General features: G+C 46.1%; 3 pseudogenes; all 3 read right to left on the minus strand.

Moving 5' to 3' along the window:
* Positions 1-25,561: 25,561 nt before the first annotated feature.
* LOC147992485 (uncharacterized) lies at positions 25,562-28,512 on the minus strand (annotated as a pseudogene).
* A 17,844-nt stretch (positions 28,513-46,356) lies between these two features.
* On the minus strand, positions 46,357-55,872 carry LOC125538437 (BTB/POZ and MATH domain-containing protein 2-like; annotated as a pseudogene).
* Positions 55,873-68,887: 13,015 nt separating this feature from the next.
* On the minus strand, positions 68,888-71,606 carry LOC125533088 (osmotin-like protein; annotated as a pseudogene).
* Positions 71,607-72,089: the final 483 nt, after the last annotated feature.

The raw sequence follows: 72,089 nt of genomic DNA on the forward strand, positions 1-72,089 counted from the left end.
CCCGTAAGATGGTGAAGATGTGTCTTGAGATTGAAGAAAAGTATAAGCGGGACTGTGAGTACATGGAAAAAAGTTTTTCCTTGGCTACAAGGAAATGCATCAAACGTTGCAGAAGGACCGGAAGCTTGTGGACAGTATTATACAGACAGAGCGAGTCAGGATGGATGCCTATGTGTTGCAGGCACGTGCGGATATGGACAGTAAGCTGCTACAGGAGCAGTTGGACATGGATTATAAGGCCATGCTGTAGAAGGTCCGCTTGGAAGGACATATGTTAGAAGACCGTGCGATCTCACGGCCACCCCGACAACATGTTTTTAGTTATTCTCCCCCTGCAAGTATCTCGCACCGATTCTACATATTAAGGACCTACGTATTCTATGATACAAACATCTTCAATTTGTGGCAATCTTATGTCGGCGATTGTATGTAGGCTAAGCATCATGAGACGGCACAGTCGCCATTCACTCGAGACATTGCGATAGAGTCACCCGTTCAATGCCACATCACTCCACCCCAACAACATATCGTCAATTCTCCCCTTGTAAGTAACTCGCGACGATGCCATACCCAAGATATGGTATGACCTTTCAAAACTTGTGTGTAAACCCACTGTCAACGTTTCATACGCAGGATAAGAAACCTGTGATGGCAGAGTCCCCAGTCACACCACATGAAGTATACATTCCACATAACAAGGTGAGAAGGTTTGAGATGGCACAATCCCCAGTCACTCCACATGAAGGATACATTCCACAAAATCAGGTAACAACGCCGCAATGTTGCTATGCACATAAAAAATTATGTTTGCCCCTTTACTCATTGAATCTATTAACTCTGATGTGAGATACTAGGTGCTGGTCATGGAATTTTTTGTTAGTAGGGATGATGAGATGTCACATGTCCCGAGAGCATACTTTGATGAACACCCGGCAGAAGTCAGAACTTTTGAACCCGCCAAAGTGACCTACGATCTCATTATGAGTTAAATGAGAGATACTTTTGGTTGCAAACTGGGAGCAGAACTGTACTACTTCTTACCCAGGTCTGCGTGGAAGCTGCCAGAAGGAATGTTCTTGATTGCAGGACCAGATGATGTACAAAAAATGCTTTCTGATCTGAATGACAGCAAGACATGTCACCTGTACATTGTGTACAATAGAACTACGGGTTGTTTTCCCGAGGATGACATTGATCCAGAGGTTCAAATTTTACATGTTACATGCCTCTAGTTTGTGGCTACGTATTTTTTGAGTTCTTCCTAATACAATTCCTATGGTTTTCTACAGGAAGTGAGAATCCAAGAAATGGAGGGTCTTGCTAGAGAGTTGGCGGAGAAAGAACAAGAACAACTTCAGTTGTATGGTTACATCGATGTTAAAGAGAAAAAGATTGAAGCACATGGGTCGTCGCCAAGCCCGACGCAATCTCCAACGACGCAACACAAGAGGTCACTAGATTTTGGCAGTGCAGAAGACCATATGGAGTAGGCTCAATTGTTTTTCAAACAGTTTAAGCTTCAAACCAGGATTATTTTGTTGCAAACAAACATTTTTTTCTTCTGTTTCACACTATGTTTGCAATTATGGTACAATTTATTCATGAGACAGTTCTTTGAACAACAATGCATGTGTTTTATGATCAATCATATAGTTGTTTCTGAGTTGTTTGTGAGATGGCATTGCATCTAAAGAAGTTTCCATCTATAAAACTTGTAAAAAATCATTTATGTTGTCTTTGTTTAAACTATTTTTTCGTGTCTTTCATCTACACGTGTGCGTAATCATTATAGCCTACAGAACCATACAACGTCGAAAACCAATTTCCAGTTAACCAACGACATATCAAATAGACGGGTAGAAATCATAACAAAGTACTAGACATTACAGAACGGAACAGAACCCACAACCAACATGACAAACAACCCACCAAAAGGCCAACACAGGCCACAACAACACTGAACTCCGAGGGGCAACAAAGCCCAGAGCAAATAAGTCTTACACAAACCAATACATCAACAGCAAAATAGCAGCTACCATCTAGAAGAAACAAGAAGACTGAGAACCGCAGTAACAACAGTGTGAAGATGTCACAGCCGTTCATCCGGGAAGCCTCGCCACGTTGATCCGCCACCCTTGCCCAGCTTTATACACCTCATTTGCTGCCCGTTCTAGTACTCTTGCTCCCAGCTACAACATTTTTCTTCATGGCTCCTTTATCTGCAAGATGGACCAATCAACCAACCATCCCCTTCCACCCTTTTTTGTTTTTACTATCATCTCTCAATCATAACATTGTTCCCCTTTTTTCCCAATTCTAGTATCATCTACCTCAATCGAAGCAGTAGATACCAAGTATTTTGGGTTTGGAAACATACCTGAAGAGAAAACAGAGGGCTCCCTCACCTCCACCTCCTCGGAGCCTTCACCGGCCAGTAACCAGAAACGGCTACCAGCCGGCGAGCGTCCTACTGGCGGCAGGAGAGGACAAGGAGGCGAGGCGAGCGCCTCGGGAAGCGAGGGGAGCGGCGGGGAAGCGTGGTTGGAGTCGCTGGCGTCCTGGCCCTGCGTCTTGGAGTCACAGCCACCATTTCGTCCTCCTCGATTTCGATTGGGAGCCATCTGGATCCAGGAGACGGAATCCCCATCACCACCGCCTGCGGTGGTGCCTGCGGCTGCGCCGGCGTCAGCGCCCGTGGCTGGATCAGGCGGTAGCGGAGGGAGCGGAACACCTTCCACTTCTCCCTCTGCTCTAGATGCAGAGACTCCGCCTCCAGCATCGCCCAGAGGAGCACCCCCATCGCCGGCTGGCGCTCGTAGTTGGGGAAGCAGCGGAGGATTTCTTCTCCCCTGAGCTTCTCTCTCACCATTTCCGATGCGTCGTTGAGGGCCTTCGCCATCGGGAACCAGCCGTTGAGCTCCTGAAGCCTCCCCATCAGCACTTCGTCGCCGGCGGCGAGAGCCCACATCTGCTGCTCGCGCGTCGTCATCAAACCCTAGCTCTGGGAGCGTCGCATCGCAGCGGTTGTTTTGGATGAGATCTGAGAGGGAGGGAGTGGTGGAGGAAGTGGCGGAGAGCCGATGCGTCGGCCTAATAACCTCTTCCTCTCCCCCCGTCGCCATTACTCACCTCAGGAACCGCCCTGGGGTCGCCCCACCGGTCAGCCGCCGCGGTACGTGCCAAATGGCACAGGAATTCCACCATTCGGCCCATCGTGAACCCAACGTCCTCGGGACAGCTTCGCACGTCCACCACCACCCCATCGACGTCGGCGAGCTCCAGGCGGCTCCCTCGCTGGCGGATCGAACCTGGTCGGAAGATCAGCAATGCCGTGCCGAGATTTGGCACGTAGTCGCATCGGAATCGCGTATCACGCGAGAGGCGTGCGTCACACGGGAGCTTGTTTTCAGGTAGAAATCATAACATAGTTCGGATAGATAAATTTCACGTCCGCCACCCGCGCATGCAAACCCACGTCGCCGCCCTTCCCATGCATGCAGGCCTCACGCGCAGACAACGAGATGGCCCAACGGTCCATCCAGCGACCCAACGGGTGAGGCTGGCGTGGGACGGCCCACCCGAATTAGGCCCAAGCGAGCTTCGCACCGGGCACACCCCAGGGGTGTAGGGAGTTTAGTCCCACCTCGCCGAGCGAGCGGAGCTAGCACCGGTTTATATAGCGGGCTGAGCTTTCCCTCTCAAGTTCCTTTCTAAAGCGGGCAGCACATTGCCTAACCGTCTCCGTCCCTGCCCTATGGGGCCTACTTGCTACCTGTTATCACAATCAGACGGGCCTCTGCATCCTGGCCCAATAAATGATTGGGTTACTAGTCGTATGCAGGCCGTTGAATTGTGAACTTTAAGCGGGCAAGTAGGCGGGCTTTTTTTTGTCATATTTCATTTTTTGCATTTGTCACCATTATTTCCATTGCAGCCAGTCCATCATGCTGCATTTTGGCAACAACAAGCTAGAGTTGTACACACCCTGATTTAATGCTGAGGTTTCCAAGTTTTTGTATTTTTTTGACTTTTTTTGAATTTATAATGCCCTCTAGACTGACTGCTGAAAACATCGGTCTATGCCTCAAGGGGGCATTGTAAAATAATGTTTTTCAAAATTTTCTTTCATAGACATGTTTGACACATGTGGGTCACCATGTACAAGAAAATTTGGGTGATTTGGAGGTGGTGGAAAAATTCACCTTTTTTCAAAAACTGGCTTAACTTAGACCAAATGGTCCCTCCGGAATGCGGGCATTTTTTCGACCACCTTAAAATCACCTCAATTTTGGCACACATGATATCCTCCACAAACAAAACTAGGTTTCCAAGTTTTTGTATTTTTTTAAATTTTTTTAAATTTATAATGCCCTCTAGACTGACTGCTAAAAACATCGGTCTATGCCTCAAGGGGGCATTGTAAAATAATGTTTTTCAAAATTTTCTTTCATAGACATGTTTGGAACATGTGGGTCACCATGTACAAGAAAATTTGGGTGATTTGGAGGTGGTGGAAAAATTCACCTTTTTTCAAAAACTGGCTTAAGTACGAAATGGTCCCTCCGGAATGCGGCCATTTTTTCGACCACCTCCAAATCACCTCAATTTTGGCACACATGATCCCTTCCACAAACAAAACTAGGTTTCCAAGTTTTTGTATTTTTTTGAATTTATAATACCCTCTAGACTGACTGCTAAAAATATAGGTCTATGCCTCAAGGGGGCATTGTAAAATAATTTTTTTCAAAATTTTCTTTCATAGACATGTTTCGCACATGTGGGTCACCATGTACAAGAAAATTTGGGACCTGCATGCAAGAGTCGGGGACCTGCATGCAAGAGTCGGGGACCTGCATGTGAATAGTGATTCAGCAAGGCCTTGACAGCTGCTGGCACAGCGGCTGCCGCCTGATTTGCATGCAGCGAAGATGAACGTGCATGGAGGTTTCTCAAAGATTTCCAAGCACACCCCAGTGGGCCCCGCTTATTTAAAAAATACATCAGTCATTAATGCTCTCTAAATGAAGAATATGCATGATGATTATGAATATGCATGACAACCATAGTAAGGGTGAAGAATCATATTCATCCTACAATGAGGACCAACGCTTGCTAAAATCACCTCGATGAAGGTATTTAAGCAGGTAAAGGAGCTGGTCGAGGGGCGAGGTGGGACTATTTTTAGTTAGACGAGAACAACGCGCGAGATCGTACGCGACATGGGTCGTCCGGAGCTGCAACCTCGGATGGGCCGGTGTTTGGGTCGACGTAGGAAAACGGCCTACCATACATGCATGGCATCGGTAATCTCGCCTAAACGATGGACACGCACCGAGCCAGCCATGCAGACCGTGGGATCGCGCGGGAGATCCGTCTGGCGGCCGTGCGTGCGTGCAGAAATACATCACAAAAATTATTCTACTCGACAATAACAAGTGCTCCATGCTAGCCCTTATTACTGTTCGGAATACATCATCATTCTTCAAGTTGGACATCAAATGATACACACAGAAAATGGAAACGAAAGATGTCGAACTAATACAGTAACATGGCAGTACAATCGCACTTCACTAAATTACTGTCACGATGAAATAGAATGTAAAGACCACGTCACACAAAGCTGAATGGCACACGACTTTCTCTGGCTCATCGTCGGTTTATGCTGTATGTAGACATCACAGTTCAGCCTCAAGATCCTACACAGAAGAATACAATAAATCACATGGACATCAATTATGAGTAAAAAACATGCAAAAAATAAATATGAACATATTTCGTACCTCTAGCAATTTAGCGCATTTACGTCGATTGTGACCTGGATTCTTGCAATAGCCACAAATATTCTGTGATCTTGACTTCTTTGTCTTTGCCTGCAGCCTTTTCTTCGGTGCACCTCGTCCTGGCACATGCACGAGATCCAGAACCTTATCAACTTTCTCCGAGTGCGGCATCAATAGGCCAAACCTAATGCTGTTATGCTGAGCATTAGTTGACTCCTTGCTATCAGCTTGTTCAAAACTTGATTGCTTGCCATGATGTTGTGCTTGCAAAAGCATCTTTAGACGGTGATAGTCCTCATCAGAGTGGCATGCCCTGAAACTTGCGGCGTGAATACAATTCCGCAACTCGCGGTACCTCTGCAGGCTTACCGAATAGTCATACATCTGGTTTTTTCTGGTAGCTGCGTACGCACATTTTGCATTCATAGTACACCTAGTGGGAACGCAACAACTGGGCAGAATTATTTGTTTTAAAATCCCCAATATGTAAAAAATATGGGAACATGGTGTGCCTGCGCATTCCAGCTTACGACAAGAACAACTCACCCTGTGCAAAAGACCTCCTTGCTCTTCAATGCGCACTCCAAACTTTTTATCCATTCTTTCCTGCTTGGACACAACATAAGTGGAATCTTCTGATCCATCTAGTATCTCTCTGATCTGATATTTGCTGACAACATCTATGCTCCATAAGACCATCTTAAAGACACTAGGTGTGAAAACTGTTGCGGCGTGTTTCTCAAGCGGCGAAACATTTTCCTCTGTAAATGGAACGGACTGCAAGGCTTCGACGTCATGGAGAGCTTCGTTAATCCGTCGTGATGCAAGGCAACACTCATAGTGCTCTAGCATTTCAAACAACGACATCTTACCCTCAAGATGCGTATGTAGCACAGAGTTCAAGCTCTCACTCCTCTGATTGCTGCTCAATCCTAGGAAACAACGCCCCTCAAGATATGGAGCACACCACAACTTTCTCATCTGATACATCTGATGCAGCCAAGACTCCTCACTGGTTACTTTATTCCGTTGTAAGAATTGTATCCATTTTATCTCATGCTCTTCAATGGAAGAAGTATCATAAATGAAAGATCTGAATTCCTCCTATACGTCGTCATCATGCAGATGGCGTACAATGTTCTGCTGAATGTGCCATATACATAGTCTATGGTTTGAGTCTGGTCAGACCACCCTTATTGCTCTCTGCATTGCAAGGTCCCCATCCGTGATCATAGATATCGGATGCTTCTGTGCCATGCAATCAGAAAAGGTCCGCAACATCCACTCGTATGCCTGGCTTGTTTCATGAGAAATTATACCACAGCCAAAAATAACAGTGCTGCGGTGGTGATTCAACCCGACAAACGGCACGAATGGGAGATTGTATTTGTTGGTTCTGTATGTGCTATCGAAAACAATGACGTCTCCGAAAGCCTCGTAGTCAAGTCGCGATTGACTATCAGCCCAGAACAGTCCCTTCAGATGGCCATGCTCGTCTACCAAGTACTTGAAGAAAAAAATCCACATCTCGCTCTCGCCTCGCCATCATGTGCATGATCACCGTATTAGCATCACCGGCACTGATTGTCTCCTGCTTATTAGCATGACAAAAATTATAAATGTCCCTCTTTATGCATCCAACCTTATCAAATCCACCGTATTGAAAGCACAAAATATCCATAATATGGTATTTGCGGATCCCACATTTTTCCATGTCCGCAATGTCCGCTTTCTGCTCATCGCTAATTCGTCTGTGTGAATGCAACAGACAAGAAAGATCCCGTGGGGCTAGAGGATGGCTGTGCTCATTGATGAAATCCTTGACAAACCACCGACCGATTTCCTCCTGTCTCGTAATGACCAATTTAGCATTACACCCAACATGAGTTAAACTTCGTGGCCTCCTCTTTCTATCTTCCATCTTTCTTTTCATGTGCTTCTCTTCGCGAAACCCTTGACGACTACACACAATTTTCCTTAAAATTATGTATTTGTTGGATCCATCCCACTCAACGTATCTTTTCCTCACACTAAAACCTTTTTCAAGAGCATATTTGTTGTAGAATTCATAGCCTTCAGCCTCACTATCAAACATCTTGCTGACAACATTTAGATACTCGAACATACTCTCATCACTTGCATACGCCATGTCTTCCTGCATATGACATGTGAGGGAAACCAATCATCAACATCTTTCTGTTTATCAATGTTGCAGTTGCAAAATAGCTCATAGGCAAAGACAAGTGCAAGGAAAAGACATTGCTCGTTTGACATGTGAGGGAAACCAATCATCAACGTCCAACAAGAAGTATCTCATCTTCCTTTAAACTATATTTCATGCACTATGCAAACCTAAAGTGATGATGACTTTAATAAACTAAATTAAGTGAACTATGGAACCAGTATCTCATCTTCCTTTAGTATATCTCATCTCAAACGTCAAGTAAGTCACTTTTTTCTGCGGTACCAAAGGAAGCAAGCAATGCCACTACTAGGAAAAGGGCTATAGATGGAATGGACACTAATGGCGCACTCTACATGTGGTGCGCCATTACTAAATACTAATGGCGCACCATGTGTCGGTGCGCCATTAGTGTGCAAATACTAATGGCGCACCACATCCCACGGTGCGCCATTAGTAAAAAAAAATTTAAATTTTTTTCAAAACTACTAATGGCGCACCGTGGGAGCGGAGCGCCATTACTAGTTTCAACTAGTAATGGCGCACCACCACCACGGTGCGCCATTAGTAAAATTTTTTTTAATTTTTTTCAAAACTACTAATGGCGCACCGTGGGGGTGGTGCGCCATTACTAGTTTCAACTAGTAATGGCGCATCACCCCCACGGTGCGCCGTTAGTAATTTGGCCCAAACATTCCCCCGAATGCACCCCCCTCCCCCCCGTGGACCGCCTTTTCAGTTTCAAAAAAATAAAAGAAAATGATAGAAATGTCAAAAAAAGAAAATAAGATTCCCTTGTGATATGTGGTCTAGTTGTTGGAAAAATTTACAAATATAAATTTCGACTTTATTTGCAAAATCTCTCTGGAAATTTGTAAAATGGGCATAACTTTTGCATACGAACTCGGATTAAAAAGTTTTATATATGAAAAATCATCTACTCGAAAAGTTACATCCGAATTTAATGGGGGGAACCCCGTTAATCATTTTCAAAATCTTCAAAAACCTAACAGAAAAAAAGTTACGGGGCTTTTAAGATCTGGAGAGGAAAAAAATTCAAAAAAATTCAAACTTACTAATGGCGCACCTGCCCATGGTGCGCCATTACTATCTTCCCGCCTTCAAAATTCAAAATAAATCAAAAAAAATAAAAAAAAGTTACTAATGGCGCACCTGCCCATGGTGCGCCATTAGTATTTTCCCGCCTTCAAAATTCAAAATAAATCAAAAAAATAAAAAAAGTTACTAATGGCGCACCTGCCCATGGTGCGCCATTAGTATTTTCCCGCCTTCAAAATTCAAAATAAATAAAAAAAATAAAAAAATATAGTAATGGCGCACCTGCCACAGTGCGCCATTACTATGCCGTATATATGGCTGGGTGTGTCCTCTCCTCCTTACCTCTTCATTCTTCTCCTCCACTCCACCTCTCCTCCACTCCTCCACTCCATCTCTCCGGCGACCTCCTCCTCCTCCTCTCCGGTGACCTCCTCCTCCTCTCCGGCGACCTCCTCCTCCTCTCCGGCGACCTCCTTCTCCTCTCCGGCGACCTCCTCCTCCTCTCCGGTGAGCTCCTCCTCCTCCTCCTCCTCCTCTCCGACGACCTCCTCCTCCTCCTCTCCGGCGACCTCCTCCTCCTCCTCTCCGGTGAGCTCCTCCTCCCTCCTCTCCTCCCATCCCCTCATGGTTTCTCCTTCCTCCTCTCCGATGCTTCAGTGAACTCCTCTCCGGCGACCTCCTCCTCCTCTCCGGCGATGTAGGCGAGCGCCTCTACGGTCACCTCCTCCTCCTCCTCTCCGGCGAACTCCTCTCCAGCAAAAGAACATGGCAAAAGAACGTACAAGATCCAAAATGGGAACAAAATTTGAAATAATATCGTGCAAAAAAACGAGCAAAAAATGGGCAAAAAAACCGCGATCCAGATCCAAATTCAAATTTCAAAAATAGCAATGGCGCACGGTGGGGGCTAGACGGTGCGCCACTACTATTTTCCCGCCTTCAAAATTCAAAAATACTAATGGCGCACCGTGGCCTATACTAATGGCGCACCAGTGGCCTATACTAATGGCGCACCGTGGCCTATACTAATGGCGCACCACTGGTGCGCCATTAGTAAAAAATACTAGTGGCGTGATACTAATGGCGCACCAGTAGTGCGCCATTAGTAGGCAAAACTGGTGCGCCATTAGTAGGCCTTTTTCTAGTAGTGTGCCCTCAACATCTTACTTAAACAAACATGATGCGATTAGCTCAAGAGAATCTATGCCACGATGAAGCTTTCCATTCGTTGTTCTAGTCCGTACAAATCTCGCATACTGCTAAATTACCCAGATCTTGTGGGGTTGAGATTGTACTGCATGCACGGTGGAGGGGCGCAACGGCCAAGAGAATGAGCAGAACGCCAAGCCGAATTCATACCTTAAGGATGGTACGCGCGAAGAGATGGGATCGCCCGCCGCCGTCGCCGCCGATTCAGCTGGCTTCTTCTTCTTCGGTGATGGCGTGGGGGGCTGGGGTTGGTTGGGTGGAGGACGAGGACGATGAATTTATTCCTCTCGCCGGGCAGGTCGAGGACGGAGAAGGTCAGGAGCGGCGAGCGGTGACGAATAGATCGGAGGAGGATTCTGAACTGGATCGAGTAGACATGGATCTGGTCCTCAGGTGATCGGTTCAAGAAAAGATATTTCCCCCTGGACCATTATGCCCTTATCGCAATTAACTTATTAAATTTAATCGGTTAAAATTCCCCGCAAGATCTGACGGCTAATAAAAATCAGACGTGATCAGACATGTAAGTACTGCTAAGTACTCCGAGTACTAACCCAATCACCGTAAAACAGCTCATTTATTTTATTCTATAATCTTGGTCAAACTTTCAAATGGTTGACTTGCACGGAAACCAATACACCTTATATTCTGGAACTGAGCACTACTAGGAAAAGGCCTACTAATGGCGCACCAGTTTTGCCTACTAATGGCGCATCACTAGTGCGCCATTAGTAGCACGCCACTAGTAATTTTTACTAATGGCGCACCACTAGTGCGTGGTGCGCCATTAGTATCTGGTATACTAATGGCGCACCATCCAGTGCGCCATTAGTATATAACACCATGCGCCATTAGTGTGCCTCCCAGGGGCCATATTTAACCATGTGCTTTGGCACACTAATGGCGCACTGCGGATAGATGCGCCATTAGTATGAATATTAGGTTTTTTTTTTACTTTTCTAATTTTTGCACATGTTACAAAATATATTATTTGACAGAATATAGACAGTAGCACACAGCAATAGCAGATTCATCGAATACAATAGAAGATTAGTCTCCGAATACAATTCATCATATTAGTCTCCGAATTCAAAAGACCGAACAAAGATAAAACATTACAAGTCTCGAGACCGCGAGTATCGAGTTTGTCGGAAGTAATACTAATCCTAACAAGTCCTACTAATCATCATCATACAACTTCTACTCGTTATTCATAACAAGTCATACGATCATCATCTTGATAGTCATCGAACCAACCCTACTTAATTGTTCTTAGCACATGATCATCAGTATTAGGCAGGACCTAAATACCCTATTTAAGCTAAAATAGCATAAAACAATATAGAACCTGACTCTCCATTATGGAGAATGGAGAACATCCTGTCTCCAATTCTTGCGCTTCGCTTCCTTTTGCTTCCAAGAAGCTCCTTACGGCTGTCCATACATTTTTCCATCCTTTGATTTTCATGTCTCCACTTCTTTTAGAAATCTCGTATGGACAGTTGAGATTCGTAGGACGACCTGGCTGTATGTTCAAAACATTAACACTACCTTTCTGATACATCATATGAGGCACACAATTCTCTGGGATTATCTGTTGAAAAACATAGTAATAACTTCATAGTTAGCAATGATGTACTAGTTTTAGAAGTATGCAAAAGATGCACGGATGTCGTAATAGTAAAAATCTTACCAGGGTATCTCCATGGTAGTTACCGTAGTTGAACACATGCACTAGTGGCACGTATTTACCATAATGTTGAGGAGTTTGTTTGTGGATAATGTAATTCTCAATGTCAGTACAGAATCCGACCAGATGATTTTTCTCCTTGTAAGTTGTTAATTCGGAGCCATCGGTGTAGTGGGTTTTGTCTACCATCTCCCGCACATTCTTTGAACAATAGAAATAAGCTGTCAATGGAAATAAGTTGTCAAATATTTTGAAATAAACAATATAAATTAGCTAATAACTATGTTTGAGAAACTCACATAGCAGTAGAACTGGAGGCGTATCAACAAGGACCCAAATGTCCATATTGTCTTGGTTGACGTCAGGATTACCAAGATCCATGGTGATAAGCATACCCTCATCAAAACCATACATCTTGCAAAATGCTTCCCAATTTTTGCAACCAAAATGGGTTACGCTCTCAGAATTATATAGATTTACTTCAAAGTCCACATCGTGATGAGTCCTTAGGTGAATTTTCTTTGTTTCAGAAATTTCATGGTCTTCAAAATCCATCCTCTCCAAGACATAGCGTCTTGCATGGCATGGGATAAGCTATACTCGAATTGTAAAAGATGAAAATTACACGTTGAAATAGTTGAATTCATGCTTAATTATGAAAATAACACTTGTCGTCGTTGTGTACCGTTTCAACTTCGAAGGTCTCCTCGAGCTTAATGCTGAAGCGCCGATCATCGTCCAGGTGAGGCATGTCGCACAGACCTCGATCGTCGTGGCACCAGTCGCATTCCGCCGGGAGACTTTCGTCGTCTGATGATGATGACGACATATCCTACATTCATAATTCAAAACTACATCATTTAGGGTTTGTCGACACCGAGGCATCCTAAAAGCTAAGCTTTTATTATTTAGGGGTTGTCAACGCTGCGGCACCCTAAAAGCCTAAGCTTTCATCATTTAGGTTCTTATCGACACCGAGGCACCCTAAAAGCCAAGGTTTTATCATTTAGGGTTTGTCGACGTCGAGGCACCCTAAAAGCCTAAGCTTTCATCATTTAGGTTTTGTCGACGCCGAGTCACCCTAAAAGCCTAAGCGTACATCATTTAGGTTCTCATCGACACCGAGGCACCCTATAGAAGCGAAGTTAAGTTTTCATCATTTAGGGTTTATCGATGCCGAGGCACCCTAGGTTGGGCCTAATCACTTGGCACTAATCACTTGGCTCTATTGCCACCTATGTTGGGTTTATCATCTAGGGTTTATCGATGCTAACGAGAATTCTAAGTTGGGCCTAATCACTTGGCTCTATTGCCACCTATGGTTTAATGCAGCAAGAATGACAGGGCAGTTGATCCTACTTAACTAAGTACTAACATACCCCGGCCCATGCATTAGTCGCAAGTACCCCATATGTCCTATTTTTAGCAAAGTCATGCTAAAATTCACGGAAAATTTCAGCATGACCTTTGCTGAAAATAGGACATATGGAGTACCCGAATTTGCCGGAACGGAAGTTAATCGACATTCCGGCAAACTCAAGGGCCTCTCGGGGTACCTGCAAATTCATTACCCCACCCCCACCCAGCTGCAACCCCACAACACCCCACAATATCATCACGACACGATGGTCGGAGACAAAACCTGTGGGGGAACGTAGTAATTTCAAAAAATTTCCTACGCACACACAAGATCATGGTGATGCATAGCAACGAGAGGGGAGAGTGTGATCTACGTACCCTTGTAGACCGACAGCGGAAGCGTTTGGTTGATGTAGTCGTACGTCTCCACGGCCCGACTGATCAAGCACCGAAACTATGGCACCTCCGAGTTTTAGCACACGTTCAGCTCGATGACGATCCCCGGACTCCGATCCAGCAAAGTGTCAGGGAAGAGTTCCGTCAGCACGATGGCGTGGTGACGATCTTGATGTACTACTGTCGCAGGGCTTCGCCTAAGCACCGCTACAATATTATCGAGGACTATGGTGGCAGGGGGCGCCGCACACGGCTAAGAATATGATCACATGGATCAACTTGTGTTCGTCTGGGGTGCCCCTGCCTCCGTATATAAAGGCTCAAGGGGGGGGGGGTGCGGCCGGCCTAGGAGAGGCGCGCCAGGAGGAGTCCTACTCCCTCCGGGAGTAGGATCCCCCCAATCCTAATTGGAATAGGATTCATGGAGGGGGGAAAAGAGAAAGGGGGGCCGGCCCCCTCTCCTTGTCCTATTCGGACCAAGGGAGGGGAGGGGCGCGCGGCCCATATCAGGCTGCCTCTTCTCTTTTCCACTAAGGCCCACTAAGGCCGATATAGCTCCCGGGGGGTTCCGGTAACCTCCCGGTACTCCGGTAAAATCCCGATTTCACCCGGAACACTTCCGATATCCAAATATAGGCTTCCAATATGTCAATCTTTATGTCTCGACCATTTAGAGACTCCTCGTCATGTCCGTGATCACATCCGGGACTCTGAACAAACTTCGGTACATCAAAAAGCATAAACTCATAATATAACTGTCATCGAAACCTTAAGCGTGCGGACCCTACGGGTTCGAGAACAATGTAGACATGACCGAGACACGTCTCCGGTCAATAACCAATAGCGAAACCTGGATGCTCATATTGGCTCCTACATATTCTATGAAGATCTTTATCGGTCAGACCGCATAACAACATACTCTGTTCCCTTTGTCATCGGTATGTTACTTGCCCGAGATTCGATCGTCGGTATCTCAATACCTAGTTCAATCTCGTTACCAGCAAGTCTCTTTACTCGTTTCGTAATACATCATCTCGAAACTAACTCATTAGTTGCAATGCTTGCAAGGCTTAGGTGATGTGCATTACCGAGAGGGCCTAGAGATACCTCTCCGACAATCGGAGTGACAAATCCTAATCTCGAAATACGCCAACCCAACATGTACCTTTGGAGACACCTGTAGAGCTCCTTTATAATCACCCAGTTATGTTGTGACGTTTGGTAGCACAAAAAGTGTTCCTCCGGTAAACGGGAGTTGCATAATCTCATAGTCATAGGAACATGTATAAGTCATGAAGAAAGCAATAGCAACATACTAAACGATCGGGTGCTAAGCTAATGGAATGGGTCATGTCAATCACATCATTCTCCTAATGATGTGATCCCATTAATCAAATGACAACACATGTCTATGGTTAGGAAACATAACCATCTTCGAGTAACGAGCTAGTCAAGTAGAGGCATACTAGTGACGTTTGGTTTGTCTATGTATTCACACGAGTATTATGTTTCCGGATAATACAATTCTAGCATGAATAATAAACATTTATCATGATATAAGGAAATAAAATAATAACATTATTATTGCCTCTAGGGCATATTTCCTTCAGTCTCCCACTTGCACTAGAGTCAATAATCTAGTTCACATCGCCATGTGATCTAACATCAATAGTTCACATCTTTACGTGGTTAACACCCATAGTTCACATCGATATGTGACTAATACCCAAAGGGTTTACTAGAGTCAGTAATCTAGTTCACATTGCTATGTGATTAACACCCAAAGAGTACTAAGGTGTGATCATGTTTTGCCTATGTGAGAAGTTTAGTCAACGGGTCTGCCATATTCAGATCCGTAAGTATTTTGCAATTTTCTATGTCTACAATGCTCTGCACGGAGCTACTTTAGCTAATTGCTCCCACTTTCAATATGTATCCAGATGAAGACTAAGATTCATCCGGATCAGTGCCAAAACTTGTATCGACGTAACCCTTTTACGACGAACCTTTTGTCACCTCCATAATCGAGAAACATATCCTTATTCCACTAAGGATAATTTTGACCGCTGTCCAGTGATCTACTCCTAGATCACTATTGTACTCCCTTCCCAAAATTAGTGTAGGGTATACAATAGGTCTGGTACACAGCATGACATACTTTATAGAACCTATGGCCAAGGCATAGGGAATGACTTTCATTCTCATTCTATTTTCTGCCGTGGTCGGGCTTTGAGTCTTACTCAACTTCACACCTTGTAACACAGGCAAGAATTCTTTCTTTGACTGTTCCATTTTGAACTACTTCAATATCTTGTCAAGGTATGTACTTATTGAAAAAACTTATCAAGCGTCTTGATCTATCTCTATAGATCTTGATGCTCAATATGTAAGTAGCTTCACCGAGATTTTCTTTGAAAAAATCCCTTCAGACACTCCTTTATGCTTTGCAGAATAATTCTACATTATTTCCGATCAACAATATGTCATACACATATACTTATCAGAAATGCCGTAGTGCTCCCACCCACTTTCTTGTAAATACAGGCTTCACCGCAAGTCTGTATAAAACTATATGCTTTGATCAACTTATCAAAGCGTATATTCCAACTCCGAGATGCTTGCACCAGTCCATAGATGGATCGCTGGAGCTTTCATATTTTGTTAGCACCTTTAGGATTGACAAAACCTTCTGGTTGCATCATATACAACTCTTCTTTAATAAATCCATTAAGGAATGCAGTTTTGTTTATCCATTTGCCAAATTTCATAAAATGCGGCAGTTGCTAACATAATTCGGACAGACTTAAGCATAGATACGAGTGAGAAACTCTCATCGTAGTCAACACCTTGAACTTGTCGAAAACCTTTTTGCGACAATTCTAGCTTTGTAGATAGTAACACTACTATCAGCGTCCGTCTTTCTCTTGAAGATCCATTTAATCTCAATGGCTCGCCGATCATCGGGCAAGTCAATCAAAGTCCATACTTTGTTCTCATACATGGATCATATCTCAGATTTCATGGCCTCAAACCATTTCGCGGAATCTGGGGTCATCATCGCTTCCTCATAGTTCGCAAGTTCGTCATGGTCTAGTAACATGACTTCCAGAACAGGATTACCGTACCACTCTGGTGCGGATCTCACTCTAGTTAACCTACAAGATTCGGTAGTAACTTGATCTGAAGTTACATGATCATTATCATTAGCTTCCTCACTAATTGGTGTAGTAGTCACAGGAACATATTTCTATGATGAACTACTTTCCAATAAGGGAGAAGGTACAATTACCTTATCAAGTTCTACTTTCCTCCCACTCACTTCTTTCGAGAGAAACTCCTTCTCTAGAAAGGATCCATTCTCAGCAACGAACATCTTGCCTTCGGATCTGTGATAGAAGGTGTACCCAACATTTTTCTTTTGGGTATCCTATAAAGACGCACTTCTCCGATTTGGGTTTGAGCTTATCAGGTTGAAACTTTTTCACATAAGCATTGCAACCTCAAACTTTAAGAAACGACAACTTAGGTTTCTTGTCAAACCATAGTTCATACGGTGTCGTCTCAACGGATTTAGATGATGCCCTATTTAACGTGAATGCAGTTGTCTCTAATGCATAATCCCAAAACGATAGTGGTAAATTGGTAAGAGACATCATAGTTCGCACCATATCTAATAAAGTACGGTTATGACGTTCGGACACATCATTATGTTGTGGTGTTCCAGGTGGCGTGAGTAGTGAAACTATTTCACATTGTTTTTAACTGAAGGCCAAACTCGTAACTCAAATATTTTACTTCTGCGATCATATCGTAGAAACTTTTTATTTTTGTTACGATGATTCTCCACTTCACTCTGAAATTCTTTGAACTTTTCAAATGTTTCAGACTTGTGTTTCATCAAGTAGATATACCCATATCTGCTCAAATCATCTGTGAAGGTCAGAAAATAACGATGCCCGCCGCGAGCCTCAACACTCATCGGATCACATACATCAGTATGTATTATTTCCAATAAGTCAGTTGCTCGCTCCATTGTTCCGGAGAACAGAGCCTTAGTCATCTTGCCCATGAGGCATGGTTCGCAAGCATCAACTGATTCATAATCAAGTGATTCCAAAAGCCCATCAGCATGGAGTTTCTTCATGCGCTTTTCACCAATATGACCTAAACGGTAGTGCCACAAATAAGTTGCACTATCATTATTAACTTTGCATCTTTTGGTTTCAATATTATGATTATGTGTATCACTACGATCGAGATCCAACGAACTATTTTCATTGGGTGTGTTACCATATAAGGTTTTATTCATGTAAACAGAACAACAATTTATTCTCTTACTTAAATGAATGACCGTATTACAATAAACATGATCAAATCATATTCATGCTCAAAGCAAACACCAAATAACACTTATTTAGGATCAACACTAATCCCGAAATTATAGGGAGTGTGCGATGATGATCATATCAATCTCGGAACCACTTCCAACACACATCGTCACTTCACCCTTAACTAGTCTCTGTTTATTCTGCAACCCCCGTTTCGAGTTACAAATCTTAGCAACTGAACTAGTATCAAATACTGAGGGGTTGCTATAAACACTAGTAAAGTACACATCAATAACATGTATATCAAATATACTTATGTTCACTTTGCCATCCTTCTTATCCACCAATCACTTGGGGTAGTTCCGCTTCCAGTGACCAGTCCCTTTGCAGTAGAAGCACTTAGTCTCAGGCTTAGGACCAGACTTGGGCTTCTTCACTTGAGCAGCAACTTGCTTGCCATTCTTCTTGAAGTTCCCCTTCTTCCCTTTGCCCTTTTATTGAAACTAGTGGTCTTGTCTACCATCAACACTTGATGCTCTTTCTACCTTCATCGATTTCATCATCATGAAAAGCTCGGGAGTCGTTTTCGTCATCCCTTGCATACTATAGTTCATCACGAAGTTCTACTAACTTGGTGATGGTGACTAGAGAATTCTGTCAATCACTATCTTATCTAGAAGATTAACTCCCACTTGATTCAAGCGATTGTAGTACCCAGACAATCTGAGCACATGCTCACTAGTTGAGCGATTCTCCTCCATCTTTTGGCTATAGAACTTGTTGGAGACTTCATATCTCTCAACTCGGGTATTTGCTTGAAATATTAACTTCAACTCCTGGAACATCTCATATGGTCCATGACATTCAAAACGTCTTTTGAAGTCCCGATTCTAAGCCGTTAAGCATGGTGCACTAAACTATTAAGTAGTCATCATATTGAGCTAGCCAAACGTTCATAACGTCTGCATCTGCTCCTGCAATAGGTCTGTCACCTAGCTGTGCATCAAGGACATAATTCTTCTGTGCTGCAATGAGGATAAACCTCAGATCACGGATCCAATCCGCATCATTGCTACTAACATCTTTCAACACAATTTTCTCTAGGGACATATCGAAATAAACATAGGGAAGCAACAATGCGAGCTATTGATCTACAACATGATTTGCAAAATACTACCAGGACTAAGTTCATGATAAATTTAAGTTCAATTAATCATATTACTTAAGAACTCCCACTTAGATAGACATCCCTCTAATCCTCTAAGTGATCACGTGATCCAAATCAACTAAACCATGTCCGATCATCACGTGAGATGGAGTAGTTTCATTGGTGAACATCACTATGTTGATCATATCTACTATATGATTCACGCTCGACCTTTCGGTCTCCGTGTTCCGAGGCCATATCTGTATATGCTTGGCTCGTCAAGTATAACCTGAGTATTCCACGTGTGCAACTGTTTTGCACCCGTTGTATTTGAACGTAGAGCCTATCACACCCGATCATCACGTGGTGTCTCAGCACGAAGAACTTTCGCAACGGTGCATACTCAGGGAGAACACTTCTTGATAATTAGTGAGAGATCATCTTATAATGCTACCGTCAATCAAAGCAAGATAAGATGCATAAAAGATAAACATCACATGCAATCAATATAAGTGATATGATATGGCCATCACCATCTTGTGCTTGTGATCTCCATCTTCGAAGCACCGTCGTGATCACCATCGTCACCGGTGCGACACCTTGATCACCATCGTAGCATCGTTGTCGTCTCGCCAATCTTATGCTTCCACGACTATCGCTGTCGTTTAGTGATAAAGTAAAGCATTACAGCGCAATTGCATTGCATACAATAAAGCGACAACTATATGGCTCCTGCCAGTTGCTGATAACTCGGTTACAAAACATGATCATCTCATACAATAAAATTTAGCATCATGTCTTGACCATATCACATCACAACATGCCCTGCAAAAACAATTTAGACGTCCTCTACTTTGTTGTTGCAAGTTTTACGTGGCTGCTACGGGCTTAAGCAAGAACCAATCTTACCTATGTATCAAAACCACAACGATAGTTTGTCAAGTTGGTGCTGTTTTAACCTTCGCAAGGACCGGGCGTAGCCACACTCGGTTCAACTAAAGTTGGAGAAACTGTCACCCGCAAGCCACCTATGTGCTAAGCACGTCAGGAGAACCGGTCTCGCGTAAGCGTACGCGTAATGTCGGTCCGGGCCGCTTCGTCCAACAATACCGCCGAACCAAAGTATGACATGCTGGTAAGCAGTATGACTTATATCGCCCACAACTCACTTGTGTTCTACTCGTGCATATAACATCGAGACATAAAACCTAGGCTCTGATACCACTGTGGGGGGACGTACTAATTTCAAAAAAAATTCTACACACACGCAAGATCTTGGTGATGCATAGCAACGAGAGGGGAGAGTGTGATCTACATACCCTTGTAGACCGACAGCGGAAGCGTTTGGTTGATGTAGTCGTACGTCTCCACGGCCCGTCCGATCAAGCACCGAAACTACAGCACCTCCGAGTTTTAGCACTCGTTCAGCTCGATGACGATCCCCGGACTCCGATCCAGCAAAGTGTCGGGGAAGAGTTCCGTCAGCACGACGGCGTGGTGACGATCTTGATGTACTACTGTCGCAGGGCTTCGCCTAAGCACCGCTACAATATTATCGAGGACTATGGTGGCAGGGGGCGCCGCACACGGCTAAGAATATGATCACGTGGATCAACTTGTGTTCCTCTGGGGTGCCCCTGCCTCCGTATATAAAGGCTCAAGGGGGGGGGTGTGGCCGGCCTAGAAGAGGCGCGCCAGGAGGAGTCCTACTCCCTCCGGGAGTAGGATCCCCCCCCCAATCGTAATTGGAATAGGATTCGCGGAGGGGGGAAAAGAGAAAGGGGGGCCGGCCCCCTCTCCTTGTCCTATTCGGACCAAGGGAGGGGAGGGGCGCGCGGCCCATATCAGGCTGCCTATTCTCTTTTCCACTAAGGCCCACTAAGGCCCATATAGCTCCCGGGGGGTTCCGGTAACCTCCCGGTACTCCAGTAAAATCCCGATTTCACCCGGAACACTTCCGACATCCAAATATAGGCTTCCAATATGTCAATCTTTATGTCTCGACCATTTCGAGACTCCTCGTCATGTCCGTGATCACATCCGGGACTCCGAACAAACTTCGGTACATCAAAAAGCATAAACTCATAATATAACTGTCATCGAAACCTTAAGCGTGCGGACCCTACGGGTTCGAGAACAATGTAGACATGACCGAGACACGTCTCCGGTCAATAACCAATAGCGGAACCTGGATGCTCATATTGGCTCCTACATATTCTACGAAGATCTTTATCGGTCAGACCGCATAACAACATACTTTGTTCCCTTTGTCATCGGTATGTTACTTGCCCGAGATTCGATCGTCGATATCTCAATAGCTAGTTCAATCTCGTTACCGGCAAGTCTCTTTAATCGTTTCGTAACACATCATCTCGCAACTAACTCATTAGTTGCAATGCTTGCAAGGCTTAGGTGATGTGCATTACCGAGAGGACCCAGAGATACCTCTCCGACAATCGGAGTGACAAATCCTAATCTCGAAATACGCCAACCCAACATGTACCTTTGGAGACACCTGTAGAGCTCCTTTATAATCACCCAGTTATGTTGTGACGTTTGGTAGCACAAAAAGTGTTCCTCCGGTAAACGGGAGTTGCATAATCTCATAGTCATAGGAACATGTATAAGTCATGAAGAAAGCAATAGCAACATACTAAACGATTGGGTGCTAAGCTAATGGAATGGGTCATGTCAATCACATCATTCTCCTAATGATGTGATCCCATTAATCAAATGACAACACATGTCTATGGTTAGGAAACATAACCATCTTCGATTAACGAGCTAGTCAAGTAGAGGCATACTAGTGACGTTTGGTTTGTCTATGTATTCACACAAGTATTATGTTTCCGGATAATACAATTCTAGCATGAATAATAAACATTTGTCATGATATAAGGAAATAAAATAATAACATTATTATTGCCTCTAGGGCATATTTCCTTCAAAACCCCCCAATATCATCAAAATACTCCAGTTATGAAGTAAAATTCCTGAAGTGTTCCAGGAGTAGAACCTGAAGTGTAGTCAGTGGTTTCACCTATGTGCATAAAAATCATAAAAATTCAAAATCATTTGAAACCTGATCACTAGTCATAAAAATTCAAAATCATTCAAAATCAAAATCTACTAATTAGTTCTTGTGCTCATCCAGTAGCAACATCTTTCATACATGATCAGTAGTCATGTACCAAATTTTTATTTAAACTGAATTTGCAAATCAACAAGAGCTCTACTAGTTTCAGACTAGATTTACACTAAATACACTAGAGTATTTGACCAGTAGTCATGTGAACTCTTTGAATTTGTAAACACTTCCAGACTTGAGCATTGAGAGTTCACAATTGCAAAAAATGTCCCTTGTTCCTGAACTTATATTGTACTCCATTCATTCAAGCAGAAAGAAACAATTATTGTTGATACTCATGTGCTTCTTTGCAAATAATTTTATTTATTCAGAGTTTGAGAAATTTTGAACAAAAAAAAGAACGCAAGATACAGACTGAATTTGATGTTCAAAAATAACTGATAGTAGCATGCTATGGTACAGATAAAGTTGGGTCATAGTAACACACAGTAACATTTCTGGAATCCAAATTGAAACAATAAATCACATCTAGCTAGCAACTGAAAATCAAATTGGCACTTTCTCCAAACTCATACATGTCTTCTCTTTTTGTAGCATCAGTGCTCACCTCGATGGATTAACTGAATTTTCTACAAACACCAAGTACTAGGGCACACAAAAGTTCTGAAATTTGTGTGCCTAACTGAATTAACTGAATTTTCAGTAATCGAATAAATTGAATTTTCAAAACTGACAAATATTAATAGGTTGACTATAGCAAATCCAATTTGCATGCTTCACTACATATAATTTACAATAATCCGAGGGGACAAATACAGCACTGGAAAAGTCAATTCAGGTTTATTTGAATTGGCAGCTACAGTGATGCCATTTAAAGCTAGCTAGAGGGAAAAGCCATTTAAAAAAAATCCTCTCATCTCATATGAGGAGTGTTAATCCTAAGACTAATATTTTGTTGTGCAGTACATCTACAGTGATGCCCTGTCCATTTTGTCCCTCCCCGACTAGATACTAGAGTAGCACTGTTGATGCCCTATTCTTGCTGACCTTTATGACAGTATATACAACAACTTATCCTCTTAAACCAAAACAACTTTCTAAAAGCCAGATGCAACTTGTTGAGCTAATTTTGAGCAGAACTCCTTGAGGAACTAGCAGCAAAAGGTACTGAACTAGCAGCAAGCTTGTGTTATTGCTTACTAAGGTACTGAACTGATCAGAACTTCATAATAGTGAGCTTTACATACTAATTTCAGAGGGATTTGAACCTAATTTGACCTAAATTCGAGAGGGATTTGACCTTATTTTGCATCTACACTAGCCCCTAATCCATGGCTAGAGCTAGTAGTAGGAACACATGGTAGAGTAATTAGGCAGCCTTGAGGAACCCAAATCCATGGCTGCTAGATCGAATGAAACAAGGAGGGGAGTTGGGGGCACCTTCACCTTGGGTGGCTGAACGACGGCGTCGTGGATTTAGAGGTCTAGGTGGAAGAAGCCCTTGATTGCGGCGACTGTGGTGGCTGGGTGCGCCCCTCCTGCTCCTCCTCCTCGAGCAGGACAAGGTCAGCGGCTACACAGTGAGGAGAAGGCCCTCCTCTCCTCTCCGGGCGTCGTCCTGGTCGCTTGCCGGCGCGGTCTACCTGTAGAGACGAGACAAGAAGGGGTCAGGGGTTTGGAGTGGAGGGGGATTACGGGCGGAGGAGGACGGGCGGAGGAGGAGGGGGGCTTACGGGTGGAGGAGGACGGGCGGCGGTGCAGTAGGGGCGGCAGAGGGAGGCGCTGTTGGGCTCCTGTGCCGGCTGCGGGGCAGCGGAGGCTTCGGACGGCTGGGTGCGCCGCGGCGTCGGGCTGGCAGTCGTGGCGGCAGGCAGGGGAGCCGGTGGAGCGGGCCGGGGGTCGTCGGAGCGGGCGCGGCGGGGGAGGGAAGGGGGATCTGGCGAGGGAGAGGGAAGGGGGGATCGGGCGAAGGGGTATCCAGCTAGACACTATAGCAATGGCGCACCACCCTCTGGTGCGCCATTAGTAGTTTTTTTTCTGATAGCAATGGCGCACCCTCCTCTGGTGCGCCATTAGTAACTTTTTTTTCTGACAACAATGGCGCACCCTCCTCTGGTGCGCCATTAGTAACATTTTTTTCATTATTTCTTGTTGCATCTAATAATTTGTTTTTTATCAAATTTGTTATTTTCATGAGGACTAGAACAGAAGATATCATCAAATATCATCAATTTTTTTTGAAAATATCATCAAATTTGTTTTTTTATTTTTAATTGAAAATATCATCAAATTTGTTATTTGAAGATATCATCAAATTTCTTATTTGAAAATATCATCAAATTTGTTATTTAAAATATCTTCAAAAAGTGGGGGAGGGTGCGGGTGTCGGCGGCGGCGGTGGAGCGGGCCGGGGGAAGGTGCGGGGTGTCGGCGACGGCGATGGAGCGGGGGAGGGTACGGTGGGTCGGCGGCGGCTGTGGAGCGGGGGAGGGTGCGGTGGGTTGTCGGCGGCGGTGGAGCGGGGGAGGGTGCGGTGGGTCGGCGGCGGCGGTGGAGCGGTGAAATTTTTTTTTATTATTTTTTTAAAAATGAAGAGGGGAGAGGAGGCGCGGGTGGGATCGAGATCGAGATGGAGGGGGAATCGAGATCGAGATGGAGGGGGAATCGAGATCGAGTGTCCTCATGAATATTCAATATTTTATCATATTGAATATGAAAAAATATCATCACATTTGAAAAAATATTCATGAATTCAAAAGGTGCCCATGAAATTTAAAAATATTCATAATCTCAAAAAGTGCCCATGAAATTTAAAAATATTCATGATATCAAAATATATACTAATGGCACATTTCTACAGGGTGCGCCATTAGTAGTTTAAACTAGTAATGGCGCACTGTGAGGCGGTGCGTCATTAGTAGTTTTGCAAAAAAAAGAATAAAAAAAATTCAGTACTGGCGCACTCCATGTCTGATGCGACATTACTAGTTAAAACTAGTAATGGCGCACTTCGGTAGGATGCGCCATTAGTATGTATGTAAAAAAAATTATCACTAGTGGCGCACCTATTTTCTGGTGCGCCATTAATGTCTTCCACACTAATGGCGCATCACCAACTGGTGCGCCATTAGTATATAGTAGTGGCGCACTACTTTCCTGATGCGCTATTAGTGTCAATTCTATCTATAGCCCTTTTCCTAGTAGTGGAGGGAGCAACTCGTAATTTATTAGTCAAATTTTGGGGCTAATTAGCTCAAAATTCGAAGGATACCTATTTACTGAACAGAGAAAGATAAACCACCGCGTCGTTGATCCACTTGTACCTACTTCCTAATATGGCATCGAGGACAGGGCCCCAGAACCTCGAATTGAACGGACGAGGGAACTCTTCCCTTGATGTATCTATCCGCTGTCTCCACGGCTCTATGAGCTTCCTCGAGACCTCTCTTGCTCAGCAACCAGCATTGGCCAATCATTCTTGCGGTTGGGAATTTGGCAATGTTACAAGTCTTCCTATCGTAGCCATAGGTTATGTCCAGCGTGAAGTGCTCGAGTGAATGTGTTCTCTCGAGGATGTGAACTGTGAGCTCAACCAGGCTCTTGGCAGAACAGAAGCCTGTGATCAATACCTTCCTTAGGCTGTTATTCCGGCACTCCAGATTCTGCTTCCGGTATTCAGTGTCGTCTCCAACAACAGGATCATGGATTATGGCGTCCTGCTCTACCTGCAGATACATATGCAGGCTCAAATAATATTCTTCTGATAACAAAGTGTAATTGTACATCAATAGTAGCATCGATAGCTCTGAGGGATGTACATAGTGACTTACACGTAGGATGAAAGATTCCAAGGCAGGAGAAGCATCAAGAAAAGAAACCAGAGAGAAGACATCATAGTTTGGGGAAAAGAAGGGTTTAAGGAGTGAAATTTCCAAGTTCTTGAGGTGGGGGAGCTTGGACGGCAGCATCGGAATGTTGGCATTCTGAAAAATAAATCCCAAGATTAATCATGTTTTATTGCAACATACAAGTCTAAGTCTTACATAAATACATACATACACATTCTTGAATGGTCCCATTGAGACATTAAAACCAACACATACCTCATTACGACCGTGCAGGCTGAGGCTCTCAACATTTTGCGCGATAGACGGAAGGCTAAAGCGAGCATAAGAGAGAATACCAGACATGCTGACAGGTGAAAATATCTACATTCTTAAGATGCGAAGAATTTTGGACATAGATGGCCGGTGTCCTGCCATAATGATAACCGTCCGGTATCCCACCATAGTGAAAAGAGCAAAGCTGTGGAGCATCTATCTCTACCAGCTGCACCATCTTGCATTTTTGAACACTGAGGAACTTGAGCTGCTGCAGCGTACAAGGTATTTTCAAGCAAACTATCCCACTACATGCTTCAATCTCTAGCCACTCCAGGACGGAAGATTTAGAGAGCAAGTGCGCTAATCCATCCTCAGTAACGTGGACATAACACAGACTTAAACGTTTCAATCTTCTCAAGCACCCAAGTATTGACGTGGGATGAAAAGCGCAACCAAGGAGGCTAAGAGACTGAATTGAACTTGCAGCGGCCTCGTTCGATAAAACCGAACACGGGAAACTGTAGCTTTTATTCATGACCAAAGACAACACCAAGCTAAATTCTTGAATCCCAGGTTTAATGATCCGGAGCCACCTGTCGAGGTAGGAGGCTTTGATATCTTTGCAGGGGCCAAGACTAAGTTTAAGTGTCTTCACCTTCACCCCATTGTGATAATGGTTTGTAAGAATTTTGTCAACTTTATAAGTGAGATGGGTTTTCGTTTCCTCAAATGTTCTGCCAAGCAAACCAAGCGTACGGTCACTGAGTATGAGGTTGGAATAGTGTCTCCAGGAGTGCAGAAATCCACGGGACACGCAGGCGGCACGAGCAGCGTCTTGTATTGGCATGAGAGAATGTATATGATGCAAGATGTCCTGCAGAACCGATGTTCACAAGTTCAACGTTAGCTTGTAGCTAGAACTCCTAGTTGACTGCAATGAATAACACTAGCAGTTGCGGATTCGTTGTGATTAAAAACAAAATCCTTTGTAACTAGGATAGTTCATTGCCAGCAACACATACCTCTGGGAGTTCCTCCAAACCAAGTTCTTGTCTCATATTTTGGGTACCTTCACCTCGCTCCCAGGTTGCGCCATTTGTTTCAGTGGATGATGCCTTTGACCCACCACCTGCAACACATCAGAGTTCTCAAGTATGTCTCAGTTTTGCTCATGGGACTCAAATTTTGCAAGAGAGAATTATGAATCCTCACGAACCAGATATGAAAGGTCAAAAGATGGTGCATAGAAGCTGAAATAGTCAGAAACTACTCCAATAATCTGAAATTTGCTGAAATTGATTATCTAGGATTTTTGACGGAAAAAAACACATTATTAGAGGAGCCACCCTTCGTACTAGCCTAGTTTTTTTTCGCGGTATTTAGGACTTTCAAGCTGAACTGGCGATTAGGGCGCAGTGAGATCGATTTTGGTCTAAAAGAGAAGAATCGAGATGCATCAGAGAACAGAACATACGTATTTTTGCAGGACTATGAAGTTTCCGCTGCCGACGACGGTGCCGGTGCCGACGCCGTGTCCTGCGCAAGGCGTCGTGGATCGCGGCGAATCGGGATAGCGATGGAAGTGACCCTGCGGTGCGCCGACGAACGGGGGACATGGGCAGTCGACGAATTCCCGTGCGAGAGGAATCCGCCGTCGAGGCGTCGTTCGCCGGTCAGAATATCGGTCTCGTTCTCGTCCAATCCACTCCGTGTCAGCCTCTGCCCTCTAGCCCTCCCTCCGCGTCACGTTTTTCCTTTTTGAGAACAGGGTGACACCCCTGTTATAGAGCATCTATACGGCCGGGTGTCACCCCTTATACTACGTCCTGGCGGACAACTCAGTCAGTGGTCGGTCACATAATGATGATCCAGCCAGACTTTTTAAACCGGCTCTATACATTTGAGCTGACCGGCATCCCATATTCATTCCATATCTGAGTTGAATATGGGAGGCCCGGACGCTCCCGGGTGTGTCACCATGTTGGATCCGACAAACATGACTCACTATTAATTCCATAAAATTCGCCCCACCTCCCGACCTTGTCCGACCAGCCCCTTTTCTTTCCTCTCTTCTCCCTTTTCCGCGCCGGCCATCCCCTAGTCCCGCCACTATCCCGACCCCTCGGTAGCGCCACCATCGCCAAAAAATTCCTGCCGGCCATTCTCGCCATCGCAGTACGTTCGGCTATTCTTTGCCCTCTATGTGTTCAATAAATTACCCGAGCAATATTTTTTATTCTTTTGTAGGCAAAGTGATGGATTCAAAGAGTTCGTCGGATGAGGAGTATGGAAACAAGGAGCATGATAAATTAATGGATGAGGAGTATGGAAACAAGGAGCATGATGAATTAATGCAAAAGGAATTCTTTGATTTGTCATAGTCGGACGAAGATGCCGAGATGACGATGACCATGAGCATCCAAGAGGAAATGTACAGGGAGGTGGAGCACATTCTAAACTTTAAGGGTTCGATCAAAGGGAAAAGAATTCCGTGTGTGTCCGAAGATGACCTCCAAGGTTATCTGGCTTAGGGGCTCTGCCTTTCTTCCTGGTATAACGTCGTGGAAATGGGTTAGCGAGGGGCAGATGGCCGTCAGTGGTATCCCCATCTGGGACATGATACTGGAGGCCGCATTTTGGGAGGCTCCGCATGGGTCCGAGGAAGAGTCGCCGCTGCCGCTGGAGGTCGTACGATGTGGGAAGCGGAGGAGAAGAAGGTGGAAGCGAGGAAAGCGCCTCGTGGCGGCACTTGGGCACCATGGAGGAAAAGGTGCACGGGAGCTTAGAAGAAGAGGAGCCCACCTTAGCCAAGGTTAGGCTTTGGGAGGACACCTGGTATGGTACCTCCACGCTGGTTGTGCAATTCTAGCCTATTGATATACCGTAAAGAGATATAAGAGCGAATGAGTCTTTCAAAGTTAGAGCTGGCATTTGTGACGGTAACCAGCTCACGCTTACTTTTAGAAGGAACTATGATGATTGGCTTATGAAACTTTGGTCCAATTATTAGAAATAGCTAAAAGTATTACTTTGTCTAAGAAATAGAATCTTTAATCTGGCAGCCAGAAAGCAATGGACACTACTCAACTAGCACACTGTATCATGTTATAAATTTTAGGGGAGTCCAACATGTCTATATTCCTGTTGTTTGGAAGCTAAGAGCATCTCCACTAGGGGCCCAGAACAACACCCAAGCACCTTTTTTTAGCATCGGCGGTAAAAAAACGTCCCAGCCAGGCACCCAAGACATTGTTTTGCGTCGGATTCGGCTGGGAACGCCGGCATTCAACTTTTGCATGCACATGCCCATTTGCAGCCCCTCTTTCTCCCCTCTCTCTCTTCTCTCCTCTCCTTTCTCTCATTTCTCTCTCCTCTCTCCTTCCACCACCTACAGTGGGCGAGCAGAGCGGGCGCGCGGCCGGGCTGCGAAGACGGCGAAGGGCTGCGGCGGCGACCCGGTGGGTGCGTGGGGAAGGAGCCGGCCGGGCCAGCTGGCGAGGAGGCCAGACGCTGGGGCGATCGGAAAGGGGTCGGACGCGGGGGACAATGGAGGCCGGACGCGGCCGGAGCGGGCGGAGCCGGCGCGCGGGCGAGGGAGGCTGAGCGGGCAGAGCCAGAGGCAGATGGCGGAGCCGGTGGGCGAGTTGGTGCGGACGGCGGATGTGGAGGTCGGCTCACGGCGACCCAGCGGACGGGCGTGAAGGAAATATGCCCTAGAGGCAATAATAGTTATTATTTATTTCCTCATATCATGATAAATGTTTATTATTCATGCTAGAATTGTATTAACCGAAAATATAATACATGTGTAAATACATAGACAAACATAGTGTCACTAGTATGCCTCTACTTGACTAGCTCGTTGATCAAAGATGGTTGAGTTTCCTAACCATAGACATGAGTTGTCATTTGATTAACGGGATCACATTATTAGGAAAATGATGTGATTGACATGACCCATTCCGTTAGCTTAGCACTTGATCATTTAGTTTACTGCTATTGCTTTTTTCATAACTTATACATGTTCCTATGACTATGAGATTATGCAACTCCCGATTACCGAAAGAACACTTTGTGTGCTACCAAACATCACAACGTAATTGGGTGATTATAAAGGTGCTCTACAGGTGTCTCCGATGGTGTTCGTTGAGTTGGCATAGATCGAGAATACGATTTGTCACTCCGATTGTCGGAGAGGTATCTCTGGGCCCTCTCGGTAATGCACATCACTACAAGCCTTGCAAGCATTGTGACCAATGAGTTAGTTACGGGATGATGCATTGCGGAACGAGTAAAGAGACTTGCCGGTAACGAGATTGAACTAGGTATTGAGATACCGACGATCGAATCTCGGGCAAGTAACATACCGATGGCAAAGGGAACAACGTATGTTGTTATGCGGTTTGACCGATAAAGATCTTCGTAGAATATGTAGGAACCAATATGAGCATCCAGGTTCCGCCATTGGTTATTGACCGGAGACGTGTCTTGGTCATGTCTACATAGTTCTCGAACCCGTAGGGTCCGCACGCTTAAAGTTCTGTGACGATCGATATTATGAGTTTTTTGTGTTTTGATGTACCGAAGGTAGTTCGGAGTCCCAGATATGATCACGGACATGACGAGGAGTCTCGAAATGGTCGAGACGTAAAGATCGATATATTGGATGACTATGTTCGGAGACCGGAAGTGTTTCGGGAGGTTTCGGACATAAATCGGAGTACCGGGGGTTACCGGAACCCCCCGGGGAGTATATTGGGCCTAATGGGCCTTAGTGGGAGAAGAGGGGGGGCGGCCAGGGCAGCCGCGCGCCCCCTCCCCCTCTAGTCCGAATTGGACAAGGAGGGGGGGGGGCTTTCCTTCTCTCCTTCTCTCCCTTCCTTCTCCTCTCCTACTCCTACTTGGAAGGGGGGAGTCCTACTCCTGATGGGACTAGGACTCCTCATGAGGCGCGCCATAGGAGGCCGCCCCCTCCCCTTCCTCCACTCCTTTATATACGGGGAGGGGGCACCCATTGGAGACACAACAATTGATCATTGGTTTCTTAGCCGTGTGCGGTGCCCTCCTCCATCATAATTCACCTCGGTCATATCGTAGCGGTGTTTAGGCGAAGTCCTGCGTCGGTAGCTTCATCAACACTGTCACCACGCCGTCGTGCTGACGAAGCTCTTCCCGGAAGCTATACTGGATCGTGAGTTCGCGGGACGTCACCGAGCTAAACGTGTGCTGAACGCGGAGGTGACGTACGTTTGATACTGAGGATCGGTCGATCGTGAAGACATACGACTATATCAACCGTGTTGTCATAACGCTTCCGCTTACGGTCTACGAGGGTACGTAGACGACACTCTCCCCTCTCGTTGCTATGCATCACCATGATCTTGCGTGTGCGTAGGATTTTTTTTGAAATTATTACGTTCCCCAACAGTGGCATCCGAGCCAGGTTTATGCGTAGATGTTATATGCACGAGTAGAACACAAGTGAGTTATGGGCGATACAAGTCATACTGCTTACCAGCATGTCATACTTTGATTCGGCGATATTGTTGGATGAAGCGGCCCGGACCAATATTACGCGTAAGCTTACGCGAGACTGATTCTACCGACGTGCTTTGCACACAGGTGGCTGGCGGGTGTCAGTTTCTTCAACTTTAATTGAACCGAGTATGACTACGCCCGGTCCTTGTTGAAGGTTAAAATATCACTAACTTGATAAACTATCGTTGTGTTTTTGATGCGTAGGTAAGAACGCGTAGGTAAGAACGGTTCTTTCAAACACGTTTGGTGGAACATTTTTAGGACAGTCAGGTTCTGGATGATTCTGTCAGCAGATCAATGCAAGCAGATGTTGGACAACTTCTCCACATTCTGAAATAACAATTTCATGAGAAAGGCTCCATTGATCTGTTCAGGCTGGACATCTGATCGCCTCTCCTCTTATCCAGCATTTGGCCGGAGCTTCCCAAGGAACACCGTATATATACTATTTGTTACGTCGTTGTAAGATTGGACCATTTCTCTGGTGTCCAGAAAACAGAAGGTCCTTCCAGCTCAGAAAAAAGAAGAGAAAAGGTCCTGAAAACACGTACGTAGCCTGTCGCCGGTGATGAAACCTATATATGACCGCGAACAAGAAACAAAACACACGCAATGCCGCCTTGCTTTGCCCGCCCCGCCGTGTAAATTGCAAGTGCAAATGCCTCCTAAATATGAATTGCACCCTTTCTCAGGAAAGAAAATCGTAGCCAGCGCGGGACAAGTAAGGAGTAGTAGCTAGTAAGCTAGAAAGAATATGGCCGCCGGTGGCCGGGCGCTGCTCGTGGCACTGCTGGCCGTGGCCTGTGCCACCGCCGTCGTCGTCGGTCAGTCCTGGTCGACGGGCATGCACTTGCTCAGTTAGTTGCAAGCCGTGTGCTAAGCGCTGACGCTCGCTGTTGCAGGAGGTGCGGCGGCGTCCAGGTGCGACGGAAAAAGCTGCGGCATGGGCACCTGCAAGGAGGTGCCGGTGGTGCCGATCGTGAGCCCCGACGGATATGAGTGCGACTGCAGCCCAGGGTGGTCGCGCCTCGACGTCCTCGAGCCAACCACGCCCTGCAACTTCCCTCTCTGTAAGCAACCATGGCATGCATGCTATACGTACTTACAATTTTTCTCCTGCAAACCTTTGTATTTCCGTTATGCATATAATGGAAGAGGACGCGCGGTTCTTACCTGCCTGCCACATCGTCTCTGCCCTTTGTAGGTACCTCGGATCTTAGCTGCCACATGCCCAAGCTGAAGCCGCCGCCATTTGGAAAGAATTTCACAACTGACCGTAAACTCGCGGAATTCAAACCATGATTTACTGCATGCATGCTCGACTATTCAGACCATGATCTCCTCCCTTTCTTCGTGTCAGCCTGCTTAGTCGTCGACTGTGGCCCAGAAGGCACCTGCGTCAAGCAAGGGAGCTCCCCTTACTTCCACTGCCAGTGCAACCCGGGCACACCCAACGCGCGCAACGACCCTTCCCTCTTTTGCACCAAATGTACGATCTCTCTTAACATTTCTTCTTCGTCGTCATCTTCTTCTTGTTGTTGTTTTGCTTAGCCCGAGACTTTTTTCCTGATCTTGTAGGCGCCGTCAGCGACAACGGATGCGCGGTTCCGCCGCCGTCAACAGGCCCTCCTCCATCAACGGCGCCACCTGGTAATGATCACGATTCATCTGCACCGGCTGTTGCCTCCATCACCAAAGGCAATGCAACCTCACTAGGTTCCGTCTGATTCTCCATTATTCCCTCGAGATCATCATCGTATGGTATACACGCGCGTGCACACACAGCCTTGCATCGACCCATCGACTCCCCTCCCATGTCTAAATTTGGTGTTTTGATCCTTTCGGCATATAGTTTAACCGGATCCGATTCCTCTTTGAAAATATTTCGGGATCTGACCCTTTCTCTACGACCAACAGGTCCGGCGGTAGCCTAACACATCCTACCGCCAAGGGGCACGGCGATAAGGTAACGGCAGGCTGTTGACGGCCGTTTACACCCGCGGACGTGGAAAAAGACCCTACCGCTAAGGAACTTTGTGATAGGCTGCATAACCCTACCGCCAAGGAACCTGGCGGTAGGTCTGTGAAGTGGATAAGGGGTTGCGGTGGGGGTTGTGTTCCCCCACCCAACCATTCACCCCCATTCTCCTCACCTCTCTCCCCCGAGCTCAACCCCTCTCTGGCCTCTCTTCCTGTGCATCCACTAGACCATCCATGTCACTCTTGAACCTCGTCTTTCTTCTTCTTCCTTTTGTAGGAATCATGAGTTCGGGATCGGGAACCATATGTGGGCCATCATACTCAGGCCATTGTGACTGATCGAGGAAATGTTGGAAACGAAGCGCCCATGTCAACCTTGTTTGTTCCAATGCGAACTCATGCAACCGCACGATGGTACCATCATATACGGGCAAGTTTCTCGCCCTGACCACTGTCATCACATGCGAGCAAGGCCAATGGTACTTATGAGGCCTCTTGCACTGACACCACCGGTTTAGGTGCACCTCGTACGCAACACCACCGTACAACACACCGTCCCGTGTTGTGCCACCTATCTCGTCGACTTGGGTAGATCATATATTTTTCATTGAATATAATGATTTGTTGATGCGAAGACTTGCACGCTTGAAACTTCAACCAGTCATCAACCTTGAAGGGATAGTCTTTCTTTTCACCTATTCATTTGGCGGTGATTCGGGAATGCCTTAGGAAATACTCGTTGAGATTGAAGAAAGTATACTTCATTATTGCAGTCACAGACAATGAACGAACACCCTTGAGCACATCTTTGAAGCATTCCACCATGTTGCTTGTCATGTCATCGTATCTCAAACCTCCTTCATCGTTAGTGCGTGAACACTTATGCTTCTCCTCAACATGCCTTGTCAAGAATTCTCTCCCTCCTTTGTTCTTCTCCAACACCTCGAAGAGTTTATCATAGCGGCTTTTGAATGTATCAGTGTTGAATGCCACACAAACATGGGTAAGGTCTTTGCAAAACTCCTTGCTCTTGCATGGGAAGGCCTAGAATATCAATGTCGATTGCGTTGAGAATCCCATGATGCCGATTTGATATGATGCATACCTCTCTCTTGCCAATCACCTTGGTCTGCACATGGCCCATGAACCACTCCCAGTCGTCGTTGTGCTCGGAAGGCACCAAGGTAAATGACACTGGCAACACGTTATCATTGGGCGAGTGCATTATAAGCGTAGGAACTCTTAGAAGGATCTTTTTCCTATTTAATATAATGCATACACTCAAAGGCGACTAATGCATTATCTCATCCTCCCTGAAATGAAAGCACTTTGTTCTGGAGAAATTATACCATCCATCAAAGGCCTTAACCGATTAACTAAACCTTTCGATATCACCTTACAACATTACATAAGCTTATGGGCCCATAATCAGACATTCTGAGAGGGTTAGAAACCTTAGGAATCAGAACAATAGAAGCATAGTTCACACCTTCTGGCATAATACCAGGCCGAAAGAACTCCTTGACCGCAGCCAGAACATTGTCCTTCAAAACTCCCCAATTATGCTGGAAAAAATGGGCCGAGAAGCCATCCGGACCCGGGGCTTTTAGAGGACCAATTTGAAAGAGGGCATCTGAAATTTCCTTGTCAAAAAATGGCGCACAAAGTTTAACATTATCCACAACAGAAACCCGTGGCTCAATTAAGTCCAAAATAGGAGATGCATCAAGAGTAGGATCAGCTGAGAAGATATTATGAAAGTAGGTGTTTGCTACCTTTCCCGTTGCTGACAAAACTGTCCCAATGCTATACGTAAGCTCCTTATCTTATTTTCCTTGCCCTCCAAACAACCTTGTTCTCATTTTTTTTTGTATTCTATCTCCTTCCTTAAGCCATGTAATTCTAGATCGCTGCAACCACATCATCTCCTCTCGGTACAACAACTCGTTCATCCTGTCCATCGCTCTACGGATATCCTGCCTGTCCGCATTCATGCCCATTAGGTCTTCTAGTTGACTCCTAGACTTAGCCAGTTCTAGTGTAACGTTACCAAACTTCATACTCCAAGATTTGAGGGTCGACATAGTTTTGCTAAAGGCGTTCTGCAGCTCGGCCATGTTGCCCACCGACCCAACAGAATCCCAAGATTCTTTAGTTACATTAGGCAGCCCCTTGTCTCTCTGCCAGAAGAGCTCGTAACTTCGTGATTTTTCCTTTACCGGACCTGGGTCCGGAGCTCCCTTGACTACCACAGCCACATGATCTGAACAAGATGAAGGAACATGCAAAACAGAACCAAAGGCAACATGTTGTGCCATGCATTAGTAGCCACTGCTCAATCAAGACGAAAACGAACATTACCATGTCCACTTCTTTGGTTATCGTATGTGAACGATGTACCAACAAAGCCATCAATCAACCCACAAGTCTCCAAAGTGTCTCAAAATGCTATCATTTGTGGTTCTCCCCTCGGTGTAGCTGACATGTGTTCAAAGCCCCAAAGAGCTTCGTTTTAGTCTCCTACTACAAGCCAGAGAAGGTCACTGATTCCTCTCAAATTAAGGAGTTTTGTCCACATGAGGTGAGAAATTTCAATATGCGGCTCACCATGTACACAGGTTACCCTCCACTGCTCGGCTCCCTCATGTAATTGGATAGTTGCATCTATATACTACTCCTTTTTATCAATTATATTCACAATGCAAGACTCAAGTCAATACAAAGATAAACCTCCACTCATATCATTTGCTATCCACGCCCGCAAACCCTTTTAAGTCCCAGTCGGCCATGGATTCTTCTCATCTTGGTTTCCTTTTGCCTGGTTTCACGCAAGAACAAAAGTGTGGGGGAATGCGACAGTACCATAGTCGTAAGTTCACAAACTGTCCGAGAATTCCCCCCTCCCCGACACTTCCAACTAATTAAATTCATTGGGACCGGCGGTCCTCCATCCCGGAAGCCGCCTCGATTGTCATACCAGTGTCTTCCACAAGCCCGTCATGTCCCTGCCTTCTTAACAATGGGTACCTTGACCGGAGTAGAATTAGGGGGTGCAGATCCTTGTTCCCCTACCAAAACCCCATTCTCTAGGAGCAACACAATGTTAGAAACTTTCCCTGCAAGGTTTGGGACCGTCTGCCCTCGAACATTAGTCATGCTATCATCTTTGATCAGCCTTTTATGGGCACTTTTGCCATCATCCCCCGCCGATAGGTCATTAACATCCTCCATGTCATCGCTCACAGTACCACCCCCCTTCCTCGACCACCAAGTGGTGTCGTTCTTCCTCCTCGGTCACCTCTGCCACCAACTCCTCTCCCCCCTTGGCTAGGACCGCAAATTTTGTTAGCTAGCTAACTATGAAGGGAGTATTTGCTACGTCGTTGCTTCTCACTCACGTATGATGAGCTGCTAGAGAGAAACAAAAGACTGGACCATCTCTCTCGTGTCCAAAAACGACAAGGCCTCAACTCAAACAAAGAAAAAAAAGAAGAGAAAATGTCGTGAAGACACGGGAAACCCTACACGGATAGGTTGGCACAGGCGATGAAACCTATGACCCCGAACAAGCAATAGCACACACGAAGCTGTCGCCCCGCTTTGCCCGGCCCGCCCCCTCCCCTGAAACCTGTACAAATTGCGTCCTACATGTTGCACCATTCCCCAGAAAAGAAAGAGAATCCTAGCTACTAGCGCCAGACAAGTAGAAAGAAGATGGCCGGCGTGCTGCTCGTGGCGCTGCTGGCCGTGGCCTGTGCCGCCGCCGTCGTCGTCGGTCAGTCCTGTTCGACGGCCATGCACTTGCTCAGTCAGTTGGTTGCAAGCTGTGTGCTGAGCGCTGAGGTAGGCTCGCTGTTAAATTTGTATTGCAGGAGACACGGCGTCAGCGTGCGACGGAATAAGCTGCGGCATGGGCACCTGCAAGGTGCCCATCCTGCCCACCCCCGACGGCTACGAGTGCGACTGCAGCCCAGGGTGGTTGCGCCTCGACCTCCTCCAGCCAATCACGCCCTGCAACTTCCCTCTCTGTAAGCCAAGCAACCATATGCTATATGTAGTACAGTACAGTTTTTTGAGCGGACATGGAGTTTCTACACCCAGGAGCAAATGCTCCTGGTGTGAACAGTAACATTAAAAAAATTAAAAAATTCTGAAATTTTTTTGTGGCATACTTTCATAAATGTTTGTTGTGGATGCAAAATTTCACCGCAAAATCACATTGGTAGAAGGCGTGGTAAAAAAACAAAGTTGATGCTCTGAAAATGTTACTTACAAAAGCATTTTTGAGCTCTGAATTTTTTTGGCACGACTTCCACCAAAGTTATTTCGTGACAAATTTTGCATACACAGCAAACATTTGTGAAAGTATGTCACGAAAAGAAACAGATTTTTTTGAAATTTTTTTCTATTTTCTTGACTTTACTGTTCGAGTATTTGCTCGTGGGTGAAAAAAGGTACTTTCTCTTTTTCTGTTATGCATCTCGTGGGAAAACCCACGTCTCTGGCCTTTGTTTGCAGGTCCCTCGGCTCCTAGCTGCCACACGCCCAAGCCGAAGCCGGGGCTGCCGTTTGGAAAGAATTTCACAACTGACCGTAAACTCTCGGAATTCAAACCATGATTTACGTACTGCATGCATGCTCGACTGTTTTTCTTCTAGCAATGCTTTGACTGATCTCCCCCGTTTCTTCGTGCCAGCCTGCTTAGTCGTCGACTGTGGCCCGGAGGGCACGTGCGTCAAGCAAGACAGCTCCCCTTACTTCCACTGCCAGTGCAACCCGGGCACACCCAACGCGCGCAACGACCCTTCCTTCTTTTGCACCAACTGTAAGATCCCGCCAACTTTTCTTCTTCATCATCATCTTCTTCTTGCTATTTTGCTTAGCCTGAGACCTTTTCCCTTGATCTTGTAGGTGCCGTCGGCGACAACGGATGCGCGGTTCCGCCGCCTCCATCGGCTCCGTCAACGGGCTCCCCGCCGCCTCCGTCAATGGCCCCAACTGGTAATGATCACAATTCATCTGCACCGGCCCCTGCCTCCATTACCAAAGGCAATGCAACCTCACTAGGTTCCATCCGATTCTCCATTATTCCGTCGAGATCAGATCACCATCGTATACACGCGCGTGCACACACAGCCTTACACCGAGTCTCCGGCCGGCGTAAATAACGGAGGAAAATGGACTGCTCACAGCTAACTAACGGCGCTGCGTGCGTATTTTGCAGGCTCTGTCTCCTTGCGGAATCTCCCGCGGCTGCTGATGCTGGTGGCCTCGCTCGCCGCGCTTCACATTGTGTGATTATTACGTGGACAGCACGCTGTGATGCGGAAGTGCACTGATCAAGACTCCGTAGGACCGAGGGAGCAGCAAATTATACGTACGTGCGTGCACTATGTGTGGTGCATACTGTGCATGCGTATATAGTATGCTGCTGCGGCTGCTTCTGGTGCATTTACTTGATATATGCATGCATGTATTCCTACGCGTTGTTCACAAGGGAAGACCAGATCATTTCTATTAACAAATGTTTGAGGTGAATTTGTTTCATCTAAGAGCTCCAAGGTTATTATTTGAATGTTATGTTCCTATGGTGGAGAGCTAATAAAGGAGAGTTTACAGATTAGCCGGACATTTCTGGTGGATTGGATGGTTACAGTGTGGTGAGGACTTTTTTTTTTGAAACAAGGCAAAAGATTTCTCAATTTTATTAATTAAGAAGAAGGTTTAGACATAAGTCGTAAAGCGGCAAAAAGTAAAGTTCGACTCTAGCGACATAAGAAGAATCAAATGCTTGCCTCCAGCAAGCTCCCAGAGGCGGGCTTCCTCCTCGATTTTGCTGACGACAATCGTTGTCGGAGCAGCCATGTTGCGAAAAACGCTTGCATTTCGTTCCTTCCAGATTTCCTAGGAGACGAGCATCATAACCGAAGCAAGGGCCTTCTTGTGTTGGTCTCCTGCGCCCACCGCCTTGATCCACCAAGTTCAAACCGAATCCTCATTCTGCCAAGACATTGGCGTGTAGTCGTGAATGCCAAGCTAGGCGGTGATCTCGTTCCAAACTCGAACAGAGAACCAACACTTAAATAACAGGTGAGCCGACTGTTGCACTTGTCTGCAGAGACGGAAAAGGGGACAATTAGGTCAACCACTTCGCGTCAGTCGATCAGCCACCCAAACTCGGTTCTGAGGAATTAACCAGGCGTAGAATTTGCACTTCTGAGAGGGGCCCACATCTTCCAAATCATGGCAGTGTTGGGGCTGCAGGTGAGGCCCGCAAATTGCGCCAAGTACACCGTCACATGAACTACTCCCCACTGGTAGTGGATTTCCATGAAATAGTATCCTTCCTATCATGTCTGAGATTTACACTTGCAATCATCTCCTAGAGTTTAGCAAACTGTTGGATATGTGTCAAGGTGAGTCCTGGGTGTTAATCAATCTGGTGAATCCAAGTATTGTCCAGTGACTTGCTAACCATACACGCCTTCCTTTCTGATATCTCAAAAATCTTAGGTGTGATGTCTCTGGGCCAAATACCATTCAACCAAGAGGATTCCTAGAATTTCACCGTCTTACCATCGCTGATGCACACCCTTGTGGCCGCCACAAAAAGATCCTTATCACCCTCAGAACAGGGTGTCCCCATCCCAGCGCACGTTTTTGACGGGTCAGCCCACTCGAACCAAAGCGAACAACGACGTAAAGCAGAAGCAAACTTTTTAAGGTCTAACATACCCAACCCCCTCCCCCCCACCATAGATCTTGGGCTTGCAGACAAGGTTCCAGTTAACTTTACATTTGCCTCCCGTCACCGAATCACATCCTCTGCCTTACATTTGTCTCAGACTTTCAATCTTTTTCGTAACTTCAACCAAGAGGTCAAGAGGTGTGATTTGGTATATTGCAATGGCCATGATGACCACTTTGACCAAGACAATGCGCCCTGGCTTTGCCACATGCATGGCCGACCAGGGGGAGTTTGGCAACCACCTTATCCTGCAAAAACAGAAAGTGAATGCGCTTGAGTCTCTTAATTGACAATAGAAGGCTAAGTTATTGCATTCGGAATGAGATCTTGACCATGGGGAAGGCCTAGAGAATGTAGTCAAGGTTTATGGTGGCACATCGAATGGGTGCCACAAGGCTTTTGTTGCAGTTGGTGACTAAATCAGTAACATCACCAACGGAGCTGAGAGTGGATGCCAGGAAATGGATATCCTCCTTGATTGGTGCAACAAAAAATGACCGTATCATCTGCATACAGAGATGCCTGAATGGGGTGGCCTCGAGTGCAGCTTGCCCTGTTTTGTAGCCTTGGCGAGGATGTGGTGGAGCGATTCAATGGCAAGCACAAAAGGTAGGGGGAAAGCGGATTCTCCTATCGAAGACCACAACCATACTTGATTGGGTCGCTTGCAACACCATTGGGGAGAAATCTATATGAGGCCGTGGAGAGGAGAATGGAAATCTAATCTCTGAATCGGCTTGGAAAGTGATGATGTCTCAGTAGGTCCGTCAAGTAGTCCCATCTGCCCGAGTCAAAAGCTTTTTTAATATCTAACTTGAAGGGCAAGGTTGGAGATTTATTTCGATGAAGACGATATACCAAGTTGCAAGCATACATAAAGTTATCATGAATGCTTCTTTTCTTGATAAATGCACTTTGCGTGTTGGAGACGAGCGCTAACATGTGGGGGCAAGATGAGTTGCCATCATCATCGTGATGATCTTAGCAACCGCATGGATAAGATTAATGGGCCGAAAGTCTGAGATGTCGCCCGCCCCATATTTTTTGGATGAACGCAATGTTGGCCGAGTTTAGCCGGTGAAGGCTGGAAACATGGTGTCACGCCCCGAGACCAGGCCTAAGTGAGACAGCCGCCACACGTTTATAGACTAAAAGGCCTATAGTCACATAAGGCATGATTAAGCAGGCATAAACCATCAGTTGATTACAAAAACTCATATATTGACTATACAAATTCATTTCCGTTTACAAATGTCCAAAATTCATTAAATTCTCTAATCGTTTTCCACCCATTGGTCCAGCCTATTCTTGAATGACCTCTTCCGGGTATACTTAAGTTACATCGTCTACATCTAAAAAATAGAGGAAGCAAGGGCAAATACAACAAATCATACTTAGCAAGCAGATACTTCACTATTCAACAAGGAGAATAGTATGACGATGCAGATCAATAGATGAATTGAACAATGTAATAATTATTTGAACATGTTTCAAAGGGAATGAGCAAAATGAATGACATAGTCAGATTTAGTGGAAACATACAAGGAAAATATTGGTATCACATATGACCGCAAGCTTCCCAACCCCGAAGTCACATGGGGGAAATTTCATACTTTTATGATCTTAAGAGGGGTACTCCGATATCGACAGAATCAACTAGAACCATAAAGGTTCTAGAAGAGCAGAGCTCTTTAATCCCCCAAGAATCGACCACGGGACTTACTAGTGTCGATCGCTCCTACGGATCCATCATCGACACGCTTACGAACAAGTGTCATTCTCAACGGAGAACTCAGACAGTCCCGTACCTGAACTGTGACCAGTACAATACGTTTGCCGTCGTGACACCAATATAAATGGATAGGATGTGTGGTTGAATCGACAATAATATCACCGAATATTAGACAAGACAACACGCTCATGCCTTTACATGAGTTCCCCTCAACCTTTACATGAGTTCCCCTCAAACACATTGATTTCATCAACGAATGGATACAAGGACAACATGTCCCCCTCAGATGCAATACAAGCCGGGAGTTGCATAATCTAATGGTCAAAGGAATATGTATTTGACATGAAAAAAGCAATAGCAATAAAACTGAATGATCAATATGCTAAGCTAACGGATGGGTCTTGTCCATCACATCATTCTCCTAATGACGTGATCCCGTTTATCAAATGACAACACATGTCTATGGTTAGGAAACTTAACCATCTTTGATTAACGAGCTAGTCTAGTAGAATCTTACTAGGGACACGGTGTTTTGTCTACGTATCCACACATGTATCAAGTTTCCGGTTAATACAATTCTAGCATGAATAATAAACATTTATCATGATATAAGGAAATATAAAATAACAACTTCATTATTGCCTCTAGGGCATATTTCTTTCAGTTCGTAACCATCATCTCCAGCATTTGACATTGATAACTGCCTCCCTCCACTGCTCTGCCCAAGATCGTAGCCACCCTCGTCTTCATGTGCATTGACCTCCTTCACGACAGGAAGCACTAAGGCAACAGGATTGCATCCCCTGCATTCACAACCTTGTAACCACCTTACCCACTTGGAGTCTCGCTCTATTGGCCTCAAATAAAAGTAAATTATTGAACTTGACCGTGTCCATAATGCATGAACACCGACGGTGTGTGTTTCAGTATCTAAACTTGATGTAATCCATTCTTTTAACTGAATGACAGACCATGTTTGAGGTGCACTCATTGGCACCTCTACGTGAGTAAATTTACTCATATCAGCTCCCATCTCAGTTGTTTGGACAATGCCAGGACCGTAGTAAAATATGAACTTCACTACATCGGACATCTCGGCTCACCTATTTTTTTTCAACAACGACAGACAAGTATTATGCAACAACTTAAAATATCCCCAGTACTAAATATTTGACATGTATATATATTACGGAATATTAACAGAGCAACTAAAAATATTCACATACCTACAAATATAGTACGAAAATTTGCCGAGCAACTACACATATTGAAATATTTAAATATTTGACATCTACATATATTACGGATATTACCGGAGCAACTCCAAACACTGACACCTAAATTTTTGACATCCACATATAGTACGGAATATTACCGGAGCAACATCAAATTTTCACACAACTAAATAGTTGACATCTAAATATATTTACGGATACTACCGGAGCAAATAACAGTAATCACACACCTAATTTATTTCACATCAAAACATATTATCAAATACTAACAGAGCAACTACGAAAAATAAAATGAGTGTTGAAATATACCCTTGAAGCATGTGAGCGAACGACGAACGGTGGCCTTCAATCACCGGAACCGGAGCCGGAAACTTCACCAAACTGCCGGAACTTCACCTCCACCACCACCACCACACTGCCCCTACTTCACCACCACTACCTCCACCTCCACTCCCGCCACAACCTCCACCAATGTGCTAAAAAATGCTCCAACAAAATGCTCACCACAACCACCACGAGCTACTCCATCATTAGATCGAGGTCAACCCGGCAATCCGACCCATGGGTTCGTGCGCCCATGGGCACCCGACCCGAATGGATAGGGTATGGGTTGTCGACCTCGCCCATGGGTCTTACCCATGGGTAACCCGATTAGTCACGGGTAGGGTATGGGTTTAAGTTTGTGCCCGTGGGTTACCCGATGGGTCACCCGATTAATATAAATAATTAATAAACTATTTGTTTCCTGTTATATTTTTCTTTTTAATCTAAATACACTGCAGCAGTCACACAAACAGAGCAAGGCACAATCATTACGACCACAGCCATCATCGGGCCTATTCTGTATGTTATTCACACGTTTGGTATGGCCCATTTTCACCTTCAGCAAGTGGCCCATGCACAGAGCGCTGCACATATACATTCAGCCCATATAAGATGAAGCCTGTGTAGCGTGCACATGTCCAGCAAATAAAGGAGAGGCTGAACCTTTAGTCCCACCTCGCCTGTTCGAGAGCATGGGTGAGGGAGCTCCGTCTATAAAATGGAGACCGCTGGTTTCATGTCGCTAGGAGTGAACGATGCATGCACAATACAACGTCTATGTCTTCTTTAAAAGAAAAAAAAAATTAATTTTGTCAGACCCGATGGGTGCCAGATGCGTTCGGGTCGCCTGATGGGTTCGGGCGTGGGTCTAAGTTCAGACCACGGGTAGGGACGTAGGGTCGTGCGTGGGTATAGGTTGGACCCGACAGAGGGATCAGGCATGGGTCTGGTAGAGGTTGAGATGGAGGTCTTCCTTGGCTCCTCCAACTACGTACAACCCATTCACGATGTTAAATCTGCAAAAAACCGGCCCATTTTGGTGTACAAATTGAAGGCTGGAGGCATTTCTTGCAAGAAAGAGGAGAAAGAAAGAACAGAGAGGAGGAACTGTTGCGTGTCGAGAGAGGAGAAGGAGCCAGCCGTGGTGGGGCCCGCACCCTGTCGGCCTCGTAACAGAGCGCGCCGACATCTCCCCTCGCGCCCCCTCGCTACATGGCCTGGCGAATAGGCGGGTGGCACGTGGCAGATGGATCAGCTGTCGGCCGGCTGTTGGCTGACTAGGCCCAGTCGGCCTGCTGTGGGCTGACTAGGTCCAGTCGGCCAGTAGCGGGCCGACTGCGTATTATTTTTAAAAATGTTGTATTCTGTGTAATATTTATGAAAATTAAACAAAAAGTGAATTATTTTTAAAAAAATTAGCCAGATAAACAACTTGGGCAGCACGATCTATTGTTTTTTAAGTTCAAAAGAAAAAAGAAGTGTTCATGCTCAGATTCAGTTCAATAGCATGCATTCCAGTATGTCTGAACAATATGCTTGCAGTAATAACACAAGAACTCTGTGCTTGGAATCACAATCAACCAAAGGCGAGCCAATAGTTCATTAACCAAGCAAGATTATTTCAGCCCATCCAAATTTTGGCCAAGTCACACTGAACATGGAAATAAAAGGAGAAACAAAAACAGAAGAGGGATATCTTCGCTTCTTCAGTCGGAAGCCAGGACAAACAGGTACTCTACATGGAATTATATAGAGTGCACTTGTTATCTTCTACAACGAGGGGCAGTCCAAAAGAAACAGCATAGACAAAGGCTGAAACCTTTTAACTAGGGAAGAACTCCCAGGAAAAATGAAATAGGGAAGCAGAACTAGAGGAGTGCAATCTCTATATATGAGATCAGGCAAAGTTAAACTCCACATAGAGTAAGCCCTTGCAGAACATAACAAAACTGAACCAAGCAGAAATCCCTCTTTTGACATTCATGCATTTCAGCATAAAGAAAACATAGGGGTCACCCAATCAATCTCATTCTACTTGCAATATGGATGTAAATAGATAGTTCTCTTTCGAACAAAGTGGCCACATGCACGGCGTTCAATTTCATTTAAGCCCTAGAAGAGAAATTAGAGTTCGATACAGACCGCACAGAACATGAAACTGCAGAGTCAACAACAAACATAGATAGCAGGTTTTTCTTTTTCTTCTACTAAGGCACACATCCAACCATATATACTCCCTCCCTTCTTAAATATAAGTCTTTTTAGGCATTTCAAATGGACTACGACATACGGATGTATGTAGACATATTTTAGAGTGTAGATTCACTCATTTTACTTCATATGTAGTTACTTGTTGAAATCTCTAGAAAGACTTATATTTGGGAACGGAGGGAGTAGAAAACTAATCTGAGACGTGCATAGATAATTAATTTAGATGTGGTCATCATGCGTGACACTACTAAAGTGCCATGACAATATCCTTGGCAGCTTTCATGTTAGGCGGCAGGAGCCTAGCAATCAACTCCTTTAGGGCAGATGGGCAACTGCTTTTGAGATGCTTCTAGCCATCACTTGTCATCACCGCCTCCAAATTGGAAGGAGAAGCAAGGAACTGTAGACAGGCTTCCTTGAGTCCATTGCAGCAATGCTGCTCAGCTAACACCAAACTGGTCGCCGCCATGTCGGCATCAATGTGGCTGCATAACTTGTGCTTGCATATCAGTTTCAGCCTCTCGATATTGTACCTGTCTGCTGCCACGAGTAGGTGGCTAGCCATCATCACATCTAGATGTGCTTCACCTTGGTTGCTAGCCATTTGAAGATCAGGCAGTGAGTCGGTGTATATGAAATGGAGCAAGCACTTGAACACATTAGCTTCCATGTCATGGATTTCAATGGGACCGCCGGCTTTCTCCTTCATGGCTCCAAGGAGCTCCGCCCTGAAAACAGGTGACCTCGCGGCGAGAATGAGCCTATGGGCCGAGAACATCCGTCCGGCGACATGAAAGGTCACGTCCGCTCCATCCATGCTCTCTAGCAGGTCAGCGAAATGCAGGTGCAGGTTGCTTGGAGGAACCACAACAAAACGGTCATCCATAGTCTCTTCACTGAGAGTAATGATGCGGAGCATCCCACGTACACTCCGACTACTCTTTAAGCCCTAAGAGAACATAAGACGAGACCTCATCTATACACCATTGGACACAAGGTGAACTCGCTCCTCTTCGAACCATCACTTTTCATACGTGAGACATGGCTACTACTTCAAACATGTGTGCTATGCATGACCAGAAACCAAGAGGAAGACCATGGACAAGAAGGCGAGGACACCAAGCAGGAGGAACGAGAAGAAGAGCTACGGAAGAAGCTCCAGCCACCGGACGTCCGGTCGGGACCGGACGTCCGACGCCTGAAGACCCACCGGACGACCGACAATCCCGCACCCGGGCCAAACGAGCGGACGTCCGACAAGTCCTGGACGTTCGACACACTCTAGCGACCGGACGTCCGACCGTCTCCGGAAATCCGACGCCACGTCAACCGAGCCAAAACGCCGAACGTCCGACAAGTACCGGACGACCGGACCCTCGTGAGCCACCGGACGTCCGGTACCCGTCGGACGTCCGACGCATGTCTGTGCACAGTGTATCGGGCCGAGCCCATGTATCCCTTCGCCCTCACTTATCCCTTCATGGCCCTAGACTATATATACTCCTCCACCTCCACCATTTGAGGGTTAGCGTTGGTTTAGCTCATACTTAGAGATAGAGCTTCGCTCATCCACATCGGATCTACTCCTTGTGAGAGACCGCGGCCTCTTCGGAGAAGATCCCCTTGGATTCAAGACCTCCTTTTGGAGAAGAACATCAAGACCTCCTCACGGAGAAGACCGGCTATCTTTGTATCGTCCGTTGTTGACTTTGGATCTTGTATCTCACCTTTGTGTTCATCGATCTAGCGCATGTGTGATCTATTCTTGTTGGTTGAGTGATTCTCTCGTGTTTCCTCTTGTGTTTTCCCTCGTTTTCCCCCGTGTTCTTTGCGTTCTTGGACGGGATCCGCTCCTTTCGTGAAAGATCGGCCCCTAGGGTTCCTACCCTACATCATCTTGGTATCATGAGCCACGTTGATCACGATTTCAGAGCCTCCCCCACCGTTTTCTAGCCTTCTTTTGCTTGATTTCGTCCTAAATTCGAAAATTCCCACAAAAAATAGCCCCAATTTTTTTTGTGATTTGTTGGTTTGATGATGTTTTGTTGATTTTGATCCATGGATTTGCTTGGTTTCAAGTGGATCTAGCATCTCCCCAAGTTTCCCCATCTTTCATCCACGAAATCTCATCAATTTTGACCCCAAAATCCCCAAATTCCTCCCAAAATCGCGTCCCGAATCTCGGATCTGGAGTTGACCCCGATACACCGGACGGCCGTCACCTTACCGGACGTCCGGAGCCGCAGGAACCACCGGACGTCCGACCTTACCGGACGACCGGAACCCCCTAACCCGAGCAGAATCAGCGGATTTCCGACCCATCCGGACGTCCGGCGACCGGACGACCGTTTTTCCGGACATCCGCCACCTGTAGATATCAACTTCGGCTGATTTTTGTTTCGGCCATAACTAATTCATCTGGAGTCCGATTTTCGCGTTCTTTAGCTCGTTGGAAAGCTCCTGACATCCCCCTTCCCACAAAAATACTACCATCACCATTTGACTCCATCAAATTTTGACAATTTTGGCATCTTTGCCTAGGGCTTCCACCACATCATCCGCTACACTGGCACCGACTTCCGCAACCTAATCCATATTGATCCCCAATGCATATGTGGTTTCTTGAGGAGTGATTTGAGTCTCCTAAGGTGTCTAGACTACTTAGGGACGGTTACTTCTTCATCAACCACCACCACCACTTCCGCATAGGCTTGACCACTATACACTTCCGCCCCCCCCCAGCTTAACCCAATTTTGTTTGTGTTGTGAGTTGTGTCTCCTAAGGTGTTTCGGCTACTTAGGGACCGTGCTTCCAACTCCGACACCGTGTATAGTCCACCACCTTCCCTCCACTTCCGCATTGCGTACTCCACAACCCATCATTGCATTTCCACAATCCCTTTGAGCTTCCGCAACCACCACCGCATTCCGCTACCACCATTTGACTTTTGTCCTTGAGATTTTGAGTTGTGGTCTTTCCGTTTCCTAAGGTGTTTCGGCTACTTAGGGACGAGTCTCCATCATCTTGGTATCTCCATCAAGATCACCGCAACTCATCATCGACACGGACGGTAACCTCCATATCATCTTGGTATCGTGGTATCCCTCCATTGTATATTCCCTTGCCATTGCATTGATAACCCCTAGCCCATTTTGCGTTACTTGCCTATCGAGACTAGCCATTTGAGTATTGTCGGCAACGTTACTTGTGCACATTAGTGATCTACACCATACATTGCATACATACCATATCATATTGGTATCATATCATCTCGTGTGCCTCATGTTTGTTCCCGCATATACACAATTACTATCTTAGTTTGTGCATTTCGCAAAGTGGATATATATATATAAATATAAAGAATAAGCTTTTAAGCAAAAGAGAAAGAGCAAAGAAGCTTGTAAGCAATAGCCATAGCATCCACCACATTGCATAAGATTGTCATATCCGATCATCTTGGATCAAACACCGGGAACCATACATACATAGCATACTTGGGATAGAAGTTGTTACATTTTGCATCTTATATGTTGTGCACAAGTGTCGTATCCGCCTAGTGAGCAATCGTGCTAGCGTCTCTCTTGAGTTGTGCAACACGAGCGTTTTCCGTGGATTCCACATTTTGTGCTCATCCTTGGTTGCACGACCCCATTTATCTACCCGTGTGTGTGTTTCCGTGTGCCACATATTGCTATTGGTCTACTTGTTACACTTGCGAATTTGTGAATCTCTTTCAACATTATTGACTCTTGCTAACATTTTACATTAAATTTTTGTGCCACTATCCTCACCGAGCTCCACCATAAGCCTTACTTGTGTAGGTGTGAGAAACCGACAAGAATTGGTACCAATTGTGCTATTTCCTTGTCCATATTGGGGTGATCATTGATCCACTTTCAACTTCGGTCAAGGTACATTTGGTATTCGTTCTTCTCTTTCTCCACTCATATTGGCTCGAATCTTGTGATGGATAGGCAAGGCATTTCATCTCCGGTCTTCCACAACAACGACGGCGTGAACAACTACATCACCAAAGCGTCAATCTTCGATCTACAACGACAAATGCAAGGCGCACAATCAAGACTACGAGAGCGCATCGAGAACCTCTCCATCGACATTCGTCACTCCGAAGCGAGGAAAAGGGACTACATCGACAACAAGCTTTCCGCATAAAAGGAGGAGCAAGATGCAAGGATGGAGGAGATTCGGCCTTGATCAAGTCTACTTCCCCTTCGTCATCTTCAAGGCGGCGGCAAGCACATCAATCCTCTTCGGAGCGCCCAAGTGACACAAGCGCAAGACGTCCACGTCCACATCTCCATGGCGACCACCATCACGTTCGTGATCCACCTCGTCATGAAGGGCAAGTCACCTCCAAGCAACATGTGCACGACGACGACGAACGACATCTACTACAAGCTCAAGTGCGACAACACCACCATCAACATGAAGATGCTCGAGATGCGCCTTCCTACAAGTCCCAACAAGCCCTACTTCACGCCAAGTCCAAACTTCATGAGCACAAGAAAAGACCGCGAGACGAGCACCACCAAGACGGAGCTACGGCTACACCAACCACTTCGGCATCTTCGCCAAGTGCTATCAAGGCATCTTCGCCTTTGGACGTACGACATCTTCGCCTACTTCCCGTGAGTTCGCCTACATCGACATCTTCAACTACAAGGCGACCAACTACGCGTGAGGGAGACACTTACATCTTCGGAAGCCCCTCAAGGAAGATGGCCGAGCATGGGAATTTCCCTTCGGTCATGGAGACGAGCTACAAGGTGCCACATCATTTGGGCCTCCAAAAACAAGACGGCGACAAGAAGGTCGATCAAGGGCCATCCTCTTCGACCACGGCGACGAGCACGGACCTCTTCAACAACATGAAGACGGCGCCAATATTGGACTCATACTCCGAGTCAAGCTACGAGACCGCTCATGAGACCTTATCTTTGGTCTTCGAGGAGTGATGATGTGCCATCTTCGGCCTTCATCCACGGCTACGACCACGACATGACTGAGCATGGAGACATTTGCACCAACATCTCTCCGACAACGACATGTGACGAGATGCCCCAATTGCCATGTGAGGAGAGCCACCACCACATGAGTGACATGAGTGACTCCACCACACGTGACATTGAGAGCATTTCCTATGAGAGGATGAGTGTGACACCACTAGCCCCACACTTGAGAGCATGCCACACATCCTATGTGAGGTTGAGAGCCATTTGAGTGACTTCACTAACCATATGAGTGAGAGCATCCGAGAGGGAGTGAGTGAGCCACAACACTTAGTGAGCGAGGTAGTTGACACGGCATGTGAGGCCACTTTGATTTCTAACGACTTAACCTCAACTCCTAGTGTGTTTTCTTCTTTGGTGCTAGGTCTCCTACATGACGACGCGCCTATCCTCGACAAGTCCATACCTCCAATGGAGATGACGATGGCCATGGTGGACGATGATGCACCCCCCACATGGTTCCATCAAGATGAAGATGACCACGACTCGGTCTTCGACACCTCACCTACAACACATGAGCGATGCTCCAAAGGTAACATAGGTGATGTTGCTTCTCTTGTCCCACTAGTGGACTATTTCACGAATGATTGCTTGCATCGTGTTGACACACCTATACCCATGCTTCATGCTAGTGCGGCTTCTTCATGTCATGACTCACCTATTTATGATAAATATGATGATGAGTATGTTGATTTGCCTAGTTGTGATGCTATGCTCCATAGGATATCATGTGAAAATTCTATTGGTCACATCATGTTTGCCAATCCTTTGAACTTGTCATATGCTATGAGTGAGATATCCCATATTGCATCATTTCAATCTCAACATAGTGACTATGCATGCCCCATTCACATAAATCCCATTTGCACTTACATCATAGATGACGAGATGATGGTCATTGGCTTTTGTTTTTCTTGTGATGATATTGCCATGCTTCCTTTACATGATTTGCGCAATTCATCTACTATGCCATGCCATGATCACAATGTTCCACATATGCTTTGTTTTGGATGTTGTCAATATTCTCCGTGTGATGTTTCCACTAATGATCATGCGGAGACCCCCATAGTTTCCTCATGCGTATTAGGAGATTTTGACGCATTCCATACATTGCATGATTCCTATATTTGCTTGCACCATATGCATTCCATGAACAACAACGCTCTACATATTTATTGTGATGCATTACACAATTTGAGTCTCCATTATGCTATACATAACAACAAACCTCTCATGATGGATGACATGTTTCTATATCACGCATCTCATTTATTTGAGCATTGGATATTTTGTGCTAACCAACACAAGTACGTGCGCCTCATGATGGATGATGTGTACATCTACTATGCACACACAATTTTTCTTTTGTCCTTGTTTTGTGTAGGTACTCACGTATACTCGCCAACCTCTCAATTCCAAGAGTTGACGAAACGAGCTCTTGAGATCAAAGACGACTTGGGATCCCATGAAGTATCCTTCCCACCGTTCTCTTCGCGCAACGCCTACGCGCATCTCTCTCACTTGGCTCTCACACGGTTATGTGTTATATACCGCTTGTCGCTTCATGCTCATTTTCCCGTGTTCACTTTGCATGCTATGCTTACTTCTATACCTTTGCCATGCAATTTTGACCCTTACTTGCATCTACCCATGATTCACCATTATTCTACTCCTATGTGTATTTGCATGCTTGGTAGAGATCCTTGTTGCTATTGCCATGTTTATCATGTGCCTCATGCTATTGATGCTATTTTTCTCATATCTTGCGTTCATGCTTGTGATATGTCTTGTGCATTATTCATGACCACTATTTGCACACATGACATACTTGACATGATTCCTTCTAGTACGTTGCATCTTCGCACTACTAGCTTGCTTACCTTGATTCACATGATTGCTTGCTTTGTCGCATCACCTATGTTCCATTCTTACTTGCTTTCTTGGGTTGATGACGTATATGTTCATGCCTCTCACATGATATATTTTGTTCATTGTCGCTTGCCTCCAATTGTTGCACCTATGCTTATTGATCGTGGAAACTTGGACACCTTACTTGTGATGCATGCTTGCTTGATTACGCCTATTGTATTTGGTTGTTCTCGCGTCATATGCCTCCATACTATGAAATGCTCCCTTATCCTTTCTTATGATGAGCATGATGCATACACTTGTTGGGTATTTTACCGCACGAATGATATGTTTTCCGCTAACCTCATTTGTTTTTCCGAGTGTTTGTCATGTTCTTTCATGTTGAAGGATTCACAAGGCGATACCGTCATGACACAATTTGGTCATGTGAAGGCATACACGATGTGCAACACCAACATTTGCGAGAATCTCCTAAAGGTGAACTCCTTCCCTTTGAGCCATCCTCAAATATGCATATTGGATGGGTCACTCTTTCATTGTTGTTTCCTTCTTCTTGTCTACATGTTACATCTATTGGATGGAGGACCGACATTGGAGATGAAACCCATGGACCTTCAAGTTAAGGAGCGCTCGGATTTATTGGATGCACCTTCAAACCTCCACTCATGCCACGACATCGAGCATTGGTATACCAACACCTCCATATTTGTTGATTGTGTTCACACATGTCATGCTCGATGGACATATCATACACATGACAAATTTGCATCTTATGCATGGATTGACTCACATCATGATTGCCTTGTTGCATCTTGTATTCCCATGTCATCCATGGTATATGAGCTTGTGCATTTCATTAGCAAATTTGTTGTGATATACCTTGATGGCATATTCATACTTCATGATCTTATTGCCTACCATCAATTGCATGATCACATCACATTGAGCATTCATTACCATATTCATGCTATTGATAAACCGTCTCACTATGACATCATTTTGCACCGTGGTTTCATTGATCACATCCACAATACATTTGTGTGCACAATGAATGATTTTGCTCCCATGAATGCTTTACATGTCATTTTACATCATTTGGATAAGCATATCATGCATCTTCATGAAAAATTCCATTGGACGAACTCATGTTTATTTGATGGACACCTTGTGTGCGTTAACCATTGTATTTCCGAGTGTCATTTGTGTTTGCTCTTCTTGCATGTATACCACTCCGGCGACACCTTGGAGTACTTGGATTGCACAATGTCTTCAACTCCGTCCAACTACAAGTCCATCCACGACTACCGTTTCCATGGTGATGAGGATCACGATCCGAGGTTGGATCTTTCCCAAGGGAGGGGGGGGGGGGAGATGATGCGGAGCATCCCATGTTCACCCCCATGTACACTCCGACTACTCTCCAAGCCCTAAGAGAACATAAGACGAGACCTCATCTATACACCATTGGACACAAGGTGAACTCGCTCCTCTTCGAACCATCACTTTCCATACCATCACTTTCCATACGTGAGACATGGCTACTACCTCAAACATGTGTGCTATGCATGACCAGGAACCAAGAGGAAGACCATGGACAAGAAGGCGAGGACACCAAGCGCGAGGAACGAGAAGAAGAGCTACGGAAGAAGTTCCAGCCACCTGACGACCGGTCGGGACCGGACGTCTGACGCCTGAAGACCCACCGGACGACCGGCCCGGACCGAACGACCGGCAATCCCGCACCCGAGCCAAATGAGCGGACGTCCGACAAGTCCCGGACGTTCGACACACTCGAGCGACCGGACGTCCGACCGTCTCCGGAAATCCGGCGCCACGTCACCCGAGCCAAAACGCCGGACGTCCGACAAGTACCGGACGACCGGACCCTCGTGAGCTACCGGACATCCGGTACCCGTCGGACGTCCGACGCCTGTCTGTGCACAGTGTATCGGGCCGAGCCCATGTATCCCTTCGCCCTCACTTACCCCTTCGCGGCCCTAGACTATATATACTCCTCCACCTCCACCATTTGAGGGTTAGCGTTGGTTTAGCTCATACTTAGAGATAGAGCTTTGCTCATCCACATCGGATCTACTCCTTGTGAGAGACCGCGGCCTCTTCGAAGAAGATCCCCTTGGATTCAAGACCTCCTTTTGGAGAAGAACATCAAGACCTCCTCACGGAGAAGACCGGCTACCTTTGTATCGTCCGTTGTTGACTTTGGATCTTGTATCTCACCTTTGTGTTCATCGATCTGGCGCATGTGTGATCTATTCTTGTTGGTTGAGTGATTCTCTCGTGTTTTCGCTTGTGTTTTCCCTCGTTTTTCCCTTGTGTTCTTCGCGTTCTTGGACGGGATCCGCTCCTTTCGTGAAAGATCGGCCCCTAGGGTTCCTACCCTACATTAAGTAAGAACACACATAATGCTGAAACAGTCATCTATTATATCACCTGATTGCTCCAGCTCCGCCTTATCTATGAGGAAGCGATAATATGAACTGAGGCCGCCAGACAAAGTAGGGCACCCTGGCCATGAATAGATGGTGCTGACGACGTATGGCGGTTCTGGTTCCCCATCTCTATCACGCAGATCAATGGGTGGTCTTGGTAGGTCATCAATAGCATCAGAACATTCAGCAACCAGGGATACGTAACGGGCAGAATCACCGATTTCCGATCTACCACCGTTGGGGTAATACCTCAGAATCCAGTCGTGCCCTTTGAAGCTGAGAAGGGGAGAAGCCAGGCACTCGCCGGTCTTGAATCGCTCCTTGGCGCTCGAGTACCCGTCTACCTTGAGCAAGTACGACCTTTCCACAGAATCGGATACAATGGCAGCAGAAAGCTTACACCGATCTGCCATTGCGGTCGCTAGACAGCCCAGGGCCCGGTTCGAGGGTCGGGGCCGACTCCCAGGCAAAGAGCAACGCTGCCTCTGCTTGCCGGCGGAGCAGAAGAGGAGAGTGAGAGCAGGGCGGCAGCAGCAGCAAAACAAATCAGGGGAATGCGGCGGCGTGAAGAAGTGCTCCGCGTGAGGTAGGGTGATGGTCACGGGAAGAAGTTCGTTTTTGGGCTTAGATGGGCTTCCGTGAGCACACGGCGCACAGCCCGTGTTCGATTTTTTTAAGTTAATATAACAGCTCAAAATTACATCTCTGACCTCCCTCTACTATGCCAGTATGCTTGTATTTCAGTTTCAAAAAAATATATGCTGGTATTTGCCTGTCAAAGAAAAAGTATGCTTGTACTCTCTCTATCCGAAAATACTTGTCGGAGAAATGAATGTATCTAGACGTATTTTAATTCTAGATACATCTATTTTTATGCATTTCTTCGACAAGTATTTCCGGACGGAGGGAGTATTTAGATTGACCTTCCTCTACTAGTCAAAATTTAAAGCATTAGTTGGCACGCAAGTCACCACTTTATCACATGGCACTGTTATATAGCATTGTTGTCCTTTGGGTATTATGAGGTCCACCTGTGGGAAAATGAAAAATGTTCCAAAACTGACCCTTATCTTACGTATCTACCTTAAGAACAAACAGAAGATAATAAAGATAAATAATGACATAGACCCATCACATATAAAAGGTGCCCACACCCCAAGTGTAGAAGGTGTTGGATAGGCTTCCTATATTTGGGCATCAATTACAATACCAGTTTACAAATCTATGTGCCGCCCATAGAACAGACAACATAACTGTGTGCTGTTACAAATATACAAGCATGAATCATTTTCGAGTTCCATGTATCTTACGATCCACATTAATCTCTTTGATCCTTCAATATATACTATGATGGGTTTCTCCCCGAATCCTTCTGTGGTCGTCCTTATCTTACTTCTTGTAGCCACAGGTGCGTCTAACATCATGAACAATCCCTCAAAATACGTGCCTCTGGAGTTTGTGCACAAATATATGGATGGTACATGTTTTTTATTTTCTTTGTTATTTTTATGCGAAATCCAAAAGAAGCCTTATTTTCTGTGCTCATGCAATACTTTTTCGACATGCCGCTCCATACGGCTCCTCTTATTTGTGTTGCCATATCATTGAAATTTTCATCATCTTGCGTGTTGCCCTATACCATTCTCTGCCATGGCAGCCGGTGTTTTCTTCTCCTATTCTTGCTTGTAGGCCACAACCATGGTACCACCTCCCTAACCCTGAAACCCTCCCACTAGAACTAGAAGGAGAAATAAACATATAGTGAACTAGATGAGTTCATAGCCATCTTATATGACTTCGCACCATATGATAGGATCCTAGTTTGGATTTTATTAGAAAGTTTACATAATTTGGGATGTGATTTCCATCATTTGCTTAATCTTCAGTAAATTGTATATTGGGTATATTGATAATGTGATATATGTGTGTCCTTTTATTTTATTTTATTGTTTCTTGAAAGATAAGTGTATCTCTTTTCCTTCCGGAAAAACATGTGTCTCTCCACTCACTAAAAAGTCCATAGCATATATATAAAGGAAAAAAAGACATTCGGTTCAATTTTATTAAGCAATAAACATTTAAATTTGGTATCCTATAATATACAGAGTTACTCGTGGTTGACTCTTTGTCACACCAAAATTCACTTTATCTTTTTATGCAGAGAACCAAGAGGCGGTTCATGCAGCTACGCCGAGGCAATGTATAGAGAAACAAGGGGTAGCACAAGAGGATATTCCGCCGATGGTGTGCTCTACACCGAGCAAAGATTTTAAAGGACAATGTGTGAGAGGCGTGAGCGAAACCATTGCATAAGTGTCTGCAAGGCCGAAGGATTCATGGGAGGTAAGTGTGTTGGCGTGTGTAAACGTTGCTATTGCACCAATCTTTGTTAGATAACGTTTCGATGCATACATGTTCCTAGGTAATAAATAAAGTCCATGCGTGCATGTCTTGTATTTCAATGAAGATGTTCGTTTTGGTAAACCGCGCGAGCCCCTTCCCATTAGTTACTCAACAAAAATGCACTAGTTCCTGCAAACAGGCAGAGGTTCTGAGTTGGAAAATACAGTGCCTGGCGTATGCTTCCCTGGAAAGGGTGCGGTTAAGGCAGAGAGCAAGGGTGAGGGATCTACGGGAGGGTGATGCCAGCTCCAAATATTTTCATATGAAGGCTAATGGTCGCCGCAGGAAGCACCTTATCCCATATCTGAAAACGGGCGACAGGACGGTCACATCAATTGAGGACAAGTTGGGCCTTGCAAGGGAGTTCTTTGGTAACCTGATGGGAAAGCCGACCAAACGTGGACACTCTATCAACCTGGATGTGCTTGATCTGCAGCAACTGTCCGCGGAGCAGGCACGTGCCTTGGAAGCCCCATTCACTGAGGAAGAAGTCAAGCGGGTCATTCAGGATATGCCATCCGATAGGGCGCCGGGGCCGGACGGCTTCACAGGCATGTTCTTCAAGGTTTGCTGGGAGATCATCGCTGCAGACTTCATGGCCGTCATGAAGGCACTGTATGAGGGACGGTTCACCTCTTTTGGAGACCTGAACAGCTCCATTCTCACGTTGCTGCCTAAAAAGAATGATTCTCTGGACGTCAGCGATTTCAGGCCGATTAACCTCATCCATGGTGCAGCGAAGATTTTCGCCAAGGTTTTAGCTGTTCGGCTGGCCCCTCTGTTACCGGCCCTCATATCGCAGGCTCAGAGTGCTTTCGTCAGCAGACGCAACATCCACGAGAACTTCAAATTTGTGCGCAACACTGCTAAGCTGCTACACCGTAAGAAGCTACCATCAGTTCTCATGAAAATAGATATTTCTAAAGCCTTCGATACTTTATCTTGGGAATTCCTCCTGGAGGTTTTGAGAAAAAGGGGCTTTGGATCGAGGTGGTGCGCCTAGATCTGCGGGCTTTTATCCACGGCCTCCTCCTCCGTACTCATCAATGGTGAGCTCTCGGAGGCCTTTGCTCTCGGTCAGGGAGTCCGTCAAGGAGACCCCCTTTCGCCAGCTCTTTTCATCCCGACCATGGACACCATCCATTGCATACTACAGTGGGCAGCACAACAGAAATTACTCTCTGATTTGGGATGTCAAAGAAAGGTGCCTAGGACATCAATATTCGCTGACGATGCAGTTATGTTCTTCAGACCAGTGCCCTCGGACCTGCGGGTTATATCGGAAATCCTAAAGTTATTTGGGGAGGCGTCAGGGCTACGGATCAACCTTCACAAAAGCACGATCACGTGCATCCGCTGTGAAGACGACCTTGCCATGACAGTTGAGGGACACTTCCAATGCAGACGACAACAATTCCCGATTCAGTACTTGGGCTTGCCACTGTCTATCTTCAGGCTTAGGCGCCATGATCTGATGCCCCTAATCGACAAGTTCTTCGGAAAACTCAAAGGGTGGAAGCCGAAGATGCTAGCCACGGCGGGCCGCCTCTCCCTTACACGATCGGTGCTGATGGCGCTGCCGATCCATTTTATGGCTGTGCTACCACTCCCGATGTGGGCCATTAAAATCATCAACAGAAAATGCAGAGGGTTCGTTTGGAAAGGAGAAGAACAGGTTAGTGGGGGCACTGCCTCATGCCTTGGGCAAGGGTTTGCATGCCAAGGGAATTTGGAGGACTAGGGATCATTAACCTTAAGTGCTTTGGGATGGCCCTGCGCTGCAAATGGTCATGGCTGAGGAGGGACTTGGAAGAGCGGCCGTGGCATTGGCTTCCGGATAGCACGGAAAAGGAAGTGCAGGCCATTTTTGATGCTGCTTGTCGTATGACTTTGGGAGATGGAGCGAGGGCTAAGTTTTGGACCGACAATTGGCTTCTGAACAGACGCTCAATTGCGACCATGGCGCCAGCCCTCTACTCTTTTGTCAGGGACAAGGGCAGACCGGTCAGAGAGGCTCTCCACAACAGATGTTGGATTAGGGACATCACTGGAGGGATCTCCCTCGTTGCCATAGCACAATACCTTCAAATTTGGGACTTGGTTCAGGAAACAACCCTGGCTCCGGACTCCCGGGATCGCCTTGTATGGAAGCTCACTTCGGACGGCCAGTTCTCCGTTCAGAGTGCATACCAACTCTTTTTCATGGGCAACACCCGGTTTGCCTGCTCCCGACCAATATGGAAATCCAAGGCACCTCCAAGATGCAAGTTCTTTATGTGGTTGGCGGTCCACCGGAAGTGTCTCACGACAGACAATCTTGAGCGAAGGGGCTGGCCATCCAACGGCATATGCCCCCTTTGTGTGCAGGAGCCGGAAAACTGCTCACATTTATTTGTAAATTGCAGATTTACACAGCAGCTCTGGCGGAGCTTCAGGACATGGACGGGGGCTGATTTCCAGGTGCCCAGCGAGCAGTTTGGCACGATGGAAGACTGGTGGCTGAAGGTGAGGGTGGCGATCCCGAAACCGTCACGGAGGAATTTCGACACGATCGCTATCCTGATACACTGGAGGATATGGAAGGAGAGAAACGCGAGAATTTTTGATAATGTCACCAGCACCGTAGACAGGGTGCTGGAGTTGATTAAGGAAGACATTACAATGTGGCGGGCTGCAGGTTGCATCTGCGACCTGCCGGCGAACGCCTAATTTTGTGTTGGGACCCAGCTCTAGTCCGCCTAGACTGCTTCCCGACTGTACTATGTACTTCTCTTCCTATCTAATATAATTCGGCCACCGGCCCTTCGAGTAATGTAGTAGGAAACTTGTTGTGAGTCACCATGTATTGAAACACTCTTTATGGGGCAAAATCTGAATACTAGCAAAAATTATAAGATTGCATATGGAGAGTTATAAGCAAGATAACTGTTGTACTTCCGTAGAAGTGGCACCCCCAAGTGACAGGGATGAAATAGCCTATTTAACAGCGGCTGTGGCCCACTCCTCTCCAGCGTAGCGAGATCCTCTTCCTGGGCCCAGCGTCAGTGAAGGAGCTAGGAAGGTTGACTGGGTCTTGGCTGACCTGGCTTGAGCCCTTCTCTGTAGGTGTGGTGTCGCTAACATTTCCTCCCTCTTGAAACATAGCTTGTCCCCAATTACGCTCATTCGGTAACCAAGCTGCCACTCCAGATGTATAAAATGGATGTGACAAACCCACAAAATGAGCGTAATGAGACAACTTATCCACAATGACCATCACAAAATTGAAACGGCCTGAACATGGCAATCCCTCCACAAAATCCTCCCCGCCGAGCCTCCCTCTCCTCCCGCCGCCGCCGCCGAGGGCATCGCAGGCTAAGCCCGCGGGCCGCAGCGGCGGCGGCGGCAATCTTCCTCGGCCGGCGACCGGATCTGGGTGGCGGCGACCCACTCCGGCCGATCCAAGGGCGATGGCGCAGGCCGGTGGCGACCATGGTTGTCGTGCTGGTGGCGGCGACGAAGAGATCATGTCGGCGGTTAGGGTGTCCGATCTGGATCCCATTTGGATCTGGATGGTGGTTCCTCGAGCCGTCGTGCGCATCCTTTGTTCCGGCGCGGCAAGCGGCCTCTGGACTAGGCACGCGACACGGGGACGTCGGGGGCTCCAGCCCTTGGCGTGGAGGTGGTGGCCATCTTCTTCGCCAGAGGTGGTCGGCTAGATGGTTGTGGATTCTCGCATCCAGTCCCGGCATACAGTGAGGAGACGGGGCTGCCGGTGAAAACCGTGCTATGACTCGGGTCATGGCAGGCGATGGCGGCGTTTTTGCGTCGTTATCTTGTTGAAGACATCGCCTCTGCAGTTTCTGTCGACTTCACTACTAGGGAAAACCTTATACACAGAGGTATAGCAGTAGCGTTGGTCAAAACTTATACACAGAGGTATACAGTTAGTAGTAGCGCTTGTTACAAAATCACGCTACAACCATTGTTTTAGCAGTAGCGCGTCTCCACAGAAAAGCGCTACTACTAAAATTCCCTCACTAATGCCGGTAGGCTAGGAATAGTAGTAGCGGTTCATCCAGAAGCACGCTACTGCTAAAAACTTTGTAGCAGCGCGTTTATGCTGTAGAGTGCTACTGCTATGAAAAAGAAAATAAATAGAAAAATAAGTAAAAAAGTAAATGAAAATGAAAGAAATAGAAAAAGGAGAAATGAAAAAAAGAAAATGTAAAGAAAACAAAAGAAAAGGAAAAATAAAACAGAAAGGAATAGCTGTAGCGCGTTTCTTTGGAACACGCTATAGCTATCTTAGCTATAGCGCGTTTCGGCAAAACGCGCTACTGCTAGTTTGACTCAAATCCCGGCAGTCCGGGCTCAAAATTTCGCTAAGTCCTTTCCCCCCTCTCTACTCCCGGCCCTCCTGTCCCCCAACTGCTCCATCACCGCCGTCGCCCTGCCGCCTTCGCCACACCGCCACCGCCCGAGGCCGCCTTCGACCACACCGCCACCGCCCGCCGACTTCGACCACACTACCGCCGCCCGAGGCCGCCCTCGACCTCACAGCCGCCGCCCGAGGCCATCGTCGACCTCATCGTCACCTCCCTCAAGCTCACCGCCGCCGCCCTCGACCTCACCGCCGCCGCCCAAGCCAGAGCCTGCCCTCACCGCCGACCGTAAGGCTCTGCCTCTCCTGTCCCCTACCCTCCTCTCTCTCTCTCTGCTAGGGCAATTCATATATATGTTGACATTGTGTTCATATGAACCCTAGGTGTTCATATGAACCCTAGATTTTTTTAGGGCAGTAGGCATTTTATAGCATTTAGGAAAAATGATTAGCAATTTTTTAGGAAATTAGCTAGGGCAATTTTTATGAAAATGCCTAAACTGTAATTCCATTTAGCTTTAAACTAATAGAGGGTATATAAATAATAGTAGCATTTAGATTTAAATTAACAGAGGCTATAAACAAAAAACACTTAGCTATAAAAAATATTTGGACTACAGACCTGAATTTGTCCCAAATTTCATTCAAATGAAATTTGAATTATTTGGACTATGGACCTGCATATTTTTGAAGAAATTGAGTGTAGGTACTAAGGTCTTGCTGTGGAAATTTTGGTGAGGTCAGAAGGGTTAGAGAAAATGGAGTTCCTAAACTTTTAGCTTTAGACAATAAACAAAAGTATTTAGCTATAAATAAAAACAGTAGCTATGGCATTTAGCTATAAACAAAAAACAAAATTGTTTTTCTTTTCAAAAACTTGGTCAAACTAATTGTTGCTATGTAAACAAAAAACAAGACTGTTTTTATATGATATATGTCATTGATGTTCATTTGCATATTCCATTATTGTTGATTATATCTTTTCATTGAAGTGGCCATGTTATATGCAAATTCCTCAATAGTGTTTGCTCATGTTATATCTTTTCATTGAAGTTGTTCGATTATGGCCAAGTGACTTTGTTGTTTCCAGGGAATGATGCTGAGTGGCCTATGTTTTGTCGGAATGTTGATTCATTTATGTTCCGGCAAATTTCAGGTTCTCGATTTGTCCACTTTTTAGCAAAGGTCATGCCGAAATTTTCCGTGAATTTCGGCATGACTTGTGCTACAAACTAGGACATATCAAGTGCCCGGGATTTGCCGCACCAGGAAGGAGTCAACATTCCTGCAAAACAATAGGCCTTTTTATGTCATTATTCACTTTATTAGGTCTAGAATTAATTGACTAGATTTAATCATAGGAAGCATGGCTAGCAACAATGAAGGACAGGGTTCTAGTGATTGCGACGACGTCTACCGGGCGGCAGACGAATTTTTTAGCCTTGCCGACGATCAACCGATGTTGTTGCTGGGCCCACCGATGGCATCGGGGACTGAGACCGACACGCAGACCGGTGCTGAGACTGAGACCGACGCTGAGACTCAGACCGGCATCGAGACCGGCGCTCAGACTGAGACCGGCGCTGCCTCGGGGAGCGGAGCCGGTGTAGAACCGAAAGCAAAGAGGCAACGACTTTCTAACAAACTCAGGACTACTAGATTGGTGGTCACGGAGGTGGACGACGGCAATTTTGAGCCAAAGGCGCCCGAGGAAGCGCGTCGATGCTATGGCAATCAAATAGGCTGCATCGTACGGACAACCGCCACCATCAACGATGAGAAACCACAGAAGATAGAAAATATGAGGAGCTCCCTCATAAAGAAGTTTCACCAGATATTCTTGTTCCCGGGCCGGAATGAGAAGGATTATGAAGATCCAGATGAGGACCCGGCAATGAAGAAGATAAACAAACACGCCATGACCAAGTTTAGCGACGCGTTGGCCGCCTGGAAAAATCGAGTGAAAGCAAAGATCATCGACAAGAAGGAACCCTACTCCGAGATTGTAAAGGATAATCCGACAATCATGGAAGAGCAGTTTCAAATATTCAAGGAGGCTTGTGAGGCCGAAGCTGTCAAAAAAAGTCTAAGTACATGAAGGGGCTTCAAGAGAGGAACATTGGGAGCCACCACCTCGGAAGCCGTGGTTACGGCGGAAAGAGGTCCAAATGGGCCAAGGAGGACGCGGAAGCCGCGAGTCTGGGCATCCCAGACCCCTTGGCAGATTTCACCGTCCCGCAGGAGCGTGACGTCCTCAGGGCCCGGCATCGTTGGGACCCAGTGAAGAAGGTTTACGAGACAAAACCGGTCATTACGGAGTTCATGAGACTGCTGGTAATTTTAGTTTCTGATTAATTCGACTGCACACATTAGTCATATTTGTAAATGATCCTTGTGCCTTTTGCAGAGAGAGCAGCACCGGATTGCAGCCGAAAGCGACTCGCCGTCTGAGGCATTGGCGAGGCCCAAGTGGGACACTCCATTCAACCGGGCGTTGAACATATTGAAACGACAACCCGTGGATACTCGACCGTCGTATGGACGCGTGCACGGTGTCGGAGACGGCGCCACGTGGAAGAAGTACTACCGTGAGACCACAGAGGAGAGAAAGAAAAGACGGAGGTTAACTGAAGAAAACATCGACAAGAAGGTTGAGATTGCGGTTGAGAAGAAATCATCTCAGACAGTCGCAACAGCGGTAGCTGCCGCAAAACAGGTGGTTGCAGAATTGTCTACTTCCTTGGTGACGGACGTTTTCACTTGGACAAGGCAAAATCTAGAAAAAAATGCAGAGGACTTTCCCCTCGCTGACTTCTTGGGGAGCAGCTCGACTAGCGTTGCACCAGCACCTGCTCCCGCACCGGCTCCCGCATCGGACGTGCTCGGTGGTGCTTCTTCTTTGGCTGAGCTCGACTCCCTCACGGTATCTGTCACACTGGCCCCCTTCAATATAAATGTATAATCTCCCGTTTTCATTGCCTTTTGGATGTCTCACGTCGCAGACTTTTCTTTGCAGGCCGACGAAACCCCGTGCACCATATTGTACACCATCAGCGACCAGAAGGTGGACGTGGGGAAGGCGACGATAATGGAGCTGAAGGAACCATTGTTCCACAGCCGTCCTCCTCCTCGACTAGCGAAAATCACTCTAGTGAGGGAATTTTGGGGTACGATGAACTTTGTTATTTATGCTTATGATATGTTGTTTCTATTTTTGCCAAGTCTGTCTCTTTCTGTTGCTCAACTATATATGTTGCATATCATCGACTCATGTGATGATGCAGGTGCATAGATCATAGATGGCGAAGAAGTGCTACGCCAGGAGTATATATACGACAAGTGGCCGGAGTGTCAGGCCCAGGTGTACCGGTTTCCGGTTTCCGAGCGACAGGCAGTAGTTAGTTTAGGTTCACGCTAATGCGAGAGAGGGATACGAACTCATGTACTCAAAGTGATAGCTCTTCTCGCGTATATCATTGTTTACATGGATGACGATGTATTTGCAAGTAATCGAGACTTGTATCGCTATTTTCGAGATGATGACGAGAGACCACTTTGTGTTGGATGATGATTATGATGATGACATGATTTGATGAGACTAATTGTATGTATATGCTATGATTACATTTGTATGTGTATGATATGCTAAAGATTATTGTATAAAGCCTATTCAAATATAAAACAAATATGCAGGGAAAAAATTAATAAAACTAGTAGTAGCGAGGGGGGAAATTTTAGCAATAGCGCCGGCTTACCAGTAGCGCTTCCCAGTAAACAGCGCTGCAGATAATATCAGCAGCGCCCTTTTCTAAAGAGCGCTACAGCTATTCATGTATATCAGTAGCTTGGGACAACAGGCGCTACTGCTATACGTTAGTTGTAGCGCCTTATTAGTAGCGCCGGTCCCCGCGCTACTGAGAGGCCCAAAACCCACGCTGCTGCTAGGCTTTTTCCTAGTAGTGCTTGCTTGCGCTGCTCTGGGTGAAAACCTTGATTTGGAGTTTCCGGATCGGACAATGGTGGTGCTTTTGGGGCGTCGTTTTCCCTCATGGGGGCATCGTTTTTTGAGCACCAGCTGGATGCAGGATCTGAGGACGGATTCTTTGGTGGAGCGGTGCGGCATCTCACCCATTGATGGCGGCGGGTCTCGGCGGCATGGCGCTGTGGTGACTCTGCGTCCGATGCGCGGAGATGGACTCGCGCAGGAGGGTGACGCGGTCTGGCGTCGTGGTGGCGTCGACGGCAGCTAGACCGAGCAACGTAGATGCAGCAGTACAACTCTGAAGATGGATTGGTCGCAGGTGGCTGCGGCGGCCTCAGACCCGGCAAGCGTTCTGGTTGAAGAGTGCGCCGGACTAGTAGGTGACCCATACCTGGCAGGCGTCCTGGATGGGACCTCAGGTCTTAGATGTTAGGTTTGGTTGCGAGGTCTGTTTGGTACTAGGCCAGACTATCAGCATCCCTTCATCTCTTGGATAGGAGTAGCGACACTTTTGTTGCCTAGACGGTTGCTTCAGTCTTATTGTTGTATGATTTTGTAAGGTCTTGTGTGAATAATTAATAAAATGGTTGCATGCATCATCCAGATGCAGAGGCCGGGGGTCCTCCTCCTTTTCCAAAAAAACATATCAATGCATCTACCATGATTTAGCACCTTCCTCGTTGCATGATCCTTGATCAAAAAGAAATATGGGTGAAATTTTATGAAGACACCATTATCAAGATATTACGATGGACGGAAACAAGATGTCTTGATGCACAAGGAACATGTAAGACATCTTTTAGGAGGATATCACGATGTGGAGTTTTGATGATAGAATTACTAACATGACTTATCATCATACCTCGACCATTTGTTGCAGTGTTGACCTGATCATGGCCATGATACTTCTCATGCATAGTCAACCGATACATGTCGGAGGTGATGTGTTCATTGGCACCGGTATCAACAAACTACTTTGTGTCAACTCCATAGGACATGTCCGTGGCTGCTGCAATCTTCTTCTTCTGATTTTCTTCATAGCACCAATGACAATCTTCTGCTATATGATTAGTTTTTTTTACAAATTTTGCATTTTCCTTCATACTCATTGTACCCTTGGAAGTTGTTGCCGCCGCCGTAGCCACGTTGACGCCCCTGATTGTTGTCGTAGAAGGGACGCCCTTGGTGGTGATCATGGTTGTTGTTGTACGTGTGGCCATGGCCACCATTGTTGTTCTGGTAGAAGGGGCCGCCACCTTGGCCACTTCTGTTGGAGTTGTTGTTGTGGTAGCCGTTGCCGCCATTGCTGCCACCACCACCGCGATACACGCCATCATTGTTGTACTTGGGCGCGTCGAGGTTTTCCTTGCCACGGCCATTGCGACTCCTCATAGCCATGTTGGCCGAGGATTTGAAGCCACCCGCGCCTGATCCATGGAAGAGCCCGACCATTGGTTAAAGTTCGACACCATCACGAACAGTTCATCAACGGAGACCAGCTTAGTGCACACATCTAGGGCCGAGACAATGGACTGATAGTCCATGTGCAGGCCGGCAATGATGAATGAGATGAGCTCCGCCTCTCCTATGGGTTTTCCTGCAGCTGCAAGATCGTTTCAAAGAGATCTTATATACCCTAAATAAGTGGCAGCAGATTGGCTGCATGCATCACGTACTCTGATGTAGAGGCCGGGGGTCATCCTCCTTTTCCAAAAAAAATGTGGCAACAGATTGTGAGCCTTTGTGAGCATTGGACAGGGAAATCTGGATGTTGTTTGAGCGGGATTTTGACTAGGCATCAAACATATTGGAGAGGGCTGTCCAGATCACATGAGATATTTCCATCGAGGCAACTTGGACTAGGATTTCTTTGGACAGATTGCGCAAGAGGTAAGCAACAATTTTTTGATCTTGGATCAGCCAATGGCTATAGGCAGGGTTGGCAAGAACTTGATCTTTACCTTCAGAATTCTTTGATGTGATTGTTTTGGGGGGTTCAGGTATGGACTGGTCGAGGTAGCCATGAAGACCTGCTCCCGTGATCTGAGAGCGTGTCTATGCGTGCCATAGGACATAGTTGGTGCGGCTTCAGGGGCTCGGAGGTGTTGTTGTTGAGGCCAGAGAAGGAAGTTGCGCTAGAGGAAGATATGGTGGTTCGGTTTGATATGGAGGAGGGCTAGATGGCGGCTGGTGGTTTGATCTGGAGGTGGGTTTGCTGCAGTTGGCTTATTGCGGAGGAGAGCTAGACGTAGGGGAAGAAGATGGCTATGAATACCATGTTAGGATTGATGAAGCCTCTCAACCCCCAAAACATGGGAGCCCGCGAGTATATATTGATTGTGATGAGGGGATCTCATTGCCTTACAAATGGTTGAGCAGTCCAACCGTAGAGATATACAAGGAGGGATAGAAAGATAAACAACACCTCTAACTACCTCCTAATATGCTACGCGTGATGCTCAAGGCTTTCACGTTACAATATTTCCAACTCTCTGTGGTTGCCATTTTGAGAAATGATGTGGAGCAACATCTTCTCTTATAGTTCATCTGGAAGGAAACACTTGATCTTATTTTATAAGGAAATGGGTTTGTAATGGATAACTACTTTCCTACTTTAGTTTGTATAGCCAAATTTGTAACAGACGGTACTTCCATAAAATACATCACACTCACCCTAACTAAATTTGGGAGTATTTGACAAAAAATACCACATTAGAGGTTACCGTCCCATAGAACTACTACTTTAAAAAAAGTGATCGATAAGTACAAAAAATTTCTAATTTTGTGACTAAAACCTACCACTTTTGAAAAATGACTAGTTTAAACGATTTAAACACGTTTATGACATGTGGGACCCACCCATCAGGGCTGACGTGGCGGCAAAGTCAATTCCGTTTATTTTAACCGTTATTACAAGTGAGGCCCACCTGTCAGCATCACTCTTCTTCTTCCTCCTCCTTTTTCTCTCTTTGCCATTTCCTCAAACACCTTGTGTGCACCAACTGACGACGGACGACGGCGGCGGCGTGTGTCCCGCCGGCTCGAGCGCCGCTGGACTCAACTCTAGTGGCAGAAGATGACCTTGAGCTCGCGCGGCACGGAGCACTGGTGGGTGAGGGAGGGGCTGTTGTGGGCGTAGGTGAAGGCCTGCGGGCACTCGCTCTTGAAGAAGTCCGAGTACTTGGGGGGGCGGCAGGCGGCCGGCTGTTGTACGCGTTGCGGCCGCAGGACAGCTCGTCGGTGTCGAACGCCAGGCAGCCGCTCTTGCACGCAGTGACGCTGTCGCTCGCCGCCGCGCGCACCTGCAGCTCGCCGGGGCAGGTCTGCGTCAGGTCCTTGCGGCAGGCGAGGACGGGGCAGTTGCCGCGGCCCTCGTGCGGGGTCACCGACAGGCCCACGTTGAAGCCGTCCACTACGCTCACCCCGTAGGATGACTGGTCGTCACCGCTGTGGTGGAGGGATACATGCGCCAGCGTGGCAGGCGCCGCGCCACCGAGGCCCCCGCACTGGAGCTGCCCGCCGTAGTCGCCCGTGGCGCAGCGGAGCTGCCCGGCCCCGCCGGCGGGCACGCAGCTGGTGTGCGCCCAGATGCGGCCGGACCAGGCGTGGGTGGGCGCTGGGAAGGAGCGGTGGGAGAGAGAGGAGGAGGAGGAGGAGGAAGATTGATACTGACAGGTGGGCGCCACTTGTAATAACAGTCAACGTAATGGTCAAAATAAACGGAGTTGACTTTGCCGCCACATCAGCTCCAACGGATGGGCCCCGCATGTCATAAACGTGTTTAAATCGTCTAAATTGGCCATTTTTCAAAAGTGGTAGTTTTTAGTCATAAAATTAAAAAAATTGGTAGTTATCAGTCACTTTTTTGAAAGTGGTAGTTCTGTGGGACGGTAACCCCTAATATGGTAGTTTTTTGTCAAATACTTCTAAATTTGGTGTGTACTTAGAAGTTTTCCATCCGTGGAATGCTGCGAGGCATGAAACAAATAATTGAAAAAAATATGAAATTACTTTAATAAAGAAGAATTTATTTGTGTGGGATGAATGTCATCATATGTTGCCAAACATGAGAAGCTAAAAATAGAAACTTCTTATCTGATCTGCTTGATACATTACAAAGTATGGATTTGTGTAATTAGAGCATGTTCTGAGTTTTGTTTTATCTAAATCATATTGTGGTGGTGTAATCCGCCCGCAAGGAGGTGTGGTGCCGTGGATCTCGCCTACGTGGGCAAGGACGGTGGAGCTTGTGGCTACCCATGATGGTGTTGTCTAGTACAGATTAGCCATCAGTTGCCCCTCAGATGACAGTACATGGCCTCTCGAGCGTCCCATCGGGATTTTGACGGTGCTAGTGACGTTCCTCTTCCATCAATGTCTATCATGTTGTGGTGAGCAGCTCTTGTAGCGGTTAAGTTGCCTGCTCATGTGGGCATGCTCACCCGCCGTCAGGTCAATGCACGTTCAACAGGGCTCGGGGCAAGTGGAATAGATAACATAAGTTAAATTCGATTGGGTGGTGCATCTCAAGTAGCCGGTCTTGAGCTCCATAGTAAAAACCCTAGGCCTAGCTTCTTATCGGTTATGTCTGGCAATGACGGTGTTTTTGGCGTCGTTACCCTAATGAAGGCATTGCTCGGAGTTTTCTTAGACTTGATCTTCAGGGTGTAAAGCCACGATCTGACTTTCAGGTGTTGGATCCGTGACGGCATCACTTATGTGTGTTTTTTTCTTGGAGTTGTCGCTTTTAAAGAAACTTTCTCGTGGCCCTTGTGTTCTCATGAGATAGTTGGTGCCGATGGTTATTGTTGTACATCGTCTATCGCTGTTTGTATCACTTCATGACTTTTTTTTCACTTTCTTTTTCTCTTTACTTATGCATAGCTTCAGTCTTGTATAACTTAGCTCTTTGCCGGCATGATCCTATGGTGAGTGTGTGTGTTGGTTGTGCGCATCCTGATTATGCAGAGGCCAGGTGTGTGTCATTGTAATTGTATTCCTCGATACTATATTATGAGTCAATAAAAATACCCTTTATTGAAAAAGATACGGAGTGCTTATCCGTTGGTTGCCAATAATATTTATATGGATTTGATGAAACCATTTTTTCCTCTTCCCGCTGCAACGTTCCCAAGTAACTACTATATATTCCAGGACTCCTAAAATTTGATGCTTTGATAAAGCTTGTAGGAGCAGGTCAATATTGGAGAGAGAGAGAGAGAGAAAGGACAACTCAACAGAAGAGAGGAGGGAGAGAGGGGGCAAGTTTACCATGGCTCAGTCAAAAACTATAAGCATATTTTGCAAAGATAAGCACAGTGCTGGCTCTGGACACGGTACAAAGATTTACCTCTCAGATTTTCAAGGAGCTGCGTATGTGGATGAGGGCCGATGGCCATGGAGTGAGTGTATTCTGTGAGCAGTCGTGCCAGAGTTTAGGGTGGCAAGTGCGGAGTCTGGCAGTGGATGGTGTTGCCAGTTGTCTCGTGTGTTCATGTAACTTTCTTGTACATTGTTTTCTATCTTCTATCTTCTATAAAATTAAGGTACACGATTGCTTACTCTCGAAAAAACGCACGGTGAATTCCCTTTTTTAAGAAAACGGAAAGCATGATGGAGATCCGTAGTTTTGTCCGTTGCACTTGGGCTTTGCAAAACCGCATGGTTCACACTTCCAATTTTTTTTTCAGAAAAAACTTTCAATCTATACATCTTCAATTATGGTAATACAACGAACACTAGAAATAATAAAGATTACATCCAGATCCATAGACCACCTAACGACGACTACAAGCACTGAAGCGAGCCGAAGGCGCGCGCTGTCATCGCCCCTCCCTCGCCGGAGCCGGGCAAACATTGTTGTAGTAGGCAGTCGGGAAGTC

The sequence above is a fragment of the Triticum urartu genome, chromosome 1A (genome assembly GCF_056163025.1).
Source record: "Triticum urartu cultivar PI428250 chromosome 1A, HENAU_Tu73, whole genome shotgun sequence".
NCBI lineage: Eukaryota > Viridiplantae > Streptophyta > Magnoliopsida > Poales > Poaceae > Triticum > Triticum urartu.